The sequence below is a fragment of the Kogia breviceps genome, chromosome 19 (assembly GCF_026419965.1).
Source record: "Kogia breviceps isolate mKogBre1 chromosome 19, mKogBre1 haplotype 1, whole genome shotgun sequence".
Classification (NCBI taxonomy): Eukaryota; Metazoa; Chordata; class Mammalia; order Artiodactyla; family Physeteridae; genus Kogia; species Kogia breviceps.
Window position 1 is genome coordinate 35,283,841 of NC_081328.1, and position 69,962 is coordinate 35,353,802.

At 45.3% G+C, this 69,962-nt stretch overlaps 4 protein-coding genes, 1 non-coding gene and 1 pseudogene across 7 annotated transcripts; 3 read left to right on the forward strand and 3 right to left on the reverse strand.

Annotated features, from left to right (window-relative positions):
• The first annotated feature begins 7,394 nt into the window (after positions 1-7,394).
• Positions 7,395-11,281, forward strand: GIP (gastric inhibitory polypeptide). The gene is made up of 5 exons (XM_059047137.2): positions 7,395-7,480; positions 8,717-8,863; positions 9,421-9,510; positions 10,257-10,358; positions 11,272-11,281. The coding sequence occupies exons 1-5, from the start codon at positions 7,395-7,397 to the stop codon at positions 11,279-11,281; spliced, it is 435 nt and encodes a 144-aa protein (XP_058903120.1).
• Positions 11,282-12,619: 1,338 nt separating this feature from the next.
• Positions 12,620-13,022, forward strand: LOC131746140 (ATP synthase subunit g, mitochondrial pseudogene; annotated as a pseudogene).
• Positions 13,023-16,830: 3,808 nt separating this feature from the next.
• On the forward strand, positions 16,831-24,545 carry SNF8 (SNF8 subunit of ESCRT-II). The gene is made up of 8 exons (XM_059047129.2): positions 16,831-17,004; positions 17,363-17,413; positions 19,113-19,251; positions 20,161-20,265; positions 20,881-20,953; positions 22,045-22,186; positions 23,178-23,252; positions 24,293-24,545. Exons 1-8 carry the CDS (start codon positions 16,951-16,953, stop codon positions 24,428-24,430), a joined length of 777 nt encoding a protein of 258 aa, XP_058903112.1. The 5' UTR covers positions 16,831-16,950; the 3' UTR covers positions 24,431-24,545.
• Positions 22,415-40,489, reverse strand: UBE2Z (ubiquitin conjugating enzyme E2 Z). The gene is made up of 7 exons (XM_059047105.2): positions 40,033-40,489; positions 37,971-38,043; positions 35,855-36,042; positions 33,409-33,520; positions 31,033-31,145; positions 30,157-30,247; positions 22,415-27,950 (listed from the first exon to the last, which is right to left on the reverse strand). Exons 1-7 carry the CDS (start codon positions 40,344-40,346, stop codon positions 27,780-27,782), a joined length of 1,062 nt encoding a protein of 353 aa, XP_058903088.1. The 5' UTR covers positions 40,347-40,489; the 3' UTR covers positions 22,415-27,779.
• Positions 40,490-48,232: 7,743 nt separating this feature from the next.
• Positions 48,233-51,088, reverse strand: ATP5MC1 (ATP synthase membrane subunit c locus 1). Of its 3 annotated transcripts, none has more exons than XM_059047139.2 (5): positions 51,001-51,088; positions 50,368-50,415; positions 49,359-49,436; positions 48,776-48,954; positions 48,233-48,450 (listed from the first exon to the last, which is right to left on the reverse strand). In XM_059047139.2, the coding sequence occupies exons 2-5, from the start codon at positions 50,404-50,406 to the stop codon at positions 48,336-48,338; spliced, it is 411 nt and encodes a 136-aa protein (XP_058903122.1). In that variant the 5' UTR covers positions 50,407-50,415; positions 51,001-51,088; the 3' UTR covers positions 48,233-48,335. The 3 variants fall into 3 exon arrangements, with proteins under 3 accessions (XP_058903122.1, XP_058903121.1, XP_066877183.1); XM_059047138.2 differs by having other exon boundaries at positions 50,931-51,015; XM_067021082.1 differs by lacking the exon at positions 51,001-51,088 and adding an exon at positions 50,818-50,969.
• Positions 51,089-52,856: 1,768 nt separating this feature from the next.
• Positions 52,857-53,137, reverse strand: LOC131747177 (small nucleolar RNA U89). The gene has a single exon (XR_009332806.1). It is a non-coding gene; the product is annotated as a small nucleolar RNA U89 (small nucleolar RNA).
• Between the last annotated feature and the right edge of the window lie 16,825 nt (positions 53,138-69,962).

Here is a 69,962-nt window from a genome sequence, read left to right on the forward strand (position 1 = left end):
GCTCCGCGGCATGTGGGATCTTCCCGAACCGGGGCACGAACCAGCGTCTCCGGCATCGGCAGGCGGACTCTCAACCACTGCGCCACCAGGGAAGCCCGGTCAACATTTTTTAGCACCGATTATGCATATGGTAGCCAACGTCTAAGGTGACCCCCAATGACCCCGCCTCCTGGTATTCACAGCCTTGTGTAATCCCTCCCACATTGTGCCAGGGTTGGTCTGTGTGACCGATAGCATACAGATGAAGCGGTGGTATGTTGCTTCTGGATTTAGGTTTTAAAAGACATTTAGGCTTTCATCTTAGTTGCATGCCCCGCCTCTGGGGGAAAGAAGCCATGCGGTGAGCAACCTTATGAAGAAGTCCACATGGTAAGGAACTGAAGCCTTCAGCCTACAGTCATGGCAGTGAGCTTGGAAGGTGATCTACAGCCCCAGATGAGTCTTCCTTTGAGACTGTGGCTCAGCTGACATGAGAGATCCTGAGCTAGAACCACCCAGCTAAGCCGCTCCCAGATTCCTGATCCTCAGAATTGTGAGAAATAAATGTTCTTTGTTTTAAACTGCTAAAATTTGGAGTAATTTGTTACACAGCAAAAGATAACTAAGGTATATATCTATATAACATAATGTATTGTCTAAGTATACATGCTTCCCAAAATAATTCTTTGAAGCAGGAACTATTACCTTCCCCATTTTGCAGGAACGTAAACTAAAGCACAGAAAGGGCACATTGATCCAAATCACCCTACCAGGAAGTATAGATAGATCTGTCTCCAAAGCCCTCACCCCTACTCAGGAACTTCAGAGCCTTTCATGTTTCCGGATGATGGGCTGAATCAGCCCGGCCTTATTATTTCATCTCATTTAATTCTCACCATAGAGTGAGATAGGGGAGGTAATTCCAGAGAAATCCACCAGCCAACACAGGCAGGAAGCCCTCAAGTTAACAGGACACACACTTTACGCTTACCTATAAGCTAGGCAGAGCAGATTTGGTTTTCTTAACCCCAGTTTAGAGGCAAGTAAGCTAAGGCTCTGAGTGGGTAAGACCTTCGCCCAGACAAAGCCAAACAACCCCCGGAGTGGTGGACAGGTGGAGCTGGGCTTGAATACTTCTATTCCTCTCTCTCCAGCCTGCCAGGCTACTGCCTAATCTAACTAATGAGGGGCATGTTTTCTAAAGTTGCAGAAGGCCCTCCCCATACACATTGCAGGAATGTGTGTGTGTTGTGTTGGTGGGAGGGTGGGGGGGGCTCCCTGGGGACCCTGGAAACTACTTCATCCTTCATGTCCCCGTTCAAGGAAAAGGAAGGGAAAGCTCTCACTTTTCACCCCTCTCTTCACTTTTCACCCCTCTCTTCCTTTCCCTGGGGGTGTGCTCCCACCTGGGAGAGAGAGGGAATGCTGCTCTCTCTGGCAGGGCCAGCCCTTTGGCCTTTTACCTAAATGCCAATCCTTTCCCTCCCTGGAACTAAGAACCTGTGGCCACCCCCTCCCAATTCTAACTCTTCATTGCTGTTCTCCTGTGGATTAGGCTGCAATTACTAAGGACTGAGCTGTTTTCTCGACAAACGAAAGCAGACCAAAACCAAAACAAAACAAAAGACAAAACAAACAAAAAACAACCCTTTGAAAACAGCAAGAAGGATTGGGGTTAGAACTAAGTGGGGACTTCCAAACCGATCCCCTGGAACAGATGGTCAAGAGAGGCTGTAGGTAGTATTAGGTTGGCCAAAAAGTGCCTTTGTTTTTAAGTAAAAATAAAAAGCACATTTTTCATTTTCACCAAGAACTTTATTGAACAACATATTCACCCTTTTGTTTGACCACCTTCTGCCATTTTCCAGGCAACTTCATAATTCCATCTTCCCAAAACTTTTTATCTTTTTGAGCAAAGAACTTTTCCAGGTGCCTTTTACAGTCTTCCAGGGAACTGAATTTTTTTTCATTAAGAGAAATTGGTAAAGACCTAAATAAATGGAAATCTGAAGGCACAATGTCTGGTGTATACGGAGGATGAATCAGAACTTCCCAGCCAAGCTGTAATAGTTTTTGCCTGAACATCAAAGAAACATGCAGTTTGTGTTATCCTGATGGAAGATTATGCGTTTTCTGTTGACTAATTCCGGATGCTTTTCGTTGAGTGCTGCTTTCAGTTGGTCTAATTGGGAGCAGTACTTGTTGGAATTAATTGCCTGGTTTTCCAGAAAGAGCTCATAATAGAGGACTCCCTTCCAATCCCACCATATACACAACATCACCTTCTTTGGATGAAGACCGGCTTTGGTGTGGTTGGTGGTGGTTCATTTCGCTTGCCCCACCATTTCTTCCATTCCACATTGTTGTACGGTACCCACTTTTCATCGCCTGTCACAATTTGTTTTAAAAACGGAACGTTTTCCTTACGTTTAAGTAAAGAATTGCAGGCGGAAATAGGGTCAAGAAGGGTTTTTTTTACTTAACTTATGTGGAACCCAAACATCAAAGCAATTAACATAACCAAGCTGGTGCAAATGATTTTCAACACTTGATTTGGATATTTTGAGTCTGTCGGCTATCTGCCGCGTGGTATAGCGTTGATTGTTCTCAATTAATGTCTCGATTTGATTGCTATCAACTTCAACTGGTCTACCTGACCGTGGAGCCTCATCCAACGGAAAATCTCCAGCACAGAACTTCGCAAACCACTTCTGACACTTTCCATCACTCACAACACCTTCTCCATACACTGCACAAATCTTTTTTTGCATTCCAGTTGCATCTTCACCTTTCTTGAAATAATAAAGCGCAATATGCCAAAAATGTTGCTCTTTTCTTCACACAAAAATGGCTACACAAAAATTCACCAATTTTGATAAGTCTTTTTTTTTTTTTTTTTTTTTTTTTTTGCGGTACGCGGGCCTCTCACTGTTGTGGCCTCTCCCGTTGCGGAGCACAGGCTCCGGACGCGCAGGCTCAGCGGCCATGGCTCACGGGACCAGCCGCTACGCGGCATGTGGGATCTTCCCGGACCGGGGCACGAACCTGCGTCCCCTGCATCGGCAGGCGGACTCTCAGCCACTGCGCCACCAGGGAAGCCCGATAAGTCTTTTTTTAAAAGCACGCTGATATGACAGCTGTCACATAAAATCTAACAAAATTGTTTTGAATGAAGTTAAAGACAACTAAGCACTACTAGAGCCATCTTATGGAAAAAACGGAATGAAACTTTTGGCCCACCCAATACATACTTTCTTTAAGATCCTTCTGGAAATATCTCTCTTGACCGGAGTGGTTCTGGAGGCTGAGTGGGTAAAAATGTCTGGGATTACCCCTGTGTTTGCGATGTGACTGGGGGGGAAAGATGGAGGTGGTCCTTCTAGGAATCAGGAGAGACCAGATGACTCAGCAGAGTTTGTCAGGGTTCCAGTCACCTCTTGTCTCCTCTTCAGGAGACGAATAAAATCTGCCACCTGGTGTAAGTGAGCTCTGAGAGGGATGTCTGCTTTCTGAGTCAGCCGGTGAGCTTCAAGAGCAAGTGAACGTCTAAAGCAGAGTCCACGGCAGGGAGGCTGCAGCCAGCCCTGTGAATCACCTTGGCTTGGCTTCGGAGACTGGCCTGGAATGTTTCTGGTGGCCCTGTGGGCCTTGGGGGGCTGGTGAGTCACCTCTGTGAGCTGGAAGAGCCAGCAAGCCCCCCAAAGCTCTTCTTGCTGTTCCAGCTCCCGGGGCACCTCAGTCCAGATGCCAGGAGGGTCTGGGAAGCGGCACCCTGGGTTCTCCTGCAACAGAACTGCCATCACCCCCTCCTGCGCTGATTCCCTGACTTCCCTGGCTCCGCAGACACCCCAACCCCACAGACTTTCTCCAGCTCTCTGGGCCATCAGTCTTTGTATCTGGGCTTCCAACCAGTGTGGGGCATTTCGTGCTTCCCCATGCCCCGCGTCCCCATACCCCCCATCCCAGAAATTCTCCTCAGTGGACTGAGGCTCTGCTCACTCCCTGCCCTGCCCCCACCCCAGCACTGCACTGGACTCTGCACGCCACGGCACTGCCCATCGTGGCATCGACAGGCTGGTTGGGTTGCCAGTTGGGTTTATTGAACTCTTTTAAGTCCAGCAGGCCCTTCTGATCCCCAGAAGCTTCCCAAGGGCCATCTTTCCCATTCCCTGGCCTCCCAATATGCCCTGGGGGGTCGGGGCTGTAGGTTCCCCCCCTGGGAGTTTGGCATCTTCTCTGATCACCTTCCCTGGTCCTCCCCACATCTGTCCCTCTCCCAGGACCCAGGCCACATTTCTCCCTAATCTGTCCACTGTTGGGCATGAGAGCCCCAAATCAAAGGGAAACAGGGAAGAGGGCTGCAGAGAGGTCACTTCCAAGAGGAAGTGGGCTAGGGACCAAAAGTGCAGCTGGCCTTCAGAGCAGCTCACCCCCAGACAAATCCCCAGAGCACCAGGCAGGGGTTCAGGGCTGCTGGGACCTATCCCAGAATCTTCCTTGACTCTGGTTTGGCATGAGACTTGGGGGTCCCAGGAAATGATGTCCACACTTTTTGGATATGCTGTGCCTCCGGCAGTGGGGCTCAGGTTTCGCACCAACCCTTCTGAGCCCGTTCACTGCGTTGCTCAGCAGGAAGCGGGGTCACAAGCAGCCTCCGCACCCTCTTTGGAGGCCAACTCTGAACTGATGTCTAATCTCTGCCCATTGATAGCTAGGAGATGGAATTTGGAGAGCTTGCCCAGAGAGAAGTTTTTCGAGACGGTGGAAAATGGGTGGTGGGTCAGTGAGGTTTCCAGGAAGCAGAGGTAAGTGGCCATCCTAGTCAACTAGCTCTCATCCCACACAAGCACTTAATTTCACGCTGGACCAGCTCCCAGGCTGGGGAGTTGACCTGGAAAGGAAAGTGGCCTTTACTCAGCCCTGCAGCTAACAGGCAGGGCAGGAGTGGGGCTGTTTAGGGTTCAAAGTACCCACAGAGAGTGGAGAAGGAAGAGCCTGGAAAGGCAGCCTTGGGGGTCGGCCAGACGTGCAGGTTGTGCCCTGCCCCTTCCGGACTGAGAGCCCTTGGGGACAGAGCCATGCACTAAGTGCTTGGAGAAAGGCAAAGGGTGCACCTCAAGGAGTCTCCAGTCTGAGGGTCAGACATGGCCCTTAGCCTCAGGAAGCCTCCGTGCGATGGGGCAGACAGCCCTGGTTCCCAGCCCTGACCTGAGGGCCCCGGGTCTGATCGAGGCACAGTGCAGCCTCAGAGGCCCCAGTCTGATGTCAAAACACAGGGGCATCTACTTCTCTCTTACAGGAGAGCAGAGCATTGGAGGAGAGAGGCTTGGACCTCATAAATCTTTACAGTTAGAGTTGCAGCTGGTCCGCCTTCCTCTGCGTCCCCACGGTGTACACGTGCCTCTTTTCCCCACTCCGCCTGCCTCTCAGCAGGAAGGCAGCTTGAGTAGAAGTTCTCAGTTCACCAGCTACCACCAGGAAACCCCCATCCTTCGTGTTCCCTCAACCCTCTGCTCCATCGCTCTCCCACCCGTTCCCCAGGCAGCTGGACACCCCCTAGATATCGAGCTGGAGACACTGCCACATTGACAAAGCCGTGGGCCACTGTGGCCCCTCTCTCTCTGACCCAGGAGTAGTCTAATGTCTACGGCAGTGCCCCCTTCCCCCCAGTTAGTGCTACCCTACCCCCCCCCCAAGCCTGCCCTCACCAAGTGCACCCATCCTTTCTAACCAAGGGCACCTATAAAGGAAGTGGGGGAATACTGGGCTCCCCTGCCCAGAAGGGAGGAGGGGGAAGAAGAAAGGGGGCACTTCAGGTACCCTGCCCACAGGCCAGGCCCAGAGTGCAACTGGAGATACCCAAATGTTAATTACCAATTAGCGCAGTTCAGGCGGAAAGGGCAACTTTATTACGTGTAAAATGGACTTAATGTGGCAGGAGCTGTGGGATCAATTTCTTGAGATAAGATGCTTTTAGGCTAATCAGTAGGTCTGTGATGTCTGGATATAAAGGAGCAGGGGCAGACTTTCTTGAGACAGGTTCCAAAGAGCCAGAAGGGAGGAGGAGACCCCTGCCCTGTCCTTCTTCTGGGAGAGCCGGAAAGGAAGGCTGGTAAGAGAGCATCTGGGATGGGGGTGGACGTGGACAGGACCCTGGAGAGGAGGTGGGTCTTGGTACCCCTGAGGTGTTCAGCACCCTAGCCCCTCACTTTCTTTTCCTCCTTGAAAGAAAGAACAGGTGGGGCTGAGGGTTCCTTTAACACCCAGGTGACGACGCAGGAAGATCCACACATCTCTAGAGCTAGCTTTGGTGTTCAGGGCTTGGGAGGAAGGTTCCTTACTGCTCTTCGTCTCTGCTGAAGATGCCCTGATGAAACAGGGCTTGTCCTCGGTAGCAGCGTCGGACATCCCTGAGTGGGGATAGTGAAGGCTGGGGGGTACGGGTTCTACTTATGGTTTTCACTCAGGCCAAGAGGGCTGCGAAGGTTTAGGTGACAGCCAATCTGAGAGCTGGAAGGCTGGCTGGTGTGAACTCTGGAGGATCTGCAGGGAGAATCGTGCCGGTCCACATGCCTGTGATGTCTAGCCACAGGGGCCAGGAAGGGGGTCATCCAGGCACACAGGCCGTGACTGCTTTCTCTTGCCAGGATCGCCCCCCTGCTACCCTCCTCCCACCCCACTCAGACTCCACCTAAAAAACAAGAAGCAGGTCCACTCTCATCCAGGCTCCATATCCCTTCTTTTATTTTATTTTTTTTTTCTTTGCGGTATGCGGGCCTCTCACTGCTGTGGCCTCCCCCATTGCGAAGCACAGGCTCCAGACGCCCAGGCTCAGCGGCCATGGCTTATGGGCCTAACCGCTCCACGGCACGTGGGATCCTCCCAGACCGGGGCACGAATCCGTGTCCCATGCATCGGCAGGCGGACTCTCAACCACTGCGCCACCAGGGAAGCCCCCAAATGGAATTTTTTTTTTTTTTTTTTTTTTTTTTTTTGCGGTACACTGGCCTCTTACTGTTGTGACCTCTCCCGTTGCGGAGCACAGGCTCCGGACGCGCAGGCTCAGCGGCCATGGCTCACGGGCCCAGCCGCTCCGCCGCACGTGGGATCTTCCCGGACCGGGGCACGAACCTGTGTCCCCTGCATCGGCAGGCGGATTCTCAACCACTGCACCACCAGGGAAGCCCTAATGTCCCTTCTAACTCTAATGCCAGCTCCTCCCACTATCCCCAAGGTGTTGCTCTAGCCTCTTAGAAAAGCTCCAACTCCCAGGCCACAGGGCCCGCCAGCTTTCAGACTCCCCACGGGCTCTGGAGCACCGGGAGTGTGCAGCCATATTGCCTGCTTCCTCAGCACAGGGCTTCCACGTCATGCTGGTCCTTTTCTCTCTCAGCTCAGGAAATAACCATTGGAAGATGGTGGCCATGAAGACCTTCTCTCTGCTGCTGGTGTCCCTGCTCCTGGCATTGGTGATAGGAGAGAAGGCAGAAGGTCACTCCAGGTTAGGGTGAGAAGGAAGGGGTCAGGTGCCGGGGAGGAGGCTGGGGGATGACTGGGTTCTATTTTCAAGGGGGAGGTGAGAAAGGGAGGAATCCCAGGCCAAGAGGAAAGATGCTCGATGGAAAAAAACCTTTCGGCAATCTGAGTGCAGGGTGAGGCTAGAACCAGGGAGTCTTTTTTACGAGCTACTGTTGTAGCTGGAGAGATTGTGCTTAGCTCTCTGGAAGGACTTCTCAGTGGTTAAGTGTCTGAAGTAGATGATAGCATCTCCCTTCCTAATGAAAGCCTTAACCAGTCATTTATGTGTGCATTTGATCAAATTTTACAGCAGGCTTCCTGTGTGCCAGGCACAAGGGATATACCTGAAGAGTGGTCCACAAATGCCACCTGCCCTTGTGGAGCATATAGGTCCAAGGGGAAAGCAGACGAAGAACCATCTAGGCAAGCTTCAAACTGTCATGAGCGCTGTGAGGAAAAGGCAGAGAAGATTATGAATGAATATAGCAGGGGGTTCTGTTGTGTGTTGGGAAGACCAAGAGAGACATGTCTGAGTAGAGTTAGGCCTTCTCATATGCAAGGACAAGCCATATGCCCCTGTCAACTTGGCTAAGTCTGAGACGCAGCTGTCACACGTATACAAGGACAGACAACATCATGCAGAAGTTAAAGACCATAGACCTGGACCCAGACTACCTGGGGGTAAACCCTAGATCATACCTACACTGTGTGCTAAGTTAATCTCTCTGCACGGTAGTTTCCTCACTTACCAAAGGGAGATATACATAGTGTCTACCTCCTTGGGGTGCTGTGAGGATTTAGTACGTTTCTCTATTAAAGGGCTTGTAGAGGACCTGACTCATAGTAAGTGCTGTTATATGAGAGCTCACAATTGTTAGGAAACTGAGAACCAAAGAACTGAAGCTGGTGGGGCCAGGGCAAGAGGACCAAAGGAGAAAACTGTGGCTCAGTCCTTAGGGATGAGGGGGACCCCTGATCTTTGCCCAGAAGCAGAGCCTCAAACACTGAGGATGCTGGAAGTGGGTGCTTGAGATGAGCATAAAGCCCCAGGGGCTTGATGCATGGACAAGAGGGTGTCTCCATAAAAACTGACTCGCTAGAAATGGGCTGCTTCCTTTCCAAACATCAGCCTCCTGCTGGTGACAATCATTTATCTTTGCTCCCTCTGCTCCTTCTATGGCATCCTGGTTTCCCTCTCTCTCCCCTCCCTGCCCCTCAGGTTCCACACTAAGGCCACCGGCTCCCAACCACGAGGCCCCAGGTACGCCGAGGGCACTTTCATCAGTGACTATAGCATCGCCATGGACAAGATCCGCCAACAAGATTTTGTGAACTGGCTGCTGGCGCAGAAAGGGAAGAAGAGCAAGTGAGTCATGCGTGCCCTTCCCTGCCCCCCGGGCCCCGTGTGATGCACAAGGTCAGGCGGCACCTTTCGCTTAGCTGCTGCTGGGGAGCTGGACCGCATGGCGGCCCTGCCTGGGACCCTGGCTCAGGCAGCAGTCTGGTCGTGGGGTGGGGCAGGATTTGGGCAATTTTCCAATCCTTTTCTTCTAAGAGGAGGGGTCACGAAGATGTATGATTCTCAGGGAGGATCCCCGGGGGGCTGGGGAGGAACCAGCGGAGCTGAATTGCTGCCAGTGACTATTTGGTGGTGGCAGCTTCAGACTTTGGAAATGGGATAAACTGCTTTCATCGTTCTTCTCTATGCAAAATCTTTTCCCCTGCCCTCACTGTTTGGCCAGCATGGTAGCTTCTGAAAAGCTTGTTGCTGATAGCTGGTGACAAGCAGTGGGGAGGCTGAGTAGAGAAAGAGGTACCCTCTGCTCCTTGGGTTGAGGTACCAAAAGATTAGAACTTCTTTGGACTGGAGAACATCTGGAGTCTCCCCTGGCCCCACCCACTCCCTAATCTTTATTTTACCAGCTGGAAACACAACATCACCCAGAGGGAGGCCCGGGCCCTAGAGCTGGCCCATCAAACTAACCGGAAGGAGGAGGCAAGGGAGCAGCAGGGGTGAGTCAGCCCACAGGGGAAGGGGTCGGGGTGGGGCCTCTTGACCCCCACCTCACTGTTCCCTCTACCAGACTCCAGAGCAGGGCTAGGCCCCAGATAAGCATCCCCTTTTACTCAGAGTTCAAAGAGGGGTCTTCACCGAACTCCTGGAGGTCAGTCCAAGCCTAAGGGAAAGCCTGGGAGGAATGGGGGTGGGGGTCCTGGGAGGGAATCTGGGGCCAGAGTTTCTAAGGTGGATGACTTAGTGTGCAGAGTCACCCAGTCCAGGAGTGGGGCACAAAAGAGACCTCGGAAACTGGCTTCTCCACTTCTGCCTGCCAAACTTCAGGAAGGCTTTTGTGAAACTGGGACCCTCTGAAGGCCAGTGCCCTGAAATCAGTTACCCCGTCTCTGTAGGAAGATGAGGAATTGATGACACAGACCCTTCTAAAGAGTGAATATTCCCAAAGTAATCTCTTGGGGTTTTGGAATGCACTCTGGGACACTTGGAGAGGTGGATGGGTGGGATGTCTCCCACCAGAATTGTTTGTCTTTGCCTGTATGGAAGATCCTATATTCCCTGGCCGACAGGTCTGGGTGGAGCTTTGAAAGCTGAGACAACTGAGAGGCAGCTGTGTTGACTTGTACACCCCACCCCCACCCCCACCCCACCTTGTCCCACCACATTGGAGTCCCAGGTCCGGTATTTACTCTCTCTGGGTGGTGCCCAGGCTAAAGGCGCCTGCCTGAGGCTTTCTCCTTTGTAGCTCCCTACCCAAGAACCCCAGTGATGACGATTTGCTGAAGGATTTACTGATTCGAGAGCTGCTGTCCTGGATAGTGGATCAGATGGAGCTCTGCAGGCTCAGGTGGGAGTTTGGTAGCTTTGGCATCTTGCATAGTGGTTGTGAGCTTGCACTCTGGGGTCAGACATGGGTTCAGATCTTCACCTCAACACATGCTGACAAATTACTTAGACTCTCTGAACCTTGGGGTTTTTGTGAAAATTGGGGCTACTTAAACCACTTCATGGGATTTGGTGGGGTTTAAATAAGATAATTCAAGGAAAAGGCTGAAATCAACATCTGCATCATACTAAGAGTTTGGTAACCTTGACAGTTATTAGTACCACTTGCACTTCTTCCTCAATTTCCTCCAGGTGAGATGCTGCTCTCACCTGCCCTACCCACCCGAGCCCATCCTAACCTTAGCTTTTCCTTGATACTGTAGTGCCATGGCACCTTCTCAGTGATGGAACCCCTAGAGTTGGAGGCATGTTGCCCTTCTCTGTAGCTGCGGCTGGTCTCAATAGTCCTCAAATCCTCCGCCTAAGCTAGGAAGTCTTTCAATCTATTATGTCTCAGAAGCAAGGGATGGCTGAATACCATGGAGAGATCCACCCACCCGAATGGTGAGACAGGACACTCATTTAAGATGCAGACACCAAGGCACAGAAACCAAAACAAATTCCGACTTCGGTGCTGGGAAGTTGAGGGACTGAGGGAACAAATCTGGGATGGATTCCTGTAAGAGGGTTAGAAGGAAAAGAGGCATGTGACCTGAACAATGGAGAAGACAGTATGAGAAAATCTCCACAGGAAAGTGGGGAACAGTCTCTGTGCTTTTTGGAATCATTTTGATTACTTATAATTAGAGAGGTAATTTGGAGGCAGGAGCCGTTGAACTATGGCTGGGTGCCGCCAGGATACATTTACTTTGCTGCCTTTAAGCCGATACTGACCCTTCTCTTCACTGCTCCACTCCTCTTTCCACTCTGCACAGGTTTCAGTGACTCTGACCAAACCCAGCTCAGAACCGGACTCTGTCCTTCACTTACTCAGCTCCTGCCTCAGCTCCACCCCAGGATACCCCAAAGAAACCAAACTAAGTTCAAGCTGAAATAAATCTTTGTGCCCATTGTCAAAACATATTCACGTGTCTACTGAGCACTAAACTGTACATCTGTCTTTGTGTGTGCACCACCCAGTGAAAAGGAGATATGGCTCTTACCCATCTGTTAATTCATCTATTGTTGCCACGAACACTTATTGGAAACTTAACACAGGCAGAGACTGTGCTGAACACTGGGTATACAGCAATGATGGAAACAGACACAGTCCTTGTCCCCAAGGGGTTTACAGTCTAGTGGTAGAGATGGACCTTAATCTTTAAACACACAAACACATTAATAATTACATGACATGCAGAGTTCTGTGAAGAAACACTAGGGAGCTGTGAGAGGACAGAGAAGCCTCATCTAGATGGAGTGGGCAGTCAGGAGGGCCTCTCTGGGAAAATGACGTTTAAGCTGAGTGAGATTTGAAGGATAAAATGGCCAAAGGGTGACGGGAGCCTTAATAAATATTAGCCAGTGCTATCGTTGCACAGCAAAATGGGCAACAGTGAGGACGGCACAAGTAGAGACTGGGCAGGTGGGCAGAGGCAGGGCCTCAAAGGCCATGTTAAAGCTTTGAGATTTTATCCTCAGTGCAAGGACAAGTACTTGAAGGATTTTAAGCAGGGGCAGGTCAGAGAAGATCTATTTGCATCCCCAAACAATCACACTGATGATGGTGAGAATTATGTGGAGATGAAGAGGGATGAATGTGGAAGAGGCTCTTACTGGATTCCAGATTTCACACTGGGGAGTTGCCAGTGAAGGTGAAGGGAAAGTGGGAGAACTCAGTTTGTCCAAAAGTCAATACCTCGTTCTTCCGGTGTTTCAATGTTTTTCTACCTCGGCATGCTGCCTTCTCCCAGTGCCCTGCATCCACAGAAGGCAAGGCTGTCTCTCTTTCCCGCTTAGTTTAGGTTACCTTTGCCTAATGTCCCCTCCGCTCCCCTTGATCTAGTCATATTTTAGCATACTAGAGTCAAACACACCTAGATTCAAATGACTCCCTAGGTCTGTGGCTTGGCAAGTTAGCTCCTCTCTCTCTGAAGCTCAGTTTGCTGTCCGGAAAAGATGAAAAAGTACTCACTTCATAGGGTTGAAGTATTTTAAAATAATGCCTGGCACAAAGTAAGTGGTCCACAAAAGTTAGCTTTTGTTATTATTATTCGCACACTTAAACCTCAGTTTAAAAACACCGGGGTAGAGTCGGCGCGACGGGCTTTCCGTCTTAGAACCATGGCCCAGTTTGTCCGTAACCTCGCGGAGAAGGCCCCGGAGCTGGTCAGCACTGCTGTGACTTACTTGAAGCCTCGATTGGCCACATTTTGGCACTATGCCAAGGTTGAGCTGCTTCCTCCAACCCCTGCTGAGATCCCTACAGCTATTCAGAGCTTGAAAAACATTATCAATAGTGCTCACACTGGTAGCTTCAAACAGCTTACAGTTAAGGAAGCTCTACTGAATGGTTTGATGGCCACTGAGGTGTGGATGTGGTTTTATGTTGGCGAGATCATAGGCAAGCGTGGCATCATTGGCTATAATGTTTGAAGACCAATCTTTGCTCAGTTTTTTGGCTGTTCTTGGACCGTGTGTGAGCAGACTGCTATTTGAATAAAATAAGACAATGTGTCAAAATCAGTGTTTTCTCTGTCAAGCATTACATGGAAGGTCACAATTTCTCTTGATATTAAGTTGGGTTGTCTTTTGCTTTAATACATTAATACGGCTGTAAATGCATGTCTTTGCTTAACCTGCAATTGGAAAGGATAGATATGATCATACCAACCTGGTACATGTATATGTGAGGATAGCATTTTACTCTGAAGGCTTGAAATAAATGATATTTAAGCTTAATTTTAGAAAAGTTGGGGAAAGGCTTTGAGAAAACAAGAACTTGTTCCAGTGGGAGAAAAATAATACCACGTGCCAAACATGGTATATACTAGTTAAATCACCTAGTATAAAGAATACAATTTGGACTGTTTTTCTTTGCTAAAATCAGAGAAAGACCCCTTGGACAACAGCTGTGTCTGTAAAATGTAGGGGTACTTTTTGTCAATTTCAATATAGCTTCCCCAGAAGAGACCAGCTGGGTGATATTCTTTGTGTCTTTGTAACGTCTTTAACACTAGGACGGAGAATGAAAGCAATGACCTGTGTTTTCAATCTAATTTTGATGTGTTATTAATCTTTGTTTTTAAGGACCTATCTTTACAAAAATAAAATATCCTGCAGATATTTAACAGGATTATAGTTTAGTATTGTCCATGGGTCAAAATAGTATATTATGTCCTGAAATAAATACAAGTGATTGGTATCCCAAAAATAAATAAATAAATAAATAAAATAAAAATAAAAACACTGGGGTATTAGTTTAAAATCAGGGAGTGGCAAATTGGATTGGCTGAATGGCTGGGCCAGTAACCTAAATAAGCAAAGTGGGGAGTGTGTAAAATAAGGGGAAGGATTGGGACTGTGAAAATGGAAGAGAAATGTGCCCCTAAAGGTATTCTGATGACCAAACAAAACTCTTTGGAGAACTGAATTTGCCTGAGGGCTGCCAGTTTGCAATCTCTTCCAGTTCTTAACATTTTGGGCTTCCTCTCCTCTAAACTCCTGGAGTTCTAAGATTGTGTACCACGCAATTTAGAACATGCCTTTGCTCAGAGGTTATATTTTAGTGATTCTCCATGACAGAACTGATTGTATTGCGGAGGAGTTCAGATCTATATTTCTGTAGTCTTGGGTGTCTCTGTGAATCAGTGAATCTGAAAGTGTTATTTAAAAAAATGTTGTACAACTCTCTTACTATGGGCCAGGCATTAGTGCTCAGTACTTTCGAAACGCCATTTTTTTTTTCAATTTTTGGTTTTTTATTCTTTTTTTTGGGATGGGGGGGGCTTTCAATCAGATTTATAAACATTTTTAAAAAGTCATGGTGATCTCATTTAAAGCCTCATCAGTCCTTCGAGGTAATGATAACGTCATAGCTGTCAACCATGCACTACACTGCCTCCCTGAGGCAGAGAATTAAAGCCCATGCTCTTAGCCACTCTGCCGTAAGGCCAATGACTCACTAGTCACTTAAAGCAACTGAGAGCATCTGTGACGGTCACATTCAGTGGTGCACTGGGGCAGAGTGCTTCTGAGAGCCATTGTGAAATTGTCAGGAATTCTGTGAGCAGGCTGTAAAACCATTCATAGCTTGAAACAATAGCTCCAAAGGCTGTGGTCAGAGTATTTACACTATGGAAATTGGCAAATGATATAAACCAGAGCACCGCCCTCCCAACCTGAACAGGTGATTGTTAAACATTTACCAGCACGTTACTGGTCAGCATACTTTCTCTTAAATTATAGAGGAGAACAAATGTGTCTGAAGGAGGGAATGAACATGTCTGCTTGAGGGTGGCAACGAAGTTTATCAAGGGTCAATGTGTGTACATCAATGAGTATGTATGTGTGCATTTGAGGGTCTGAATAGTTAAATCTGAAGTCATGAGTGTGAGTGAGGGGTCAGTGTGTATACCTTAAAGAGTCATACAGTGTGAGTCAAAGAGTGAGAAATGAGGCAGGTGTGTCTAGATGGTGTCAGTGGGCACCTAAGGGATGGAGTTTTTGTGTTAGGGAGTGGTGTAGTAAGGATATGAAAATATGAGGTCAGTGTGTGCATACATGAGGCTAATGCGTTTTTCATAGACAGGGTATAATGGAGGAAGTCAGTGTGTATGAGAGGGTATCAAATGTATGTGTTGGGAGGGGACAAATCTGTGTCGGAGAAAGTAAGTTTGTGTTTAAGGGGGCTTACGTTATCTGAGTTTAGTGTCAGGGTATGTATCAGAGTGAATTTGAAGGTAGGACTATGATAGCCTAAATAATTGTTTCAGCCTTGGTCGTTCTTTCAAAATACAGAAAAACACAAATAACGGTGCTAAATATTTTTAGCAAGATAAAGCATTATTTCTCTTTCTTGTAAACATCCAGAGGCAGGCAGCCCAGAGCTGGTGTGACAGCTTGCTCCATGAAATCCTCAGGGACCCAGACTCATAGGCTCATGGCTCCACCATCCCTCAAGGCCCCAAATGGCAACTAAATATCCTGCCAGCGATCTCTCTGCTCCCATCCTTTTTTTTTTTTTTTTTTTTTTTTTTTTTTTCAGGTTGCATGGTGCAGCATGAAGGATGTTAGTTCACCCACCAGGGATCAAACTCCTTCTCCCCACCCCCACCCCCTGCCACATTGGGAGCATGGGGTCTTAACCACTGGACTGTGAGGGAAGTCCCTGCTCCCATCCTCTTGTCCTTTTACTTGAAACCTCTCTGGTAACATTATTCACATCCATGGTTTTGCCTTGATCTGTAGCCCAGTTCTTTCTGTAGAACTTCATACCAGTACCTCTGAATGACAATTGGCCATCTCTCCTGTGATGTCCCACAGACCTCAATTTCAACATTTTCAAAACCACTCTTATTTCCTCAGCTTCATCCTGTGATCTCTTCCTACCCCTCTCTCTGAATGGCACCATGCAGTTGCCCAAGCCAGGAAATTGAACATCCTGCTAACTTTTCCCACCCACTCTGCCCCCATCTCATCCGTTTTACCATCCCATCTTCTTACTTTGTCCGGAATCTGTTGCATTCTCTCTATCCTTACTGCCACCATCTTAGTTCTGGCTCTCATCATTTCTACTTTGGATTGCTACAACTGACTTAAAATTAAGTCTGGGTTGCCACTGATTTTCCTATAACAAAGTTTTGATATTATTACTCCCTGACTTAAACCTCCCTTGGTTCTTCTTTGTAAGACTCAATAATGCTATGGAAATCACCTAAGGAACTTCCTAAAAACACAGATCACTGATTCCATCCCAGACCTGATGAATAACAAACATAGCTGATACTTATTTATGTGCCAGGCATTGCACTAAATGCTTTGTTATATATTTTCTGGCTTAATTCTCACAACGACTTCATGAGGAGGTATTACTCTTTCTCAACTGTGGAAAATGGAACACAAAGAGATTAAGGAATTTGTCTTAAGTTACTGGACCATACGTAGTGGAAGTGAGCTATGGAACCAGGTAAACTAATTCCAGAGTCCAAGTTCTTAATTGTAAGGCCTTCCCCAGTCAGAAGCTCTACATGTGATTCCAAAAGGCAAGCTCCATTAGCGTAGAACGGATTGTTTTATGTTTAATATGGAACGCTCGGCGCCCAACTCAGCGCGTAGCACGCAACAGACGGTCAGTGAGCAGCGGCGGACCTTCACTTGCAAGCTGGGGTGGCGGTGGGAGCAGTCGCATGAAATCGAGAGGGTCCGAGGCGTCCACCTGGGTGGGGAGCGCTGAGCCGCAAACAGTTTTGCGGTTCCTGTCTGGAGCACGAGGCGGGGCCACCGGGCCCCTGGCAGTGGGGGAGATCAGCCCCGCGGCCGGAAGTCTTCACGTAGTTTCCGGCGCGCGGAGATGACGTACAGCCTGCGCATCCGCGTGGGGGTGCTGGTGGAGGATCCCGGGACGAGGAGACCCGGGGTCCCGGCAGCGGGGCGGCCCGCGGGCCACGGTGGGGATGCACCGCCGCGGAGTGGGAGCCGGCGCTATTGCCAAGAAGAAGCTTGCGGAGGTGAGGGGAAGGAGGCGGGCCCTACAGTCACTCCAGACCTGCGAGAGACAGAAGCTCTCCGCGCAGAGCTCTGTACCTTCAAATCGCCTCCCAGCAGAATCTGACGCGGGTTTCACGGTCCCGGGGAATTGAGTTTCTCCAGCTTCCGGTGGACTGGAATGTCAGCATCCCTAGATCCATCAGCCCTTTTCCCCACTTCCCCCAGTTTGACTACAGACGAGTCGACTATTCTATTGCCTCACCCCCTCTTCCTAAGAAAAACCGTTGCGAGACCCTCTTAATACTTCTGCGGAGGCAGTACAAGTGGGAGCCCCCAGCACCCACTCTCTCATCTCATCCTTGTCTATTTGTCTGACAGGCCAAGTATAAGGAGCGAGGGACTGTCTTGGCTGAGGACCAGCTGGCCCAGGTGAGTGGGATGGAGGGCTCCAGGCAGCAAGGGAGATCCGACAAGGCTGGGCAGGACACCTTTGATATAAACCAGATTGTTTGGATCGAACTAAGAATAGGGCATTTGGCAAATCCCAATTTCTGGGCAGCTCAGATCATTTAGGTGACTTGCTGATAACAATGAAAGCTGACGTCTTTGAGTGATTACCTACTTGTACCGTTTCAAGCACACGTCCATTTTCTTTAAATACACTGTCTTCCTCCTAACAATCCTATCAGGAAGGAACTCTGTTCTTTGCAGCTTAGAATTGAGGGCACTGAGGTGTTAAGTGCTTTATCCAAGGTTACATGGGTAGTAAGTGGTAGAGTTGTTTGATTTAGGTCTTTTGGGTTTTTACTTGAAATGCCTAAGAATAACATGAAAATATTGCCTAACCTGTGGCACCCACCACCATCACATCTAGGTGCATAGCAGAAGTGTGTGTCAGTGATGGGGGTGTGGCTCCTGCAGTTTCCTTCTCTAACACTTCCCTTTTCTGTACATGCCCTGTTGTTTACTCAGTTATTTTGCCTGGTGAAGAAGAGAAGGAGGCAGTGAGGCAGGGAAATGGGCCCTTGAACTGAGGAAAATAAGTAGACACAGGGTGTGCTCTTCAAAAGCTAAGGGGAGGGCCTTCCCTGGTGGCGCAGTGGTTGGGAGTCCGCCTGCCGATGCAGGGGACGCAGGTTCGTGCCCCGGTCCAGGAAGATCCCACATGCCGCGGAGTGGCTGGGCCCGTGAGCCATGGCCGCTGAGCCTGCGCGTCCGGAGCCTGCGCTCCGCAGCGGGAGAGGCCACAACAGTGAGAGGCCCGCGTACTACAAAAAAAAAAAAAAAAAAAAAAGCTAAGGGGAGATAACATGCAGGAATCAACTGGAAATGGTGATTATAATAATGTGTAAATTTCTAATACGTTGGAAATGAGGAGATGCTGGGCCAGGAGCATTTATTCCCATTTATTCTTGGTGGGTTGAAGGTAGGTTGTTAATTAGGGAAAGAGAAGGAGTAATGCAAATGGGAAGTCAGAATATCCCCAAACCAAAAGTATTTAGCTTTAGAATGTACTCTGGTAGAGCCACATCCCTTCCTCAGAGATTCTTTATCTATGGTTATCCCCAAGGAGGTCCTTGACTCAAAGATTGAAACAACACACCTAATTCATGCCAGGCTTCCTTTCTCTCCTATTTAGCCTTTCTGTCAGTGGCTGAATATTTCCCACCGTGTGAATGCTGCAAAATTATTAGGTGTATCTTCAATTAATTAATTTCCTTCGATTTAAAAAATTTTTATTCTATATTTGAGTATAGTTGATTTACAATGTTTTGTTAGTTTCAGGTGTACAGCACAGTGATTCGGTTATACATATACATGTCTATTCTTTTTCAGATTCTTTTTCCATATAGGTTATTGCAGAATATTGGGTAGAGTTCCCTGTGCTATGCAATAGATCCTTGTTGATTGCACCTTCAGTTTAATAACATTTCTTTCTTCTGGGAAAAAGAAAAGCACTTACAGAAAGCGAAATATAATTAATGCTGTTGTATGTTATATAATGAGAGTTGTTAAGAGAGTAAACCCTAAGATTCTCCGCACAAGGAAAAAAAAATTTTCTATTTCTTTAATTTTGTATTTTGTGATGAAGGAAGTTCGCTGAACTTAACTGTGATTCATCCTGCAGATGTCGAAGCAGCTGGACATGTTCAAGACCAACCTGGAAGAATTTGCCAGCAAGCACAAGCAGGAGATCCGGAAGAATCCTGAGTTCCGGGTGCAGTTCCAGGACATGTGCGCCACCATTGGGGTGGATCCTCTGGCCTGTAAGGAGTTGTCTGTAGGGGTCCAGTGTTCTTCTAGGGTTGCTAAGGGGCAAAGCTCACCTAGTTGTTGTCACTACTGTTGGGGCGTCTTCTATAAGGGCCTATAGGGAGATCCAGAGGATGTTGTCTTCAGGGAGTCCCTAGCAGGATGGCTGAGTATCCAGTTTGATGGGAAAGATGGAGAGGTTGGAGTGCAGGCTGAGTAGCCAGTGTACATGATCTTCCCTGGAATGCTCTGCTGTGGAATTTTTTATGACTATTTTTCCCTTTGTTAAAAAAAAAGTTTTGATAAAAGTAGCATGTATTCAGGCAGTCAGTCGACAAAGGAGAAAAAAGAAAACAAGAAAGTGGAAGTCTTCTGACCCTGCCCGTAATTGCAGAGATAAAGTACTGCTAACAGTTTAAGGTATATCTTTCTAGACACCATCATATTTATAAACTATTTTTGAAAAATATATGGGATTATGCTGTAATTATTACTCTGTAACTTGCATTTTTTACTCAATAAAATATCTTCAATGGATTTTTGAATGCCAGGTCTGCATATTCTTTTTCTTAGCCTATCTAGACCATATGTCCCATTATATTTCACTGCATGCTTTGGGAAAGGAAACTCACTTTTATAGTATCCTGAGCCAGAGTTAGCAGCCAAATAGATTGCCCACCTTTAGAACTGTCTGAACCTGCTGTTTAGTAGGAATTACCAAGAGTCAGGTTGTGATCAGGATCCTGAGTTGTAAGTGGAGCAGAAGGGCGTAAGGCTGGGCAGAGAAGGCTTCCCATAGAATAGATGTATTTTTTTAAGTATATGGGCTGCCGAAGCAAGCACTAGAATAGATGTTTTAATCTAGCTTTGAAAGAAAAGATATAACTATTGAATAACCTAGCTTTTGTTTTTCTGTCTTTTAGCTGGAAAAGGATTTTGGTCTGAGATGCTAGGCGTGGGAGACTTCTATTACGAGCTGGGTGTCCAGATTATCGAAGTGTGCCTGGCCCTGAAACACCGGAATGGAGGTGAGGGTGGCTGGGTCCTGTGGACTCGGCTTTGGGCTTCTCTAAGAGGGAAAAAATCTTGAAAGATCATCTTTCCTATCCTGCAGTCTGCAGACCAGTAAGGTCTTGAGAAGCTGTTAGGTCCTGAGAAGTATCTTAGTGCTTCATGATGTTGAATCCATGACCGGTCTCCATGGCCAAGGGTAAACCTGAATGGTTATTTCTATTCTCCAAAGGTCTTTGGCCAGGAAGGCTTAGCTCCTAGTTGTTACAGAACATATAGGCAGGTAGGAAATAGGCCTTTTTCCCTGATAGATGATGTGTCTGGGTTATGATTTTCTCATTAGTAACTATAGGCCTGCCCTGCTTCTCCAAGGTGTGGTGATGCCAACGGAGTCTGTGTGCTCCCCAGAATGTTACCTTTAAAACGATCATCCAGTGGTATCATCTTAATAAGCACACTGAATGGCCTGTGTTGAAGTTAAGAAATAAAACTTAAACCTAGTTAGAAATCATTGGCTATAGACACAGCCTTGGTGTCAAGAGAGCATTTACAGTTTTTCAGAGATGCTGCCTTTTTTAAAAAAAAGTCATAAAGGTAATCCTTCAACTGCTTTCTGTCTCCCTCTCCAATAGGTCTGATAACTCTGGAGGAACTACATCAACAGGTGTTAAAAGGAAGGGGCAAATTCGCCCAGGATGTCAGCCAGTAGGTTTTGCCTTCCAACCCCTTGGAGTATAGAAAGGTCTTTAAAAAAGGTGGAAATCTTTTCTCCTTACCACTCGTTTGACTAGGCTAGTTTAGGAATCTTTTTTTTTTTTTTTTTTATGGGCCCAGCCGCTCTGCGGCATGTGGGATCTTCCCGGACCGGGGCACGAACCCGCGTCCCCTTCATCGGCAGGCGGACTCGCAACCACTGCGCCACCAGGGAAGCCCAGGAATCATTTTTATTCCTCTTCATGATCAGAAGAAATGTTATTTTAGAAATCTGAAAATAGAGATATAAAAAAACAACCCATTATTTCTCAACTGAGATATTACAACTGTTAAAAGTTTTGGTAGATTTCCTTCTAAGCGTTTTCTTCATGCATAAAAATAATGTGGGTGTGTGTATACACTTTTTTTTTTTCTTCTTTTTAAACATACTTGGGGTTGTATATACTGTTGACATTATTTGTGGTCAAGGAGACTAGAGCAAGCACTGAGAAAGGCTGGGGAAAGGAGTTGGGCTCAGAAGATGGGGTATAAATTGACCTGGCTCACTAGCCTTTGTGTGACTCCAATTTGAGAAAAGGTAAAAAAGACTCTCAGTATGTGGGCTGGATATGCGGTCTACACATTATCTTGTGGGTTTTCTTTAATTTCAGTGAGTTGTCAACTAAGAAATCAGAAAATCTGGCACTACTGCGCCTGAATTTCCAAATGGCAGTAGTCAGCTGGGTTGCCCCTTTCAAATGGATAAGCATTCTCAATTTTGTCATAGTTTACACTACTCCCTATTGTCTCTTAAGTTCAGATCACTTATTCACATTTCCTGATGGGCTCCTGGAAGCATATTTTTTACCTCTGTCTGGAGTTGGAATGGTTTGCTAAGTGGAGAGCCTGACTCCTATACCATCTCCCTGGAATGTCCAAGCACCATTTGGTGCACTTTGACCCTGCCTTTTTACTGATGCAGTTAAATGTTATGCAGCCTTTTGAGTCTTCAGTCAGGGTATCCTGCCCAGGGCAGAGCTGAAACTGCATTGTTGCTAGGTCTGGTCTGCCAAGGGTCTTTAAGCAGCTCTTCCTCACCTCAGAGACGACCTGATCAGGGCCATCAAGAAACTAAAGGCACTGGGCACTGGCTTCGGCATCATCCCTGTGGGCGGCACTTACCTCATTCAGTCTGTTCCAGCTGAGCTTAATATGGATCACACTGTGGTGCTGCAGCTGGCAGAGGTACTGGTGGGCCTTCTGAGAGAGGGAGGGAGGGAGGGAGGGAGGGAGGGAGTGTGTGTGTGTGTGTGTGTGTGTGTGTGTGTGTGTGTGTGTGTGTGTGTGTGTGTGTGTGTGTGTGTACACGCATGTGCATGTAGGGGCAGTCTGGGAGGGGATTTTCTGATCTCCCCTCCATCACTTAGGTCTTTTGCTGAAACTGTCTAATGGATGCACTACTCAGACCTGTGCTTATTTAGCAGACGTTTATTGAGCAGCTACAGTGCAAAGCACTGGGCCAGGCTGTAGGAGCATATAAAGATGGGTACCATATAGTTCCTGCTCTCAAGGAGCTTACAGTCTAGTGTAGACAGACATGCAGACAACTAACTGAATTTCCTTGGTAGACAGATTTTTTGATGTCTTCATAAAACTACTTTATGGATTCTTTGAAAAAATGTTTAATCTTGTTTGCCATCCTCCTGTTCCTCAGCCATGCCTTAAGCTATATCATCTTCCTCGAAATCCTTATCATGTATTTAGGGAAGACATGTTCAGTTTTCTCAATTCTGTAATGTAGAACAGAACTAAATGAGGGAGGGGGCTTTTCTGGATTGGGGGATGGTTAGAGTGAGGAAGGATAAGGGCTGAATACTTAAATATTTTAGATTATGAAGTTTATGATGATCACCATTCCTTCCTATCAGTTAATCATTCTGAATCTTTCCTTGTCATACTTTAGAGTTCTCTGATAAAGTCTACATTAATATTTTAGTACCAGGGACTCGACTCTACTTTTTAAGACTGAACCCCTCAACCTACCTCTGTCATCCTGAAAGTCACTTCTCTCTTGCTCTCTGCTGGGACCTCTAAACATTCTTCTGTGCTCTCTTAGGCTTCACCCAGGGGCAGTTCCCCCTCCTGCCTGGGTAAATTAATTGTCCCTGGGCAGATGCTGGATTCTAAGGGAAAGCACACTCTTAACTGACGCAGTCCCCATTCCTCCTTCCTTCAGAAAAATGGCTATGTGACTGTCAGTGACATCAAAGCCAGTCTTAAATGGGAGACGGAGCGAGCGCGGCAAGTGCTGGTATGTGACTTTTGGAATGGCCTAGAAAAGATGGGCCCCAGATGGGAGGAGGTGGGTAGACAGGTACCACTCAGGCAAGAGCTTTGGCCTCTCTCTCTGCTGACTTCTTGCCTGGAAGGCTGCTGCTGCCACACCAGAAGTAACCCCAGCATTTCTCTGAAGATGGCACTGAGAGGTAGAACTCACAAAGGCAGGCTTCCAGCCCTGGCACATGGGTGCAGCCAGGCTGCCACTGCCACTGGGGAGTCACCAACGCCTCTCTCTGCTGACCTGTAAAGCCTGGTCAGATGGTTAATGTGGCTTGTACTGGAAGTAACACTGTTAGTACAGAGTGAAGGGAATTATTAGCTACTGATAACTACGTTGCTATAATTACTATTATAGTGCATATTACATATAGTTTTATATATACACGTTTCACGGTACTAATGAAAGACTGATGCTGTGAAGAGGGAGTAGCATGAACACGTAGGAACCCTGGCTTTCGATACCTTTCTCCTTACCCAGGCAGTTGAACTATGGACTTAACTTCATCTGTGAAGTGGGGATAACGTGAACATTTGATGATATTGGGTAGAACCAACCCATCTGGAGCACAATTCCAGCTGTAGGAACTAGGAGTCCATTCTAATACTAATATGGTTTTTCCACTAACTTTTCCAAAAAGGTTTCCCCCTAGCTGTCTGTTACTTCATAAGTTAACTGAAAGGTACTTATCTCCATTTTGTTTTAGGGAATGGAGTTAGTGATTTGCTCAAAGCCATATAGCAAATATTTCTGTAGCCCTTCCTTCCACAACATCCCACTTTGTCGTTATCCTCTTTCCCAGCAGCACAGATTAAGCAACTTGGTGGCATTTCTCACACCTCAGGCAAAGCTCTAGGCTAAACAAATCATTCTAATTTAGCTGTGTAAATATGTGAAGGCACTCTTGTAGTTTTAGTTTGAAAACCCCACTGAGGCCAAGATAGGTTTGAGGATTATCTACCCTACATTATGTAAACTCCCCTTTCTTAATTGACTTTTCCTTTTTCTGCCAGGAACACCTGCTGAAGGAAGGGCTGGCTTGGCTGGACCTACAGGCCCCAGGGGAGGCCCACTACTGGCTGCCAGCTCTCTTCACTGATCTCTACTCCCAGGAGATTACAGCTGAGGAGGCCAGAGAAGCCCTCCCCTGACTGGGAATGTGGAAGCGGGCACAGCAGCAGGCAGGGAGAAGAGGGAGGAGCTGGTGGTGAATAAAACCTCGACAACTTTGTTTTGAAAAAGAACCAAAAAACCAAAAAAATTCCATTTTTTTTCTTCCCCCAGTATTCTTAACCCCATTACTCTTTTTTAAAGTGCCTTCACATTGCATCTTTATTGGAGAAAACCTTTTTTATCCGCTAAGGATAACCTGAGTAACATAGGTAACAGTGAACATGTATAAACTGACTTGCACAGGTCATCTACAAGTTCATGGTAGAGCTGGGCCTAGAATGAAGGCCATCTGTCTCCTGGCTAGACAGTCTAGTTTCTGTCGCCCTGAGACATAAATTATAGCCTCTGTTAATTCAAACCCCTTCCTCTTAAAATGTTCCTTATCTCAAACGAGCAGACCCTAACGGACCAGTAAATAGTCACTCTTTCAGTCTCTTCCAGCTTCCTTTGTAGAGGTTCCAGGTTATGGCAGCAGACTCAGCTATGAGTATGAAGGAAATAGAGGTCAATGTTAAATTGTGGTTAGAGAAAAGAAAATTTAATCTGAGGGTAATTAACCAATAGTGGATGCAGTATTTCTCAAATTCCTTACTACCTTTTCCTTCTATAGTGATCACCAGGTCATCCCTCTAACCTTAGGGGTGGGAAAGGGAATCATTTATTGAACACCTACCAGACACCCAGTTTTATATACACCTTGTATAGTCCTCACAACCTTAAAAGTTAAATAGGTGTCCTTAACTTTGGCAGGTGAGGAATCGAATTGACCAGAGGCCACCACCTTAAGCAGAGCCAAAGCTAGAGCCTAGGCCCGCTAGCCCCGCTGAGCCCACGCTTCCCTGTACGCAACTTTGCGTGGCACAGGTCAGCAGGACATTTTGTGTATAATTTCTTCCTACACACATGGTCAGCCAAGAGGCAAAGCCTCTGTACCAGAAAGCAAGAGCCTTCTATAGCAAGTAGAGAAGGTGGTGATGAGCTGGGAGGCCAGCATTAAGCCCTGTCTTCATGGTCTGAATTCTTAAGGTGTAGTTTGGTATCAGAAAACTGAAAGCCCAATGGTTTGGACTATCCATGTGAAGACACCTTTCCCTTAGCAAGGGGATATGTAGTCTGAGCCCATCTCTTATCTCTGCCTGTCCTTGAGGACAAGCTCACTTCCTGAACAGGTATTTCTTTCGAAGCAGCCGAGGCTAAGATGGCATTCCTCTCCTTGACTGCCAAAGTTACAGCCTCAAAAAAATGACCCTATTTCTTAATGATGGGAACTTTTGCCACCAGTAGTCCTGCTTCCACCCACACCACATAACCCAAGTTTTTGGCTTCCACTGAGCACTATCTTTATCCCTGACAGTTTCAGGCCTAGGTGAGAGGTGTGGCTGTCAAAATGATCCCCTTCTTCCTTTTACACAAACCCTCCCACACCCGTAGGCGCTTCCTCCTTCTGCCAAAACAAACTTTATTGCACCAAAAAGAAAAAAAAAAAAAAAAAACTTCATTTATGTACAGTCAGATATAAAGACATCTTTTTGACTCCTGTGCATATATTTCCTCAACTCAAGATTAGGACGTAAAAGTCAGGCTAGTACGCCAGACATGCTCTGCCCATGGCAGGGCCAAGGAGAGGATTGTCACTTGAAAGTGGGAACACTTAAATGTATGACAGGTAACACTGGACCAACAGACCAAGGGCATTCTTCCAAGCCCTGTACTAGCTCTGGGAATGGAAGAGGGAAATTGGAAGCAGGGCCCCTTCTTGAGTCTCCTTGTGAAGAGACCCAGCCTTCAGGTATCAAAGCTACACTTCTGTCCCCCAAGCCCACTTCCTGTCCAGTTCCTTTGCTTCCTGCCGTCCCAAGTAGGACATTCTCCTTTGTGCCCAACCCCCTTCCCAACTTCCCCAGGAAGTCTCATGACCCACAAGGCAGAAGCCTCTCTAGCAGCGGGCAGAGCAGGTACAGGTTATCCTCTCCCTTACACGTGGCTGGATACTGATTGAGGCCTTGTGTCATGTGGATCACCAGTACCCCACTGGGAGACCTATCAGTAAGAATCTGGAAAGTACAGGAGAACACATCAAAAAGGGGAAGGATGGGTTCCCTTGATGCCCAGTGTCACAGGGCACCTAAAGCACATTTTTCTGAGCCAACCAGATAAAGGATCACTGCAGCTAAATAGAGAAGCGACACAGCCAGGCAAATACCCATCAGAGTCAGTGACAAAGAGCAGTTGGGGGGGAGGGGGGAGAGAAGGGGAGGAGTCTTCAGAGTCCCAGCCCCAATCCCCTCTGCCATTGGCTACGCTTGCTCCCCACAACTCCCTGGGCTTTGAAGTGAGGAAGGGGACTACAGGCTGAGGTGAAAACACACAAGGACAGCCAAACAAAATACAATAGGACTAGCATCAGCCTCCCCCCTGTACCCCACCCCCAGGAGTAATACCCTCATTGTGACTAGTTATTTATGAAAAATCTGTAAGAGACTGTTCTATGTAGTGGCTCTAATCCCATACACACAACAGCTGTCTGCATTGGGAACTTTTCAGATCGGTGACTGCGGGAACAAAGGGCATTTTCAGCTTCTTATGGTGCCTGTGCAGGCTTTACCAAGACCTTGGTTCAGGCCCAGTCACATTTACCTTGTCTTAAATCTAGAATGGGTGAGGGAATGGGGGGCAGAGGAGAAAGGTGCTCAGGTGCTAGGTAAAGCTTACTCATCAGCAGCCTAGACTCCACCACTGTTCCTTCTCTTTGGTCTGTCTAGAACAGTGACTATAAATTAGGAAAAACAAAATTATGCTGGCCTGTGGGAAATAATGGGGGTAAAGAGGCAGGGAGGAAAAGGGCATTGGGAAGCCCTGCTTCAAAACTGAAGACAGACAGACAGACAACCACCCAGACTGCTTAAGTGTCACAGACAGCCCCCCACCCCAAGCTCCCTTCCAGATATTCCCATAAATCATTTGGGCACACTCCCTCTAGGAATTGCAATTTGTGTCTCCACCTGTCCCTAAGGAGCTGGCCCTGTGGAGAGGTGTGTTGGTTGTTTTGTTTTTGCCAGAGGCCCTCGCCCTAGGTGCTCCTGCATAGGTACCTTGGCCCCTGATATGGGATGAACACAGCCCCAGATGCTCGAGAGCCAAGGAGGTCAGATCGGGAACAGCCTCCCCACTTCCACACCCTGGGATCCAAGCTTGCTTGGTTCTTGCCATCTTGCGGGATGATGTCACATTTGGAAGGAGATACACAAGTGCCTCTCCATCCCTGGGGTGGGGGGAAGGGACTTTGCTGGGACTCTCGAGTGGGGGGAGGGGAGAGGGGAGCAGGGTCTAAACCCTCAGGCTCCCGTGCAGGTCTGTCTCTGTCCCAGACGAGCTGCTATCAGAGTCCATTTCGGCGTTCTCATTATGGAGCCTCTCCAGCACTTTCTGACGAATCAGTCCCAGGCGCATCAAGAGGGACTGGTAGTCAAAGTGGCCCCGCTTCTCTCCAAAAGGGTCCTGTGGGGGAAAGGAGACAAGCGGGAAGGAAGATTCAAGTCTGGGTGGCTCACCCTAGACAGAGCAGCTTTAGGCCCACGTAAAACACACGCTCAACTTCTGAGCATGGGGACAGAAGGGGGCATAGCACAGAGAGTTCCCAACAGCAGACAAGATCATCTTTGTTTAGGAATATTGTGGCACGTTCACCACCCCAGATAGGTCTGGCTTGGGCCAACATTAAAATGTGTTTGCATTTCCCCAAAGCAAGCCACTGTGCAGAAGGGGGACACAGTAATGGCGAGATAGATAGGGAAGAGAAATTCAAGACCAGCACTGTAATCATTAAGTGTGCTGGTGTTTTCAATTAACCTCATACAAACTATATAAGGGGAAAATTATCCTTCATTCCCTATACTCAAAAAGGGTAATTTGCTTTTCTAAGATCACAGGCAGGTCTAGAATGAAGGAGTTCTGACTCTGGATAAGCACCTGCCCTCCTCCCCACGGACCAGTCATCACATTCCTGTCCAGGTTTCTGGGCATCACTCCAGTCCTTGTCATTCGAGATCAAAGATAACCAAACATTACTTGGAAAGGGGTTAACTGTCCTTAAAGTCTCAAAAATAACTACGGGTGGAGTGGAGGGTATAAAAAAAAGAAATTTAAAACGCTAAATAAGGATTATGGCAGCAAAGTAGCTTGCCCAGGGTTCAAACAAGTGGAGACCTCTTTCCTTGGCAGTTACAAAAAAGTCCACGATTTTCCCTCTCACATAATGTCTGCTTCTCCCAGCTAAACTCTTTCCACACTTCTGCCCACACATTACCCTCATGATCAAGGGCCAGTGGATGTAAGTCAGTCTCTTGTGACTACAGCCCATACTTTTCACATTTGAGGGTTATGTTCCCCCAAAACTGAACTCCACACCTACTCTGGAGCTGTCAATTTCCCAAATCTTCCTCCTTTCATCACTGGCTCCATTTCCACCCATTCTCTTCCTCCCCAGATGCTGCTTCTCCCTGCCCTTCCCTCGTCATGAGTTGTTTTTCCTTCACAGACTGAATATTAGAAATGCTGCTAGATACCAGCAATGATAATTCCTGATAGGGAACAAGCTATAGTATGCATCATCCTCAAAATACTCTCAAAAAAGTTTCAGGAAACAAGTCAGCCTTGAGCTGGCCCTGCCCTTTGAGTTTAAATGCAGCACGCAGGAGGGAAGTCCTTGAAGGGAGGATGGGAAAGCTACCATCTCTGAGCAGCACCTGAGGAAACAAAACAGTTACTCCCACTGCTGGTGGTGCTGGGTGGGTGGGAACATAGACCAAAAAGAACTGGAAAGAACCTGAAGAGGCCTTAGCCACTTATCCAAGTCACCACTTTTCTAAGCAAGTGAATGATCCAAGAGACACAGGACTGGCCCTTCAGGACAGGAAGATTCTCAACCAGTTGCTTATATTTGATCCTATTTACAATTCGGTTTAATAAGAACCTCTTTTTTAATTTTTATTATTTTTTTGTGTGTTTGATACGCGGGCCTCTCACTGTTGTGGCCTCTCCTGTTGCGGAGCACCGGCTCCGAACGCGCAGGCTCAGTGGCCATGCGTCACGGGCCTAGCTGCTCCGCGGCATGTGGGATCTTCCCGGACCGGGGCACGAGCCCGTGTCCCCTGCATTGGCAGGCGGACTCTCAACCACTGCGCCACCAGGGAAGCCCAGAACCTCTTTTTTTAAGCAAGCCTAAATTCTGCATTTTTATTGGAAGCAGAAGCACATTTCCCCAGTAGAGGCAGAGAATGAACAACTGATTACCATCCTTGTATTAGATTCTTTCAACAATAATTGCACACCCAATGTTTTCCTAAGCATTCCTTCTCTTAGCACCCCCCTGAGCTAGGGATGGAATTCTAACAGATGACTCTCATAATCCCTAAATTCTGAGAGGGCTGGATGTTCTTGGTTTGAAAAGACTACTGACCAAGAAGGGAAGGAGTTCCAGGCTAGAAAGCAGGATGATTCAGATTCTACTCTTGAGTACCTACTTTATGCCAGGAACCTAGAACCAACTCCATATGACTTCAGTCTCTCTCTGGGCCTCAGCTACTCAATGCACCAGGTTCCTTTTGGCTCTGAACTCTATGAGAGATGTGGATGTCACGCTTGTGAGGGGGGTTTACATGGTCTGTTGTAAGGCCTCTGGAGTCAGCAGCAGGGGCTCTGTTACCTGCATAGTCTGGCCTTGAAGGTGCAGACGATCTTTGCAGGCCACCTCATAGAAGTCATAATACTCCAGGAAGGACTTCTCCATCACCCCTCTGGAAAACAAGCAGAGAAGCTTCACTTAGGAACAAGAGGGGAAGGCGCCACCGCTTCACCATCTAACCTTAATGCCAAATTCAGCAGCTAGAGTTCCCAAGACCAGATGTGGTTTCCTACAAAGATCTTTCAATGGAAAATGCAAAAAGAAACAGCTGACTGTCCATGGTTGATTTCCCTTAAACCCTAAGGATTATAAAATGAGAGACTGTCAACACTGATCATCTGAACTCCAACTTCAACTCATGACTTGCTCAATCTCATTCGTTTTCCATAGGCCATCCCTAATCCCAAACCTTACTCAAAATTCTCCTAGATACACCTGAAACATTGTAATCAACTATACATCAATTAAAAAAAAAGAAAAAAAACCCGTTGCCCCATTTCCTAGAAAAGTTTGTTTCATTAACTCTTTGCTCATCTAGTTTTTAACACCTCGAAATAAACTTGAACCCTAAGAAATGGGTTTATTATGAAGTACTCTACACCTCATTTGGCTGTGTAACAGTTAAGTGTCTTTAGTCAAACAGGGGTTCTCTGAAGGCATGGACTTTGTCTTTCCCATCAGGGTTGGCACTCTCCAAGAACCAAAAAGCTCTCTGAACTTCCTTTTGGGTAACCCCTCGGTCACTTGCTCTTTAAAAGCATGAACCACATCTTTCCTTTTTCTCTATCTTTCTCTGGTGCCCAACACTGGACTTTGCCCCAAAGGTTCTCAAATGTACAAACAAGCTAAATATCCAAAAGGAATACCAAGTACCAAGTGGGCTCTCTTTACACATACCGTAGGGGTTCAGGGCAGGGACACTTTCCTTCCATCATGTCACAGACCGCCACTCTGATGGTCTCATGCCGAATACATTCATTGTAATTTTTGCTGTCTCCTGGATGTCTCTCCTATAATGTGACAGACACCACAGTATCCAAGTACAAAATTTAGGTAAAAAGAAAAGCCAATGGGAAGAGATTTTAGGATTAGTATGGGGTACGTGACCCAAGCAAATGAACTAAGAGGATACCTTTCCCACTATATGGCAGACCCATGAAGAGCAACTAAGTCCTTGAGACCACTCACCCCGTCCCCCTGCCACACATACCAGTACCCATCCTCTGTTATGGGTCATTTGACCTATAAGCAGCAAACCACATCCATCAAATTTCCCTAAGCCTGAAATGAAAGGCCTTGCAGGAAGGACTAAGTGGGAAATAACCATGTATAAGAATAATGGAGGGACAAAAAGGTATAAATGATGCTAGGAGTCTTAGCCTGAAAAACCTATAGATAACGGGATGCTTCCTGGTTAACTCCTTTACACATCTGCGGATTTCACCATCATTGAATTCAACTATTGTCTATCAGAAGTAGAACCTGAAGTTTTCAAAAGAAAAAACTCCGAACCTGGTCTGGAGAGCTGATAGGAACATGTGGGCATGAACAGACGGGAGCATGGCTTTCCACCCTTTGTAACTCTTCCCTTGTTCCCCCGCTCCCCCCCCCCCCACCCCCGCAACTCTAGTCAATCAGAGCTTTGGCTCTGATCAAAACATGTAACGGACAGGAAATACACACGTCTTCAGCCTACCACCACGGTTCCCAATGTGCACCACAGCGAAATCACAAGGGCACTGTGGGATACTGTCAACTTTTTGAGGAAAACCACAGTATTCAACACCTGTGAAACTCCATGCAAACTACTACCTTGAGATAGGTAGTTCAGTTTTTTTGTTTTTTCCTTTTCTTCTTTCCTTGTGGCACGTGGGCCTCTCACTGTTGTGGCCTCTCCCGTTGCTGAGCACAGGCTCCGGACGCGCAGGCTCAGCGGCCATGGCTCACGGGCCCAGCCACTCCGCGGCATGTGGGATCCCCCCAGACCGGGGCATGAACCCGCGTCCCCTGCATCGGCAGGCGGACTCTCAACCACTGCGCCACCAGGGAAGCCCTGATTCCAAGATTTTAAAAATTGTGTGGCACTGAACAGGTGTAAACATCCTATTAAGTCAGTGTAGTCATCTGAGAAGGAAGTAAATTGTTTGGACCTAACTACTTAACAAATGGAACAGTGTGGTATTTCTTTCTGCCTGGGGAACTGTGAAAAAAACTACCAAGAAAAGGGGGTTCTGTGAACCAAGAATGTTTGGTAGTTTTAAGAATAAAAGTCCCATCTGTTGAATTTCCAAACAAGACGTAAAAATCAGCTCCTTGGTTAGCCAATGAGGTCCGTTTCCATTTCCACCTACTCCTGAAATCACATTCACTATTTGTTTGAAAGGATGGCTTAGGGGATAATTTTTGTTCATTCTTAAAGGGTATTTCCCTTTGTTTAGGACTACAGAAGAATTACCAATATTAGTGTTACCTCTAATAGTTTCAAAACGAATTAAGCCGTTTTAATCATTTAAACTGAATTATTATATCTTTTGATACTATCACTGGAACTCTTCTCCTGTGCTCATGAGTAATCTGGAAGGGGCTTTGAAACAATGGAAGACTTTGGGCTCCTGGGACTACATCCTGATCTGTGTGTCCTTGTGAAAGTTAACTAACCTCTCCGAGTCACCATTACCTCAGCTGAAAATGGGGATAACATTTATCTTGCAGAGTTAGTATGAGGATTAAATGAGAAGTTACATATAGAAGCTTGGCAGTGGCTGGCATGTAGTACACCCTTGGAAAATATGAGTTTTCTCCACCTTCGATTTGGTAGCACAGACTAAAATATTCTTGCCCAAGCCAATGACTGTTCCTGTGGCTCCGCAGGTAACAGTACTTCATAACTCCAAAAGAAAGTCTGGCTCAGCAGTCGTCACTAGGGAGCACCTTAAAGGGATACTGGGGAATGGAGGCACACAGAAGAACACACTGGCTCCAAGAGCCCCCAAAACAGACGCAGAATCAATTTCTAAATGACTCCATTGACTTCCACATGGTAGATTAATCCAAGTCAAATGGAAATAACTTGACAATGTTATTGTAATTTAATAGGGAAAAAATTCATTATTAAGGCACACACATGCCAGTTCCTTTTTTTCTCCTACAGCGATGAGTTTAATACATGGGGCTGAGCCAGGTCAAAAACAAAACGAAAACCCTCAAGCAGATCTTTCAGATCTCTTAAAACCCAATATTCTACACCCCAAAGCTGGGCCCACCTGGCCTTACCTGCTCAAAGCCAGGTTCATTGTGATAGGGGTTCTCAGTCATCAGGGACTGGATGGAGATGAGCACGGAAGAGATGCTCTGGGCTGGGCTCCAGGCAGGGCCAGTCCACGTACTGCAAAACACATCAGAGGGAAGGGAAGAGGGTGAGGCAGAGAGAGAGGGGAAAGGCCATACAGAAAGACCAGTGTATGAGTACCCCGGGGCCTGCCAGCACCATCATAAGTGACTCACTTTCTCTTTCACTATTAATACTCTGGAATTTCCCAGCCTCCATCTCACCCTCATTCACCAGAAATCACTCAACTGCCTAATCCTCTTATCAAGTGTCACAAAAGAGGGCAAAGCAAGCAAAGTAACTTTGAAGGGATTTTCTTTGGGCTAGGAGAGAAACAGTAGCCAGGGAAGGTTCCCTTCATCAAAATGAAAGAAATAACGTAAGAAAACAGCTCCAAAGGCAGTCTAAATGTTAACCTCTATGGATCTTAAAGAGCTTATTTATTTATGGGTGGTGATGGAGTCAGAGAGGAGAGAGAAGTTGAGCACAGAGGCAGAGAAGGGACTGAAGCTCCCTGGTTAGAGGCCATGTGGTGGGGTTGATGATCCGGGATCCAGCTCTCTATCAAACCCCCAAAGAGTGTCAAATCCTCTGAAAACTATAGAACTCTGCCAAAGGACAGAAAGGGAATAAGGGGCACTTCTAGAGGGTGGAGGGTTTGAAAATAATACATGAACAACATCTTCAACAGAGAAACACCAAAATTGCTCCTCTCTTTCATATGCCTGATGGAATGTTGGGAGAAGGAGGGAAGCTTGGACATTAAGGACATTTATTTTTAACTCAATTAACTGAAGAGATGGCACCTGAGCTGGAAGCTGAACACAACCTGAACCAGGACTGGCTTGTTCAAGTTAACTCGCCACTTCCCTTTCCCTGCTGGCCTTGAGAGAGGCCAGTAAGTGATGTGGAACAGTAACTTCCTCAGAGCTCGCTCTTCAGTGCCTCTCAACCTCTCTTCTCAGCTTTGGTCCCCCAGGAACCCTAGACCTTGTGCTCTCCGAAGTGTCTAGTATTCGGGGATTGAAGTCAACAGGGTAAACTCGTTCAATTTCTTTTGTAAGTCAGCCCAATATTTTTTTCTAGGTAGGGAGGAAAGGAATGCAGCTGTTAAAGTGAATAGTCAACTAAGTACGCACGGGAATTTTCTACTCTGATTCTTGACAGCAAATTTTCAAATTCAGAATAGCTTCTCCTTTTCCACCCAATACTTCTGCCACTTTTACCCCACCATCTTACTTCCCCTGTTTCTACCATGAACTGATGTTTGCTCAAAATAGTTTTATATTGGCCTAATGAAGGAAAACCTAATACAGAAACACTTTCAAGAACAACTTTCATACAGAAACAACAACTGAGTTTCCTTACCACTGTGGTTTATATACACCACTATCCTTCCAGCACAGACAATCCTATACCCTAACGAGATAAAGGACTTCTTTAAGGACAACTTCCTTCAAAGGACTTTCTCACTGCCACAATCACAGAACACATTCTTGGATCTGAGAGAACTGGGCAGAGGAAGAAGTTTGTTTCAGCTGCCTTTTCCCTACACAAACCTAAAACTATATTGGATTGGACAGGAAGAAAGAAAGCAGTATCACCAGTCTGGGCAACTTTCTTAACTTCAACTTTTACTTGTTCTATGCCCCAGGGAAATTCAGACCACACTAAAAAGACCAATCCAGAATATGCTAGAAGATATTTCCATTCTGAATTTTTAACCCCCGAAGGAGATTAAAAGGGGATGGATGAGAACTACATGAAGCAAAATCTTGGTAGCACCCAGAAACAAAAATGTACTTGAAACATCTGTGTTTCATATCTGATGTGACTTCCAACCTCAAACATTTTTCATTCAGTTGCTAAAATATAATCATCATCATCACCACCACTGCCTCCAAAGCCACTCACGAGAGACTCAGAAATAAGACATTCACAGCCTTGAACGGCACATGATCTGCAGCCTTTCTCAACCTGCTCAGGGGAGAATTAAGCCCTGATGCCCTAAGGGAGTGGTTCTCCAACAGTCTGCACCAGAATCACCTGGAGAGCCTGTAAGACACAAGACTGCTGGCCCTATCCCCAGAGTTCTTGACATAAGTCGTCTAGGGAGGGGGCCCAGACTCTACATGGCCATAAACTCCCAGATGCTGCCGCCGCGTGGGGTGAACCGCTTCACTAAGCCATCCATTGTACGTCATGAATTAACTTCTTTTTCTGCATCTAGAATGACAGTAATCAAGTACCATCTGGGGGAGAATTGAGGAAACAGTCACTCCCATCTTTTTCTGTGTCCTGTGATTCAGATGAGAAACCCTGGTTGATGAAGGCTGGCCTAGAGTAATATTTGCTAACAACCAACTTGGCCACTTAGAAGTCTCCTCTTACCCTAGAATACTCAAGCAGACTTTCCCATTGCGGTAGAAGTTGGGGTTAAACCTCACTGTGTTATTGCCCGTTGTCATCAGTTTGACCCGAGGTGGGTGGATGGGATAGTCGGGCGGACACCGAAACACGAACAGGAAGAAACCCCCTTCATAAGGAGTGTCAAATGGGCCTGTGATCAATGCATGAATCTGCAAAATAAAACCCCATCTCAAAATTGTGAGGTGATGTCCCATCCCAAACCCTCCTGACTTCCACTTGCTACCCACGCCAGAAGCAGGACCTTCATCTGAATCCATAGTCCATATCCTCACCATGAAAAATGAATAGCCTGTGCTCACTCACACTAATAAATATTTTTGGAATTTTAAGAAACCCCATTACACTGTAGTGGCATCTTACTCAGGGGTTACATTCTAAAGTTAGAGCCCAAGGTGAAAATTGAATCTAGCCAAAATCACCCTTGAGTGTCCCTTAAAACTCCCTTAAAGCATGTTTTTTGTTCGGACTTCCCTGATCAGTATTTTATGTAACAAATGGATAGAATACCAACGTGCAAAACATAATATACATCTGTAAAATATTGTCCTAGCATGTTTAATTTTAAGAAATCAATACATATTTTTACTGAGTACGTAGGTTTGGATTTGCCTAGGTTAAACATGCATACCATGCAACTCCACCCTCCATTTATGTGGCACAAAGGGGAGGAGATGAATGGAAAAGAAGAAAGGGATTGGAGGCCACAGCACCAGTGCCAATCACAGGGCAGAGCTGAGGGTTGTGATGGAGGCCTACGGTATCTGTCTCCTCCACAGAGGATCAAACCTACTGTGGAGGATGTGGCTCAGGCAGCATCCAGCTGTGTGAAAGATACAAAGAAAAATGGGGAAACTCGGGGTCCACTCGGAGCCATAGACTATCCCCAGAACTTTCCCCAACACTGTAGGTTAATAATAATATTAAAAAATCAGCAGCACTTGAAACAAAATGCTAAATTCTCTTCCTCCAGCTATGATTTATTGAACAAGACTCCCCTTCTTGAAGGGAAGAAAACCTAACTGACTCAGTTATATTTCTTCATCTACAAAGGCTCCTAGGCACTTAAGTCTGCTCAGAATTTAAACAGCAAGAGGAAAAAGGACCTGCAATCCAATGCCTCTGTCTATAGCCCCCACCTTGCCCTGGTGGCATCCTATGTTATCTTTTAGCCTTCAGTCATTTGGAATAGCAAGCTCAAATGGTATCAACATGACATCAATTCTGGGACCCCAGGGACTAGCATATTAACACTAATACTTGACTAAGAACAAGATGTCCCCGGAAAAACATTTCCAACCACATAAAAAGAAAAATATCAATTTAAAGGGAAACCTATTCAAAACAAAACAGACACACAAATAATACCAAATCTGAATTTTTACTATAAGAAATTTGACACTACAAGGAGCTTTCATTTAAACAACACTAGATTTAGGTAATCTGATTTCTTCCCGATATCAGTTTAAGTAAAAATTCACTTCTCAGGGTAGAGCAATCAGTGACAGAGAAGTCTAGGTATCTATGCCAGAGGAATTTAAGCTTTCTCTGTGTCTGTGTGTGGACAAGAGAGGAACGGTCTTTGGGGTGGAAAGGATATTCAAAAGCAATCAGTAAGGACAAGAGCCTAAACAAGGCCCTGTAACTACAAACACTGCTCACTCAAGCTTGTCCCATCCCCAACCTTCTTGGCATCTGACTTACAGCACCACACTTAAAGGTCAAGAGTGGCAGGCTGGGGGAAAAGTTGGCTAGTACAATAGGGTGACCATATAATTTATCATCCAAACTGGAGCATTTTTGAGAGGTAAAGAGTGCTCTATTAATAATTAAGCTTGGACAACAGGCATAAACTGGGCTTTCCCAACCCAACCAGGACCTTTTGGCACCCCAAAACAGATACCTGTTCAAGGCTCCGCTCCACCTCACTGTGTGACCTTGGGCAAGCCACTTACTCTCTTGGGGTTTTGATTTACTCATCTATGTAATCAGAGATGTGAGCTGGATAATCTCTTTTAGGCTCTTTCAACTTTACGGGCCCAATTTCCCAATAACCCCCAAACCCCACCAAGGTACATACCTTAGTCATGTCAACAGTATCAGGTACAACGAACATTCCTGGAGGAGGCTCCTTATAAATGGACATGATATCCCTGTATAACACCAAGAGGAAGTGGGGGAGGGAGTGAGGGAGAGGAGAAAAAAGGGGAATCCCTTGAGCAGGACAGCTGTTATCACCTCAGTAAGGCCAGGGTTCGAGAAAGTGGTGCTTGGTACCACAAATGTTTGCACCGTCTTGTTGGCTGAGAAATCTCAGCTGAGTATTTGTCAGGCAGGCAGAGAGCAAATTATTATCAAAGGGGCATTGTTCCCTCAGGGGGAGGGAAGGGAGAGGGGGAAAAAAAATCAGAGATCCCAATGATATCCGATGTCACCCTGGAAAAGCCACATCCCACTTACTCTCACTTCCTCCCACATGGCACTTCATTCACTCCCCACCTCCGAGATTCCCAGGTACTACGGCTGAATGCTAAATGAAGATTTCTCAGTAACTGGGAAGGCATAATCAACTCCACTAAAAAACTAATTCCATAAACCACACAGTGGACCGTTGTTAGCACGGGGATTATATGAAGCAAGTGAGCTAGCAGGGAGCAATAATGGCCTTCTTGCCCAGGAGACTAATAGTGTACAGACCTCTTCAGGTTGGGATGGGGACCCTCTGAAATTGCTGAGAATCTCACAGGTGGAGGATGACATGAAGTCATTACTATAGAAGATGAAAGGACTTCTAGGTCATAGCTCATCAACTAGAATGGATCAGTTGTGAGCAAGGGCCTATAGGTGGGAAATCTAGGGACTTGCTACGGTACAGAGGAACATTAAAAAGTGCAAACAAGCGACAGAGTGGAGGAAAAGAAGTCTAGGAAGAACTCAGAGGTATGTTAGGATTGGAAGACTGAAATAGCTGAAGGAGTACAAGAGTTGAGGAGTGCTGAGTTTCTTAAGTTAGAGGTGGCAACCCTGATGGAGTTGACAAACTGTGTCAGGCACTGGGCCAGGTACTTTACACACAGTGTGCCGTTTAATTTTTAGTACAACCTTGAAAGTAGGTAGAAACATCTGAAAGAACTTGGAATGTGGGGAATGTGATTACCTAGATGAGGATGACTGTGATGGGGGCATGGGGAGAGAGAGTCTGGCTATCAGCAAACAGGTTTCAGGATTAACAGCAGCTAAAAAGCATTCCCTTTTCCTATGTGATAGGTACTATGCTAAGCAATTTCACAAAAACATTATCTATTAAATGATCTGATCTGAGATCAGTCACCCAAGAAATAAGCACAGAAGGGACTTGGGCCTTTGTTCCTATATTTCAATTGGGTACATTTGCTTCAGAAAGTAAATCACATGACTCAGAGGAAAGAATACAGAAAAGAAAGTCTTGAGTGGGATATTACAAGCCAATGTGAGACTGGGTGGGGGGGCGGCGGGTGGATGGAAGCTTGAGTTCCTGGAACAGGTGTGAGAGTAGAGAGCATTGGGGTTCTGGAAAAGTGGTTCAAGAGAAGGCTGCGGGCATGCGTGGGAAGCGACCTAGACTTGGGGAGGGGACTCTGTGGAGGGGGTTGAGGAGGCCGGGAATAAAGCCAGGATGGCCTGACGTCTCAGGCCGGGCAAAGCAAGCTGTGTGTGTGTCTTACAAACGGGGCTCGGGAGGAGACGACGCAGGGGACCGCTGGGTGGGGCCTCCAGGCTGCATCTAACAAGGCTGGGGTGGAGAAGGGGGGAGAGGGGCGGTGCGGAGGGCGGGAGGGGGTGTTACTGAAGCGCCGAAGGGTCGGGTTTCGGGCGGGAGGTCCGGAGGTGTGGGGGAGGGTGTCCGGACTGGAGACCGAGGGCTCAAGGGAGGTTACCGAGGGGCGGGGTCGGACCTGGATACGCGAGGAGGGGCTTGGTGCGTGTGGGGCTGGGGGCGGGGGGAAAGGGGACTTGGATCCCGATGCTCCGGGCTGGCAAGATGTGGGCTTGGGAACTGGGCCGCCGCGAGGGCAGCGGGGGTGGTAGTGGGACAGGGTGGGGGCGGCGGGGAAGGTCGAGCCCCGGAGCTCGGGGCTGGGGGAGGAAAAACCCCGGCTCACCGCTTGATCCGGAGTAGACACTGCGGCGCGGTTCGCTCGCCGTCCCAGTCGGAGCTGAGTGTGGGGTCCCAGTGGCTAAGCAGCGCGGCCCCGTGGGCAGCGGCCGAGGGCGGGAGCCCGGGCAGCGGAGCCAGGCCGCTCCCTGGCCCCCCGGCCCCGCCCGCTGCCGCCGCCGCCGCCCACACATCCGGCAGGAAAGGCGGCCCGAACCCGCCGCCGCCGCTAACGCCAACAACACCGGCGACGCCGCTCGCCCCGGGGCCCGCCGCCCCGGCGCCTGCCGTCGCCGCCTCCTCAGTCGGACTCTCCGCCATCGCTCCTTCGCTTCCGGGACTGCTCGGCAGCACGTCCGCCGACCAGAGCGGCCGCTGCTCCCTCCCGCTCTCCGCACCACCGAGAGCCGGGCCAGAGTGTCCCCACCCTCCGCTTCCCCGGCCTGGGCGGTGTTGGCTCCGCCCACCCCCGCCCCGACCAGCGAGAGGCGCTCTGCAAGAGCGTCCACCCACAGTCCTCCAGGGCGGGCGGGGGTCGGAGCTCGCCGGCCAAGCGAGGGTACTGGGCCTGCGCGGGTCCCGCGCTTTGCGGGAGGAAGTTCTGAGGCGGGTCCGGACTCGTAGGTGCTGTTGAGGACCCAATTCCAAGGAATATTTTAGTTTCAAGCGTTGAAAGGGGAGGAGAGGAGGACCATTTACCACATCTAGGAAAGCGACCCTCAGACGTGCCCAAGGGGTAGGACTGGGGATCCAGCTTTCTTGTGGGGAGGTGCTGAGTAGAGGAGTTGACTCGCTTAGGGCCCTTCCTGTCTGAAAGTCTCGGTGATTTATCCTTCCTGCACCCTCACCCACGGAGGGCAGGCTGCCATTGCCCCCTGCCTGCAACAGGACCAAGAGGAAGGAAGGAAGGAATCAGGAACTACAAGTGAAAAACTACCTCGTTTTAGAGTTTATTCAATATATATTTATGAAGGGCCTGCTAAATGCCAGGCACTTTTGCTAGCCGTTGCCATAGGGATAATAAACCTAGAGAAGCTTGGTAAAAAGAAGAAAATCAGACCTCCTGACTCCAAGCTCAACGTTTCTTTCCACAAGGCCTTGAATACGCAGGAATCAAGGGGCTGTGAGTTTAAATCCTGGGAGGATTCCTCAGGATTTTACTGAGATTAAGCTGAAAAAATACAAGCCATCAAAAAAAAAAGCTTTCCCTTTTCTCCCTATCAAGAGTACAGAATCATAATTTAACACTCCCAGCAAGACCTTGGGCAGCACTCAGTAACCAAACATACTGATACTTATGTAGCAAAGCACATGAATATTCATATTAATTTGGGTACACTTATGAATATTCATACTAAATCAGACGAATAGCCTCACTTGATTTTTAAACTTTTAAAATTTCTTTAATGTATCTATTTATTTTTATTTTTGGCTGCATTGGGTCTTCGCCGCTGCTCGCGGGCTTTGTCTAGTCGCAAGGAGCGGGGGCACTCTTCGTTGCGGTGCACGGGCTTCTCATTGCGGTGGCTTCTCTTGTTGCCGAGTGCAGGCTGTAGGCGCACGGGCTTCAGCAGTTGTGGCACAAGGGCTCAGTAGTTGTGGCACGTGGGTTCTAGAGCGCAGCCTCAGTAGTTGTGGCCCACGGGCTTAGTTGCTCTGCAGCATGTGGGATCTTCCTGGAACAGGGCTCGAGCCCGTGACCCCTGCATTGGCAGGTGGATTCCCAACCACTGCGCCACCAGGGAAGCCCCTAGCCTCACTTTAGATTACGTTTTGCCGCCAAATTTGTTTTTTAAAAAAGAAGTTCTGTTTTCACAGCTTTGTGAATTTTCCAACCAGGGACTGTGGAGTTGAATGATACTGGCCAGCATTTATTTAGAGCTAAAATACTGGTATTTTAGTTAACATTTACTGAGTGCCTAATAGGTGCCAAGCGCTTTTTTTTTTTTTAACACAAATGGTTTTGTTTTGTTTTGTTTTGTTTTGTTTTTTTGCGGTACGCGGGCCTCTCACTGCTGTGGCCTCTCCCGTTGCGGAAGGCAGGCTCCGGACGCGTAGGCCCAGTGGCCATGGCTCACGGGCCCTTCCTCTCCGCGGCATGTGGGATCTTCCCGGACCGGGGCACAAGCTCGTGTCCCCTGCATCGGCAGGTGGACTCTCAACCACTGCGCCACCAGGGAAGCCCGAATGGGGTTTTAAAAAATAATTTTTGGTTATGTTGGGTCTTCGTTGCTGCACACGGGCTTTCTCTAGTTGCGGCGGGCGGGGGCTACTCTTCGTTACGGTGCGCGGGCTTCTCATTGCGGTGGCTTTTCTTGTTGCGGAGTACGGGCTCCAGGTGCACGGCCTTCAGTAGTTGTGGCACACAGGCTCAGTAGTTGTGGCTCACAGGCTCTATGGCACGGGCTCAGTACTTGTGGCGCATGGGCTTAGTTGCTCCGCGGCATGTGGATCTTCCCGGACCAGGGCTTGAACCCATGTCCCCTGCATTGGCAGGCGGATTCTTTTTTTATTATTATTTTTAAAATTTTATCTTATTTTAAAAATTATTTTTGGCTGTGCTGGGTCTTCGTTGCTGTGCACAAGCTTTCTCTCGTTGCGGCCAGCAGGGGCCACTCTTTATTGTGCTGTGCGGGCTTCTCATTACGGTGACTTCTCTTGTTGCGGAGCATGGGCTCTAGACATGCGGGCTTTAGCAGTTGCAGCACACGGGCTCAGTAGTTGCAGCACGCGGGCCCCAGAGCGTGTGGGCTTCAGTAGTTGTGGTGCAAGGGCCTAGCTGGTCCGTGGCATGTGGAATCCTCCCGGACCAGGGCTCGAACTAGCGTCCCCTGCACTGGCAGGCAGATTTCCAACCACTGTGCCACCAGGGAAGTCCCTGGCAGGTGGATTCTTAACCACTTAAGCACTACACCACCAGGCAAGTCCCGTGCCAAGTGCTTTGTATGTCTTATTTATTCCTTTCAACAAACCTATGAAGTAAGTACTATTATTAGTCCATTCTGATAGATGGAAAAAGAGAGGCTTACAGAGGTTCAGTCATTTACATGGGTCACAGTAAGAGCAAGCCAAATCTGTCTCCAGAAAAAACGTTCTGACCACTATGTGATACTGTCACAGCTTGGAACTCTCTCCCACACTTATCACATTGTACCTTGTACTAATTACAGTCCTTTGGTACCTGTTGCTTCCACCCCCTACTCCCCCTTGCTCCCCGTTCTTCGGACTCTAGATCGTGTATTATCTATGAATCCAGCATGGGGCCTGTCACAGCTTAGGTTCTTAACATGAAGCAAAATGAATTGATACAATATTTTATACAGATTTCATGTTTTATTGGTATAGAGTTTTACCACTCTATAATAAAGATGCCTAAATATCTCTGAAAGGATATGCAAGAAACTGGTAACAGCGGTTGCCTCTTGATTGCAGACAAGATGGGGCAAAGGGCATATATATATACATACATACACACACACAAACACACTTGTACCTTTTATTTTTATTTTTTTTGTGTGTGTGTGGTACGCGGGCCTCTCACTGTTGTGGCCTCTCCCATTGCGGAGCACAGGCTCCAGATGCGCAGGCTCAGCGGCCATGGCTCACGGGCCCAGCCGCTCCGCGGCATGTGGGATCTTCCCGGACCGGGGCACGAACCCGTATCCCCTGCATCGGCAGGCGGACTCTCAACCACTGCGCCACCAGGGAAGCCCCACTTGTACCTTTTAAATGTTGTGCTGTACATGTATTGCCTATTCAAACTATATATTTCATTCATTTTTTAAGGATTCTAGAATTTTTCTTAGGTATTATTTACTTAGTAAGATGGTCAAAAGTCAACCTGTTGGGTAACCTCACACAAAGAAAAACACTACTCCATAGCTTCTCCATGGCTACAGACTGCAGAGGCCCATAGGGGGCCCATGGGGTGAGAGGACTCCTCAATGGGTCCTTACTTATTATTGGACAATTGTTTTCAGGTACAAGGTCCATTAGAGATGGGACAATGAACAGAAAAACACTTACCTCAGATCCAGAAAAAAGAGGTTCAACCTTTGATATGTATCACTCTGCAAACATCCTCTTTGAGCCTATTTAGAGATACAAGATAGGTGTTCCATGCTTACTGCCCTAGAGGACGTCATATGTAGTAGCTAGACAGACAGATGAGTAACCAAACCACTAAAATAAAAAGCAGTATGTGCTATAATAAAGGTATGAATTACTTCAGAGGATGGAGTAATTTAAAATGACTCATAATATTAATAATATGCCTGGAGGTGTTAAGGCTTAGCAGAGAAAGCAATATTACAGCTGCTTGAAGGACCAGCTCACCAACTCCCAAGGGAACTCCAGAAGGCCTCTAAACTGGGAAGAGGAAGGACCAGGGAGAGGCTAGCAGAACTTTGTGAATTGGCATTGCTTAGTCCAGTGCTCACTGACTTTTTCAAGGCAACACCTGGCTGCTTTTCCCCGTCAGCTTGGCCAGAGGGCAAGAGTGTGCCTTCTGGAGCCACTCCCGTGGCCTCTGGGGATGCATGACACAACCAAGCTGTCTTCCGACAGGAAACTGGATCCAAGCCCTCCCTCCTCCCCAGCACACTGGACTGCATTGAGCCATCTTTTAGCGCAGCAAAGTTTGGTAGCACCTTGCTCATGGCAACCTGGCAAGCACTCTCCCCCAGGACAGAGACCAGCAAGTATCCTAGAGTTCAGGTCACTGCTGTGCTTCAACACTCTAAATAGATACATCGTGAAGATCCTTCTCCCCTTCCCCAAGATCCTGTGTCCCACTGCTCTCTGGAGCAGTCCTTCCCCTCCAGGCCTAGCCTTTTGTCTTGGGCTCAGTGCCAGGAATAGACAAAGAGTTCCCACCCAGGTCACAAACTGGGGGCTAAAAGGAAAAATCAGAACTTGGAATGGGTGTTGGAGGCTTCTGATTGTAAGTAATAATGGCTATATTAAAATTTTTAATAATACATGTATTATGTGTTATCTCATTACATATCTCAATATATCTTTATATTACATATATCATTAATACTGTACATGTATATTAAAAATACTATACATGTGTACATTACACATATTATTTGCATACATTTACCTGTATTATCTTACTTTGTTGTCACAATCACTATGGATTGTTCTCATCCCCACTTTAGAGATGGGGAAATCAAGGCTCAAGGGAGATAATTAACTTCATAGTTAGGAAATGGCAGGGCTGAGATTTGCACTCCCCTCTAACTCCCAAGTCCATGCTCTTTGCCACCTTGCTGAACTCTTAAAGGCAGTGGTTACTCAGTGTTTTTTTGGTCATTACCCCTCTCCCAAGAACAGTGCACCTCTGTATGCACTCACAAATATTTTTGCGGTAAGCAAAATGGTCCCATCCATGGGCCATAGAGCTTAGATAAAGAATCTCAATGGTAATGGACTAATTGCCTGGTTGGGGGTGGGAGCACATTCTCTCTCTTTTTTTTTTTTCTAATATTTATTTATTTATTTGGCTGCTCCTAGTTGCGGCACTTGGGATCTTTTAGTTGCAGCATGCGGGACCTAGTTCCCTGACCAGGGATGGAACCCGGGCCCCCTGCATTGGGAGTGCAGTCTTAGCCACTGGACCACCAGTGAAGTCCCGCACATTCTCTCTTGACTCCAGAGTTCCATGGGCCCACCAACCACATTCCCAACCCCGCTGATTTGGATTTGAAAGCCCAGCAATTCCAAAGCTGTTTGGAACCCATCATGAAGGGAAATTCTTACCAGCCCCTTGGGGAAAAAATAGGTTCCTGGAGCTTCACAGGAAGGAAAAGGTGACCATCTTCCCTGGGGGCTGCTCCTTGATTACCACCAAAGGGTAGTGACCTGGCAAGGATGCCAGCCTGACATCCCAAAAGGTTACTGCATTCCATTTGCATAACAAAATTACCAGTTAATCCATTGCTCCCTTGGTGATACCTCAGCTGCCACTTCAACCTCAGTCTGATTCCTTCTCTTTCGCCCTAAGATTCCTGGACTCTGCTTCAGGTTCTATCACTGGGTTGCTGTGGACAGTCTTGAGAGTTACTTAAGATGAACAGACTAAGAGGACAAGTAGCAGATTACAGTAGACCAACAGTTCTCAACTGGGAGTGATTTTGCCCCAGAACTAGGAGACATTTGTCAATATCTTACATTTGGCAATTGGTTGTCACAACTTGGGGAGGGGAGGGTGCCACTGGCATCTAGTGGGTAGAGACTAGGGATGTTGCTAAACATTATCAGACAATGATTTATCTGGCCGGGAATGTGCCAAGGGTGAGCGATCCTGTGGAAGAAGACCATGATTGTTGAATGTTGGGTGGTCTTGGATTGAAATCGTTGGCCTGCTGTATGACCTTGAGCATGTCACTGAATCTTGGATGAGTCAGCACCGTGATTAGACCACAGGTTCTGGAGTTTGAATCCCAGCTTTACTAACCAGCCGTATGACCTTCACAGGATTCCTCACCTCTCTGAATCTCCCTCATTTTCCTTACCTATAGAATGACTTATTTCATAGGGAGGTTGAAGTTATTCATTGAAAATGCTTACTACCATGCCTGACATACAAGTGCTCAAATGTTAACTCATGTTATTACAACCAACACTAGCCTCCTTGCTTTTCCTCTTCTATAGCACATAGCTTCTGTACCCACACATTCAATAATGTATGGCATTGTTCAGTATTGTTTCCACTCCTGATTTTTCAGCATTCCCCAAGACTCCTAGGAGGATGCTTAACACCTAAATACCTGCATGACTATTTTTATTTATTTTTGGCTGCTGTGAGCCTTCATGCTGCGCGTGGGCTTTCTCTTGTTGCGGTGAGCGGGGGCTACTCTGCTGTAGTGCACGGGCTCCCCATTGTGGTGGCTTCTCTCGTTGCGGAATATGGGCTCTAGGCATGCGGTCTTCAGTAGTTGCAGCACGTGGCTTCAGTAGTTGTGGCTTGCAGGTTCTAGAGCGCAGGCTCAGTAGTTGTGACGCATGGGCTTGGCTGCTCTGCGGCATGTGGAATCTTCCTGGACCAGGGCTTGCACTGGTGTCCCCTGCATTGGCAGGCGGATTCTTAACCACTACACCAACAGGGAAGTCCCATAACTGTCTTTAAATTGCATTAAATTGAATCCATTCTTATCGACTCATATTTTTTGCTGTTTTAACCCTACTAGCTGCCCTTCAGCTGGAAGGTGTTAACAATTATTAGGAATTTTTTTTTTGGTTTCACTAGTTCAGAGTTTTGCAATAAGTTGAAGTAACGGGCTTTCAAAAAATGGGTCCCATATTTGAGATAGACCATGCCTACTAGCACCCCTGAGTTCATTCTGTGGATAGATCAGCTTAGCTTTCTCTTACCTGGGTTATCAGTCCCACTGCAGGCCAAGTGGGGGGCACCTGCTGGGCACAGACTGAGAGCACAGGATGATACCATGAGGAGTTCTCTAAGCAATTTATTCGTTGGTTCACTACCCTGCACCCCCTACCCGCAAACACCTTTTTCATCCCTAGCAGAGCTAAGATTGTAAATTCTCCAAGAACACAGACCATGTCCCTCATCTGCTTTATTCAAGAACATTTAGGCACTCTTAGAAAGGAAATGAAACTTACAGGTGGAGCTAAGTGCAGACAGATGGAGGCCCACCTCCAACTCTAACGTGCTATACAACTTCTTTGGGACGAAGTTTCCCTATCTGTGCCACCTTAATTGTGTGGCCAAAATGAAAATAGATGGCACAGCACAGCAGGTAAAGGTTTAGGCTGGCCCGAGGTGGGGGTGGAATCTCCACTTCTGCCACTTTCCAGCTCTGTGATGATGGACAAGTTATTTTGCTTCCCTAAGCTTCAGTTCCCTCATTTGCAGAACAGGTATAATAACTGCACTTACAATTCATAGTGTTGCTGAGATAAAAAATGCAAAACACTTGGTAAAGAGCTTAGTGCAAATTAAGCCCCTCAAAAATGTTATAGATTATTACAGTAGATTTGAAGGGAAAAAAGCACCAATTATCATTAGACAAATCCGTGTTCCCTCCTGTGGGAGATGTTATTACAGTCATAGCAGTGCTACTTCTCAGCTCTGAGGAGTTCCTAATCACCAATGGCTGACCCAGTCCCACTTCCTTGTCCCACCTTTCTATGAAGGCCCTCTCCAAGGGCAAAGGACAGAGGCGCAGGCATAGGAGTTTAGAGAAACATTGTGTTTAATGGTAAAGCTTAGCACACTCTAGCACCGGGCATGGCCTGGAGTCGAAGCAGCAGGGGTGGATAGGTGACCTCCGTGGAGCCTCACATGGCAAAGAGGATGAGGAAGGCAACCATCAAACAGAAGAGCCCCATAGCCTCAGACAGGGCAAAGCCCAGAATGGCATAGGAGAAGAGCTGCTGCTTCAGAGACGGGTTCCTGCCAGGGACAGAGAAAGGGAAAGGAAGGGGTGAGGGTATGAGTCATGGGTGGTGGTGGAGGACTCAAGTAGGTTAGGTGAATGGAGAGTGCTGAAACTGGGAGAGGGCCTAGCTTGCATATATCCTGGGGGTTGGACAGGCAAGCAGAGTTCCAACATGGTAAGTTTAAGTGAGCCAGATTGGAAACATATTTAAATTCTGAGAAAACAGGAGGTAGATGAAATCAACACAAAGCTAGAAGGAATAAGCTTTCCTTATTAAGATGGAATTTATAGTAGATGGAATTTATAGTAGAAGATGCTCTAGGCCACCCCACAACTTACCTGGCATAGCCAATGATCAAACTGCCAAACACTGTTCCAATGCCGGCCCCTGAACCAGCCACACCAACTGTGGCAGCCCCAGCACCAATAAACTTGGCCGCTGTGTCAATGTCCCGGGAGACAACACTGGTCCGGAACTCCCGCCTGGCCACCTGGAGTGGGACACTGCTGTAGGAAGGCTAGAAGGAGGGGGAGAGAGAGAGAAGTAGAGAAGGAAAGAGAGGAAGAAGGGAGATAGTGAGGCTCAAGGACAGGTGGCTGACTCCACCCCTCACCCCACCCACCTGAGCTCGGAAATTGTTGGCAAGCTCTTAGCAAGTACAGAACGCTCAGACTGCAGAGCGTGCTTGGAATTAGTCTTAGGGTCTGTTTCCAGACAGGACTAGGGAAATTTCGTGGGCTTCATGAAAACCCAATTTCACTTTTGCAAGTTTCTCACCTACAATGCTCACCTTGAGGTACTTAGAACTATTAAAGCACCACAGATTCTCTGACTCACCTCCCACTTTGGCCTAAAGGCAACTGAACAAACTTAAAGGAACTCAGTCTGGGGAAATTCTTAAGAGGGCCCAATATCCTTTACCTGTTCAGATGGGATCTCTGGCCTACGCAGGAAGGAGGCAGACACAGGCCTGCTCAGACCCCTGGTACAAGAGCGGATCTATAAAATCAGAAAGACACATTTCTCCAAATCAGGCAAGAAATCAAAACAAAACAAAAAATCCCCCTAACTTCTGAGCTTCAGTCAAAAATGACTGCAAATATTATAATTATAAATAAAACAAGTCCAAGGTATTTCAAGGTCAATTAATGTATTACTGTTGCTACCACATATGCCCACGCCAGAGACAGCTGTCCTGAGACCCTGGTGTAGTCAGCAGTGGCAACCCTTCCATTTAAAACTGGGTAACAAAGTTCACTTCTATGAGCACAGCCCTTAATCAATATCCCAGAATGGAAAAAAAACAAAAACAAAAACCCACACTAACATCAAACCAAGTACAGGAAGGGTTTGTACCTAGACCACCAAAGGAATCAGAAGGGGAAAATCTTATTTTGCTAAAACTGTAGTCACTGTTACACACCCTGAATGGAGTGAGCCAGTAAGCCTGGTGGGGCTCCTGAAACAGTCACCTAAGCAGAGACTCCTGTAACAAGGCTTTCCTGAACTATTTCAAGAAATATAAGGTAGCAGTTGTGAAACTTGGTCGAACATTAGAATCACCTGGGGAGTTCTAAAAAAAAATACAGATGCATGCATTCCACTCCCATAGGGTGCAGCCTGGGCATCAGGATTTTTAAAAGCTCCCCAGATGATTCCAATGTACAGCCAGTGTTGAAAATCACTGTTTCAATGGGCTAACTATGGCCAAGTCAGACTGGGAGTAAAGGTCAGATCCAGACTCTGACCACATTCCAAAGCCAAGATAGCTTGGTTTACAGGCCCAAATAATCAGGGGTTGACTGCATCCATCCTGCTGCTTCGCTAAAGGGGCAACATCATCAGAATGCCAAGCTCCTCTCAGTTCATTCATTAAACACTGATGGTTCCCACACCTGGCGCTACAGAGCACCCGGGAGCCGCAGCTTACCAGAGCAGGAGGAATGAGTAGTGCCCCGGTGGTCTGCATTTTTTCGATCTGCAGAGGAAAAAGAAAAAAATATCCACTGACAGCCTGGTTGTTTGTTTACAGTCGCGACCTTCGGTCGTCCCCTTGACCCCGCCCGTCCTCCCTGGACCACGCTCTTCCTCGAACCATGCCCCAGCTGAGGAGACCATTAGAGGTCAGAGGGACAATGCAAATTCCCTCTCCACCACTTTCAGCGCGACAGGTCTGCAAAGGAAGGCCACGGAGATCGGAAGTAAAGGAAGGAGGCCCGAGCCCCAGCAGGGAAATGATACCCAAAGAGGATGATCTGCCGGGAAGACTGGGGAGGCAGAAACTAGGCAGGTGCTGTTCAGGGTCCTGCCCATTTCACACAGCAGTCCACGGACCGCCTCAGCCGGGACAGTAAATTGCTCATTACCGCTGATAACTAACATTAACTGTTAAGGTTACAGACGGCCATTGCCTTTCCCGGCGCTAGGGGCAAATGATCCACCACACAACCCAGCCACATCCCTGCCGATTGCTGGCTTTCGGCCCCAGGTCACCTGCACTCCCACTGCCCTGCTGCCCCTGCTCGGAACACAGCGCTCGCCCCGCTCAAGGTGACTGACTCACCTCCGGGCTTTAGCTCTAGGACTCAGCGCTCAGCTCCCCGGCCCACGTGTCCGGGGATCCCCCCACTCTCATTGGCCACAATCCCCCCGCGCCCTCATTGGTTAACATCCTCGAGTTCTCCTTTCTTATTGGTCTTCCGCAGCTTCTTCCTTTCTCTCCACAGGAGCTTCGTGGCAGTTCCCGCCTCCGTACGAGTAAAGGCGGGGTTTTCCTCCGAGATCTGGCTTCCGATTGGCCGACCCCTGAAGGGCTCAATCATCGAGTCGGCTTGACTCAGAGGTTCTATAACCTCCCGCACAAAATGGCGGCCAAGGTGGAAAGCAGCAGAAAAAGGCGTGGGAGAGACGACCGGTCGCCTTACGCAGACAGACACATGACCTTGGACCTTAGCCTTCATTCGAGCGCTCGGGCCCTGAGGCGCGTTGCATGGTGGGATTTGTAGTCGGGTCAGGCCCTAAGAGCGGCTGAGATACCGCGAGACGTTTCTCCCCAGGCTGGGAGAGCCAATGCCTTTGCAGCAACTCCCGCTCTAGTGTTTTGTGGAAGGCTTGCTTCCGCTAAGAAGCGTAAAGGCTACCTGCCTCCATGTAAGTTAGCTAGTGGGCGAGAGCAACTTTGTGGGCCTCTGCCAGTGTTGAGCAGTCATGAACTAGCAACCAGAAGTTTGTCTGCTTGTTTTTTAGAAGTATTTTTGTATTGTTAAAAACAACATTCCAAGCACAAAACACGTAAGACCCTGATAGAGAAACGAGCAAAGGATGGGAAACAGGCAGAAGAAATATAAATTGAAGGGAAGAATCTTAAACTAAACTATAAAAATAAATAGAAGTTTAAACGCAACTTTTCTCACTAAATCAAAAAGCAGAGTCCTTTTTACTAATGTGAGCCAGGCACTTCTGTACTGCTGGTGAGGAGTATGAATTAGAACTTTTCTTGAAAGTGATTTGTTAATGTTTGTTGAAAGGTTTTGAATGGTCCATCCTCTTTAACTTAGAAATTCTCGAGGAATTGAGAGCCTTTAAACTCTCTATCCTCTTTGACCCAGGAATATCACTCATAGAAATCGGTCTTGAAGAAAAAAATCAGAAATGCAAAGATTCTCTTCAAAAGATGTACATTGCAGAATTTGTTGAAATTGGAAACAAGTAAATGGTAAACGGTTAAATAAATTGTGATATTTTCACTTGATGAAATAAGAAGATATTGTAAATTTCCTCCCTTCTTCCCCTTCTTTTTTTTTTTCAGCTTAAGTAATAAAAATTTATTAATAATTCCTGGGATGGTGGTTGTGGCTTCCCAACCTCAAGAGAGGAGCAACCAACACTAGGAAATCACTGAGAAATCACACAGTCCCAACACCCCTGTCCAACATAGGGAGGAAAGTCATTCCCCTGAAAATGGGTCAGTTCTCATTATTCCAAGAAGTGTTGGGAGGACAGATGCTGAGGGGACCATCACATGTTGCTGGGGGCAGGGTGGGCATGTGCTGGACCCCAAACTGGCTCCTCAAAAACCAGGGGAGAAACAGATCCACTTCTCCTCTGGGGACCGAGTTCTGGGTCACCAGGCTCATTTCTCACCCTTGATGAGGTTGTCACTTCCCCGGGTGTAGGGAAATGACCTACACTTCATGCTGTAGGTTCAGCACAAGGCTGTCAGCAGTGAGATAGATACGATTCTGTGATGTGGTGATTGTCTTGGAGATGTTCTGTGCTGCCCAGATCTTGTGCAGTTTTGATGTAGCCTGGGTTCTTGCTCAGTGCTTCTCCAAGGTGAGCACGGTGGGTTCAACAAGAGCAAGTCTCAATCCCTGACCCGACCCTTACTAACCCCCTCACTCCAGCCATCCTCTGGGCTCTCAGATCCAAGGTTACCTTAAGGTGGCTCGTGCTTAGCCCTACTTTGGTCTCTACCTGTGAACCCTCCCTGCAGGCAGCTGTCAGGAACAGGAGGCAGCATCAGAAATTGAGGCAAGGCCAGTAAAACCATGTTTCCGGTTTTATGTTTTATATTGAGAAAATTTTCATGATGTAAGACAAATTTTGAAGATTTAAATGCAGAGCTGTATAGCATTGTAAAAAAAATGGAAAAAAGATTAAAAAGAAAATAAAACAATATTAATAGTTAATTCAGTATGGTATAATAAGGTTGATTTATATTTTTATGAGTATGTATTAGTTTTTTTTTTTTTTGGTTGTGTTGGGTCTTCATTGCTGCGCGGGTGGGCTTTCTCTAGTTGCGGTGAGCGGGGGCTACTCTTTGTTAGAGTGCGCAGGCTTCTCATTGTGGTTGCTTCTCTTGTTGCAGAGCACGGGCTCTAGGTGTGCGGGCATCAGTAGTTGCAGCACACGGGCTAGTAGTTGTGGCTCGCGGGCTCTAGAGCGCAGGCTCAGTAGTTGTGGCACACAGGCTTAGTGGCTCGGTGGCATGTGGGGTCTTCCCAGACCAGGGACCAAACCTGTGTCCCCTGCATTGGCAGGTGGATTCTTTTTTTTTTTTAATCTGACTTCAGCCAGATGTACGTTTATTTATTAAAATTTTTTAAAATTAATTTTATTTATTTATTTTGGGTTGCATTGGGTCTATTGCTGCACGCAGGCTTTCTCTAGTTGTGGTGAGCGGGGGCTACTCTTTGTTGCGGTGTGCGGGCTTCTCATTGTCACGGCTTCTCTTGTTGCGGAGCACAGGCTCTAGGCGTGTGGGATTCAGTAGTTGTGGCATGCAGGCTCAGTAGTTGTGGCTCGCAGGCTCTAGAGCGCAGGCTCAGTAGTTGTGGTGCATGGGCTTAGTTGCTCTGTGGCATGTAGGATCTTCCCAGACCACGGCTCGAACCCCTGTCCCCTGCATTGGCAGGCGGTTTCTTAACCACTGTGCCACCAGGGAAGTCCCTGTATGATTTATAATAGCAATATATTAACAATTATGCTAATCTGGAAAGTCTGAACTTTGGACTCTTAGAAAAAATATTTTAAGATTGAGATTTAAGGTATCCTGCCAGAATGGTACAATGGAAAGAATGTGGAGTTTTGAAATCACACAGACTTGAGTTCCTATCATGGCTCTATCATATAACTAGATAGGTCTGTCTCCAAGCAGATTACCACATCTCTTTTGGCTTTAGTGTAATAAGCTACCATATACTGAGGCCTCACCATACGGCAAGCATTGGATTAGGTGCATTCAGCTGTTATATGATTTAAGCTTGACAACAGCCTTTTAAGTGGATATTATTATCCCCATTTTACAGAGTACCCCCATGTTACAGAGCATCGTTTTTCCAGTTTGGCATATTTGGTAAGAGGTAAAGTCAGTATGTGGACCCAGGTCAGTCTGGGTCCAAAGTGCTTAACCATCAGCTCCTGAGTCTCCCTAAAACTGGGGAACCTGTAAAATAGGGTTAATACTACTTACCTTATAGAAATATGGGATAAAATAAATGCCAGGTATAGGTTGGTGTTTGGTGAATAGTCTCTGTCTGTTACTACTCTAGGACAAGATATATTTTCGTGTGGAAATCCCTAACTTTATCTACATGTTTTACTTTTTTTTTCACATCCAGATTTGTCACATAGCTCTACTCATAGCTTAACTTCAACATTGTCAAGTTTATCCTGTGACCTGCTGGAAATCAGGTATTTCAGTGCCATGTTTAGGACATGAATTTTGGAGTTAAATAAGCAGGATTCAAATCCTGGCAATGTCACTTACTGCTGTGTGATTTGGGGCAAGGCTCTTAACCTCTCTAGTGCTCTGTCATCATCTATAAAAAGGAGATACCCCTTTTTCAACAGAATTGTTATGAGTAAATGAGATAGTACATGTAGAAGTGCTCCTTTAATTATTGAAGTAGAAAGTACTGGTAAACCAGGAGAGGCTGTGGGAAGTGGAAGGAGGTTAGGAAATCTCAAACTCAGACCTGACATCTGCGGGGTTGTACTAGCTGGCTTGGAGGAGGCCCAAAAACTTCTGTGGGAATTCTGAGAGGATTCCTGAGTAGGCAAAAAAGCTTTTTTTCTATGGTTACAAAATGATTTATTAGAGATATATTTTCTTATTGAGGTATAGTTGACTTATAATGTTGTGTTAGTTTCAGGTGTACAGCACAGTGATTTGGTTTTATATATATATATATATATATATATATATATATATATATATATATATATATATATATATATATAGTTGTTGTTGTTCTTTTTCAGATTCTTTTCTCCTATAGATTATTACAAAATATTGGGTATAGTTCCCTGTGCTATACAGTAGGTCTTTGTTGGTTATCTATTTTGGTGTGTATATGTTAATCCCAAACTCCTAGTTTATCTCTCCTCCCTACTTTACCCTTTGGTAACCATAAGTTTGTTTTCTATCTGTGGGTCTCTTTATGCTTTGTCAATAAGTTCATTTGTATGGCAAAAAAGCTTTTGATGAAGGTGGCAAAGGGCAAACTTGTGGATAATAATACCAGCAGGTCCCTCTTTCCAAAGGCATTTCTGACTCCTCAAATCTACCTCTTCCACCCAGAGTCTTATCTCAGATCGTCTCGCTTTTCCTCTTCCTTTAGGAATTCAGTTTCACTCTTCCTTTAGGAATTCAGTTCAACAAACATTTTTGATCACTTAACAGCACCAAGCAGTGCACTTGGTGCTGGGGGTACACAGATGAATAGAACCAGTTTCCACACTAAGGAAAACTCAGTTAACAAGAAAATAAATAGGCAAATAAATACTAAGAACTAGTATCTTAATGAGCACGACAAGAAAATTTCCTGCAAAGTACAGAGAAGGGAGGTGGAGAGAACCGAGGAAGAACTTTTTGAAAAAAAAAAAAAAAATTCTGGGCTGAGCTTTGAGGATAAACATATGTTAGCTAGATATATCAAAGGAGAGAGTGAGAATGGATGAAGATATTCCAGGCAGGGTGAATGAGATGCAGAAACCCAGGAGAGTTGGTGTGGCCAATTTTAGACTGATCAGTCATGGCCATGGGACAGCAGAAATATGACTGCTATACTCCATTTCTGGCAATATGGCCAGACTAAATATTCTGAAAATCCTCCTGCCACAACACCTAAAAATGCTACATAAATATAGCACACATATTTTAAAATGCATAGCCTTATTTTTGACAGCTAAAAGAAAATATATTCTATATTATATCCAAATTATCAATTTCCCACAGTCTAAAAAAAAATACCTCCACTGCCAAATGACCCAGGTGGTGATGATATATTCTGTAACAACAATAGTAACAAATATAAAGGGAGTTTTTTTTTTATGGGGGGGAGCTTTGGGCATAGATGATTCATGGTGATAAATCCTAGCTTTTAAATGCATAGCTGAGCTCACAAGAAAGTAACGAGAGTCCCTAAGGACCTGAAAGAAAGAGAGAACATAAAATTAGAGCAGTAAACATATAATATTAAACTGAAGCTGCCATGACTGGGATAGGGAAAGGGGTACAGTCGCAGCAATTAAGTGGCTTGACTTTTAATCGCCCATGGGGACAGAAGGATTTGGGGTCTGTATAAAATAAGGAGTTAAAATGGAAATTTCCAGATAAACCTAAGATCCTCAAAAGGCTACACCCTTTGAAGGGTGGACTTCAAATATGGACTACCATCCACAGGGAGGTAACAATGAAGCTTGTGTGCCTATTCCTGGCTCTCAGTGGGAAAAGAAAAACAAGCAAACAAACAAAAACTTTCCTGAGAATTTATAGGGACAGGACTATATGTTGGGTTTTGGATTCAAATCTATACCCTGGGTCCAGGAATGTCCAGGCTAAGGAACTGATATTGAAAGCCGTTCTAGACAGAGGATGTCCCTGGGATGAAACAATGTAAAACTCCTCTGGACCCATGCAGGATTCTCACAATAACGGAAACATAATCTCCATAAAGAAACAATCCATAATGAGCGAGGATCAGCAAACATAACAAGCAGCAAGAATTTCAGATAACACAATATTCAGATTGCAACTCAACTATAAAAGAGGCAGTAAAGTGTAGTGATTAAGAATATGGACTTTAGGGCTTCCCTGGTGGTGCAGTGGTTGAGAGTCCACCTGCCGATGCAGGGGACATGGGTTCGTGCCCCGGTCCGGGAGGATCCCACATGCCGCAGAGCGGCTGGGCCCATGAGCTATGGCTGCTGAGTCTGTGCGTCTGGAGCCTGTGCTCTGCGACGGGAGAGGCCACAGCAGAGAGACGCCCGTGTATCACAAAAAAAAAAAAAAGAAAAAAAAAAAGAATATGGACTTTAAACCCAGACTGCCAGGCATTCTAGTCAAGGCATTCTACTTACTATCCAGGTGATCTTGGGCAAGTTGACTAAGTTCTCTGTGCCTCCATTTCCTTATACAGGGTTGTTATGAGGATTAAATGAATTAATATTTATAAAGTACCTAGAACAGTGCTTGGCACATAATGTCACAGATGCATTTGTTATTATTTAAAACTAGGTATGTTTACAATGATTAGGGACATAAGAAAAAATCAAGATGGTATAAAAAAGAACTTGCAGATTTGAAAAAGAAATAAATGGGGAGCAAGAGGGATAAATTAGGAGTTTGGGATTAACATATACACGCTACAATATATATAAAATAGGTAACCAACAAAGACCTACTATTGTATAGCATAGGGAACTATACTCAATATTTTATAATAACCTATAAGGGAAAAGAATATATATAAAACTGAATCATTGTGCTGTACACCTGAAACTAACACAACACTGTAAATCAACTATACTTCAGTAAAAAGCAAAAATAAGTAAATAAATAAGTGAATAAATAAATAATAAAAAGGAAATGAACAAAGAAAAAGAAATAAATGAAACAAAAAATGAAAAATATAGTACTTGGGGCTTCCCTGGTGGCGCAGTGGTTGAGAATCCGCCTGCCGATGCAGGGGACATGGGTTCGTGCCCCAGACCGGGAAGATCCCACATGCCGCGGAGCGGGTGGGCCCGTGAGCCATGGCCGCTGAGCCTGCGCGTCCGGAGCCTGTGCTCCGCAAGGGAGAGGCCACAACAGTGAGGCCCGCATACCAAAAAAAAAAAAAAAAAAAAACTTAATGGATAGGTTAAACAAAAGATTAATGAGTGCTGAAGGAAAAGTTAGCAAACTGGAAAACATGTCTGAGAAAATTATTCATATTGAAGGACAAAGAAATAAAAGATCAAAAATATGAAAAGGAGTTTAAGGGCCATGGAAGGCAAAATGAGAGCTAACATCCACCTAATTAGAATATTAGAAGGAGAGAACAGAGAGAATGGGAAATAATAAATATTGAAGTATAATGGTTGAGACATTTACAGGCTGATAAAAAACATGAATCCTATAGTTTAGAAATCTCAACAAATCCCAAGTAGGATAGCTATAAAAAAAGGAAAAATCCCATTTCCCATTTTAGTCAAGCTACAGACCACTCTACAAAGAGAAGATATTAAAAGTTACCACAAAGAAAAACAATTTGTCTATAATAGAAAGTTTCACTGAGAAGGTAATATTTGAAAAAGTCTTGAAAGAGGGGCAATAAGGTATGAGGATATCTAGGGGAAACATATTCCAGGCAGAAAGAACAGCAAGTGCTGTGGCAGAAGAATGATTAACACATTCTAGGAATAGGACTAGACCAGTTTGAATAAAGAGGAGGGAGCAAGAAGGAGTATCACTGGAGATGTAATCAGAGAGATACTGGTGGTGGGAGAGGAGGGCTTGTAAATGTTAGCTTTATAAGAATTTTGACTTTTACTCTGAATGAAATGGTGACTCATTAGAGGGTTTTGAGTAGAGGAGTGACATAGTCTGACTTCTGTTTTAAAAGGGTAATTCTGAGAAAGTAGTACTGACCAGGATAGGCAGGGACCCCAGTTGGAGGTTATTGTAATAATCTAGATGAGAGATGATGTGGCTTGGACCAAGATGGTAGCAGTGGAAGTGGTAAGAAATGATAGGATTCTGGTTTTATTTTAAAAGTAGAGATAACAATTGCTATTAATGGATGATGAGAATGAGAGAATGAGAGCAATTAAGGATGACTCCCCCCCCCCCAAAAAAAAAGAATGACTCCAAGGTTTCTACCTTGAAGAGCTGGAATAATGGAGTTGGCATTAACTGAGATAAGGTTTGACTATGTTTAGAGCAGGATTTTTTTGAGAAAGTGGGATTAGGATTTCAATTTTACCATATTAAGTTTGAGGTGACTGTTATACATTCAAGTGAGGACAAAAAGGAGGCAATTAAATATATGAGTCTGGGGTCCAGGAGAAGTCTGGGCTTGAAATATGTATTTGGAAGTCATCAGTAAGTAGTTAGCATTTATCACACCTGGACACATTAGAGCCAAACTGTCAAAAGACGAAGACAAAGAGAGAAACTTCAAAGCAGCAAGAGAAAAGTGACTGATCATGGACAAGGGAAACCTCAATAAGATTAACAGCTGATTTCTTACCATAAAGTATGGAGGCCAGAAGGTAGTGGGATGACATATTCAAAGTGCTGAAAGAGAGATCCAGTGGTTAGGATTCTGTGCTTTCACTGCCAAGGTGTAGATTCAGTCCCTGGTTGGGGAACTAAGATCTCACAAGCTGCGTGGCATGGCCAAAACAAACAAACCCTGTTAGCCAGGAATTCTATATATAGCAAAATATCCTTCAAAAACCATAGAAGAAATTAAGACATTCCCAGATAAACAAAGACTGAGAAAATTCATTACTAGCAGAATTGCCTACAAGGAATACTAAAGGGAGTCCTTCAGGTTGAAATGATAGGAAACTAGACAGTAATTCAAATCCACATGAAGAAATAAAGAGCATTAGCAAAAGTAAATACACAAGTAAATATAAAAGTATTTTTAAATTAATTAATTAATTATATTTATTTATTTATGGCTGCATTGTGTCTTTGTCACTGTGCGTGGGCTTTCTCTAGCTGCGGTGAGCGGGGGCTACTCTTTGTTGTGGTGTGTGGGCTTCTCATTGCAGCAGCTTCTCTTGTTGCAGAGCATGGGCTCTAGGCATGTGGGTTTCAGTGTTGTGGCACATGGGCTCAGTAGTTGTGGCTTGTGGGCTCAGTAGTTGTGGTACACGGGGCTCAGTAGTTGTGGCTCGTGGGCTCTAGAGCGCAGGCTCAGTAGTTGTGGCACACGGGCTTAGTTGCTCCATGGCATGTGGGATCTTCCTGGACCAGGGCTCCAACCTGTGTCCCCTGCATTAGCAGGTGGATTCTTAACCACTGCACCACCAGGGAACTCCCATAAATGTAATTTTGTTTGTAACTCTGTTCCTCTTTTACCTGATTTAAAAGACAATTACATAAAGCAATAATTATAAAGTTGTGTTAATGGGGTTTATAATATCTAAAGAGGTAATTTGTATGATAATAATAGTACAAAGGAGAGGGGAGGGAATTAGGCTATACTGGAGTAAAGTTTTTGTATGTTATTGAAATTAAGTCAGTATTAATCTGAACTACATTATTTTAAGCTAAGATGTTAATTGTAATCTCCAGGACAACAATTAAGAAAATAACCTTAAAAAATACTGTAAAAGAGACAACAAGAGAATTCAGATGACATACTAGAAATATCTATATGATGCAAAAGAAGAAATTCACAAATATGTGGAAATTAGAAAATAAACTCCTAAAAAACCAGTGGGTCAAAGAAGAAACCACAATGGAAATTAGAGACTACTTTGAGATGAATGAAAATGAAAACACAATGTACCAAACTTTATAGGATGCAGCTAAAGCTGTGCTTAGAGGTAAATTTATAGCTGTAAACACCTATATTAAAAAATAAGGAAGGTCTCAAATCAATAACCCAATCTTCCACCTTAAGAAACTAGAAAAAGAAGGAAAAACTAAATCCAGAGCAAGCAGAAGAAAGGAAATAATAAAGATAGTATGGAAATAAAGGAAATAGAGAATAGATTAAAAAATCAACAAAACTAAAGATTGATTCTTTGGAAAGATTAACAAACCTTCAGGTAGGCTAACCAAGAAAAACAGAAGATAAATTGTTAAAATCAGGGGTGAAAAAGGAAATGTCAGTACTGTCCTTACAGAAATAAAATGAATTATAAGGGAATACTGTGAACAATTATTTGCCAACACATTAGATAACTTAGATGACATGGACAAATTGTTAGACACAAACTATTATAACTGACTCAAGAAGAAACAGAAAATCTGAACAGACTTATAACAAGTAAAGGGATTGAATTAGTAATAAAAAAAATTCCCAAAAGGAAAGCTGAGGCCCAGATGGCTTCACTAGTGAATTCTAACAAACATTTTTTAAAATTATTTATTTATTTATTTATTTATTTTTGGCTGCATTGGGTCTTCATTGCTGCCCGCAGGCTTTCTCTAGTTGCGGCAAGTGGGGGCTACTCTTCACCACGGTTGCAGGCTTCTCATTGCGGTGGCTTCTCTTGCTGCGGAGCATGGCATCTAGGCATGTGGGCTTCAGTAGTTGTGGCATGCAGGCTCAGTAGTTGTGGCACATGGGCTTCATTGCTCTGCGGCATGTGGGATCTTCCTGGAGCAGGGATCAAACCTGTGTCCTCTGCATTGGCAGGCAGATTCTTAACCATTGCGCCACCAGGGAAGTCCATCTACCAAACATTTAATGAAAAACTAACATAAATCCTTAACAAACTCTTACAAAAGATAGAAGAGAAGGGAACACTTCTCAACTCACTCTATGAGATCTGTATGATCCTGATACCAAAACCAGATATTAACATCACAAGAAAAGAAAACTACAGACCAATATCTTTTATGAACATGATTCAAGGGCCCTCAACAAAATACTATCAAGCCAAATGCAGCAACATATAAAAAGGATTATATGTCATGACTGAATGGGAATGTAAGGTTGGTTTAACATACAAAACCATTTAATGCAACACAGCATATTAATAGAATAAAGAACTACATGATCATCTCAATAGATGCAGAAAAAGCATTTGACAAAATCCATGATCCTTTCATGATGAAAATATTTAGTAATCTAGGAATAGAAGGGAACTTCCTCAACTTGACAAAGGCTATCTATTAAAAACCCACAAATAGGACTTCCCTGGTGGCGGAGTGGTTAAGAATCCACCTGCCAATGCAGGGGACACGGGTTTGATCCCTGGTCTGGGAAGATCCCACATGTCACGGAGGAACTAAGCCTGTGCACCACATCTACTGAGCCTGTGCTCTAGAGCCTGTGAGCCACAACTATTGAGCCCGTGCACCTAGAGCCCTTGCTCTGTGACAAGAGAAGCCACTGCAGTGAGAAGCCCGCGCACTGCAACAAAGAGTAGCCCCGACCTCCTGCAACTAGAGAAAGCCTGTGTACAGCAATGAAGACCCAACACAGCCAAATAAATAAAAAAATTAAATAAAAATTTTTTTAAAAAAGAAAGATCTTGGCCTATTCATTAAAACAAAAACCAAAAAAACCCCCCACAGCTAATATCATACTTAATAGTGAAAGACTACATGCTTTCCCCTAAGATCAGGAATAAGACAAAGACTTCTGCTTTTACTGCTTCTATTCAACATTGTATTGGAAGGTCTAGCCAATGTACAGAAATTAGAAATGAAAAAGAAAGAAAAGATATCCATATTAGAAAAGAAGTAAAACTATATTTGCAGATGACATGATCTTGTATATAGAAATTCCTAAGAAATTCCCCTAAATCTATTAGAACTAATAAGTTCAACAGTGTGGCAGAACCTAAGATCAATACATGAAAATCAATTGTATTTCCATACACTAGTAGTGAACAACCAGACATTAAATTAGGAAAGCAATTTTAATCACCTGAAACTAACACACATTGTAAATCAACTATATTCTAATAAAAATTTAAAAAAGAAAAAGAAAATGATTATATTTACAATAGCAACAAAAAGAATAAAATGATCAGGAATAAATTTAGCAAAATAAGTATAAGACTTGTACACTAAAAAGTACAAATATTACTGAAAGAAATTAAAGAAGACATCCTAGGTTCCTGGGCTGGAAGACTTACATTTTTAAAATGACAATACTCCTCAAGTTGATCTACAGATTCAATGCAATCTCTATCAAAATCTCAGCTGGCTTCTTTTTTGCAGAAATTGAAGAGCTGATGCTAAAATTTATGTGAAAATGAAAGGTTCCCAGAACAGCATAAACAATCTTGAAAAAGAAGAACAAAATTTGAGGACTCATATCTCCCAATTTCAAAACTTTTACAGTAAAAAAAAAGAGAAAAGCCCAAGTGCAGCAATGAAGCCAAAAAACAAAAAACAAAACTGCAATGAACTACAACTTTACACTCACTATGATGGCTATATTCAAGAAGACAAATAATAACAAGTGTTGGTGAAGATGTGGAGAAAACAGAGCCCTCATGCACTGCCGGTAGAAATATAAAATGGTACAGCCACTTTGGAAAATAGTTTGGCAATTTCTGAAAACACAGAATTATCATATGACCTAGCAATTCCAGTTTAGGTATACACCCAGAAATGAAAGAGAAATCAAAATGTATGTCCATAGAAAAACTTGTACACAAATGTTCATAGCAACTTTATAGCCCCAAACTGGAAACAACCCATGTCTCCATCAACTGATGAATGGACAAATGAAGTGTGGCATATCCATACAATGGAATATTATTTGGTCATAAAAAAGAATGAAGTACTGATAAATTTTACAATATGGATGAACCTTGAAAACATTGTGCTGGGACTTCCCTGTTGGAGTGGTTAAGAAGCTGCCTTCCAATGCAGGGGACACGGGTTTGATCCCTGGTCGGGGAACTAGGATCCCACATGCCATGGGGCAGCTGAGCCCACGCACCACACTAGAGAGAACCCCACGCAATGCAACTAGAGAAGACTGCGCTGCAACAAGGATCCTGTGTGCCGCAGCAAAGATCCCGCGTGCTGCAACTAAGACCGAACACAGCCAAATAAATAAATATTAAAAAACAAAACAGGGGCTTCCCTGGTGGCACAGTGGTTGAGAGTCCGCCTGCCAATGCAGGGGACACAGGTTCGTGCCCCGGTCTGGGAAGATCCCACAGGCCGTGGAGCGGCTGGGCCCCTGAGCCATGGCCGCTGAGCCTGCGCATCCGGAGCCTGTGCTCCGCAACGAGAGAGGCCACAACAGCGAGAGGCCCGCGTACCGCAGAAACAAAACAAAACAAAACGAAACGTTATGCTTAGTGACAGAAGCCAGGCACAAAAAGCCACATATTATGTGACTCTGTTTATATGGAATTTGTCCAGAGTCAGAATCTGTAGTGGTTGCCAGGTGCTGCGGGGAAGAAGGTGTGACTGCTAAGGGTGTGAAGTTTCTTTCAGAGTGATGAAAATGTTCTAAACTTATTGTGGTGCTGATTGCACGACTCTGTGAATAAACTAAAACCTCTGAACTGTACACTTCAAATGGGTGAATTGTATAGTAACTGAATTATGAAAAATTTTAAAGAGATTTAAAAATATGTATTTTAGGTTGCACAACAATGTGAATGTACTTAATGTTACTGATTTGTACATTTTAAAATGATTAAAATGGTAAACTTTGTTATGTACATTTTACCACAATTTTTAGAATATGTGTAAAATTTAAACAAAAATTGTGTATCAGAACACACATACTCTGCAATATGGAGGAAAATATATCCAAGTGATATGTAAATACCATTTTAAAATGTTTTTAATTGAAATATAGTTGATTTACAATGTTGTTAGTTTCAGGTGATGTAAATACGTTTGTTTTCTTTTCTTTTTTTTTGGCTGCGAGGCATGCGGGATCTTAGTTCCCCGGCAGTGGAAGCACTGAGTCTTAACCACTGGACCACCAGGGAGGTCCCCAAGGTGATGTAAATACATTTTAATGGCATGTCACAACTCCTAAATAGAGAACCTAATAATCTGAAAAACACATTTGTTAACAATGGTTGCCTCTGGGTTTTTCGTTTATAAGTAACAATGCCATAATTAATCTTTTTCTTTTTTGAATTTTAGATTGTATATAATGAATATATATTACATTTACTTTGAAAACACAAATATACAAATTAACAATAAAAACATACCTTTTGGTTAAAGTTGAAAAAAGAATGAGCGTATATAGAGAAGTCCAATCTTAAGAGGTCAGGGAAATGAGGGGAACTAGCAAAGGAGTCTGAAAAGGAATGGCTCAGGAAGTAGGAGGATAATTAGGCAAAGTGGTGTCTTGAAAGTAAAATGAAGAAAATGTTTCAAGGAGAGAGTGATCAGCTGTCTCAACTGCCGCTGATAGGCGAATCAGATGAGAACTAGGCTTGACTTCTGGATGGAGCAACCTGGAGGTCATTGGTCAACTTAACAAGGAAAGTTTTGTAGATTGGTGGGAGTGAAAGATGATTAGAGTGGGTTTGAGAACAGAGTTATTTGTCATAATTTAAAATGACTGTTTAACTAAAACTTACTTTGAGGGACTTCCTTGGTGGCCCACTGGTGAAGGCTCTGTGCTTCCGCTGCAGGGGGTGCAGGTTTGATCCCTGGTTGGGAACTAAGATCCTGCATGCCGTGAGGCATGGCCTAAAACAAACAAATAAACAAACAAACAAAGAGTTACTCTGAAAATTGGTAATTAAAGGAAAATAAATGAGCATTTGTCTTGCCTTTCCAGTAGGAACTGTATTTTAGGATAATCAAATAGATTCAGTTGATAAAGAAAAATTTTCCTGAATAATCTAGAATTTCAACATCATCATTTTGCAAACCCTATGAAATTACTGATTCTGTCAAAGATTAGTAATTGGTTTAAAACCATCAGGAGAAGGAGCAGATAGGGAGTTGGATATCAAGTAGTGCCAAAGTCGCAACACACAGATTACTTTCTAGTTACACAGGGGAAATACAATTTTTGATAAAGGGATTAGGCTGTCCTCACCCTGAACCAGTGCCTAATACTGCTGTCACAATTGGTGTCATCAGATATTGTGTTTTATGATGAGATACAATGTGAAGTATACATCATTTATCATATATTTACTCAGTCATTTACCTTGAAACCATTAAGCCTTTAGATCTAACTTTCAGTTTCTAAGAAATTCAGATGATAGAGGAACAAACTAAACAATACCATGAGGGAGCAACCAGACAAATCCAGATGGAAGGACATCTGGGCTAGTGCCTTCGATAAGTTAGTGTTTTGAGAAAGGGGATTGTGACCAGATCCAATGTATGGCCATAGGTTGAATAGGATATGAACATATAAGTTATAAAGGACATTTTGGGGATAATTGTGAAAATTTGATTATGGTTTAAGTATTAGATGAGGTGAAAAATCTCCATTTTGGAAAAGCAGAGATGATTAATTGATAAAAAGAACTTACAAAATGCTATGTAAAATGTGATCTCATGTTGATTAAAAGAAACCCATACATTGAACCCATGCACTGTTGGTGGGAATGTAAATTGATGCAGCCACTGTGGAAAACACTATGGAGATTCCTCTAAAAATTAATAATAGAACTACCATATGATCCAGAAATTCCACTTCTTGCTATTTATCCAAAGAATATGTAAACACTAATTTGAAAGGATAGATGCACCCCTATGTTTATCGCAGCATTATTTACAATTGCCAAGATGTGGAAACAACCTAGGTGCCCATCAACAGATGAATGAATAAAGAAGATGTGTTTTTTATATATATAATGGAATACTACCAGCCACAAAAAAAGATGAAATCCTGCCATTTGTGACAACATGGATGGACCTTGAGGGTATTATGCTAAGTGAAATAAATCAGATGGAGAAAGACAAATGCCGCATAATTTCACTCATATGTGGAATATAAAAAACAAACAAACAAAATAAATGAACAAACCAAACCAAACCGAGTGAAAGCAAACACACAGATACAGAGAACAGAGTAGTGGTTACCAGAGGGGAAGGAGCAGGGGGGAGGGTGACATGGGTAAAAGGGGATCAGGTAGGGTGACAAATAGAAATTAAATTGTTGGTAGTGAGCATGCTGTAGTACAAACAGAAATACAAATATAATGTTGTACACAGGAAATATATAATGTTATAAACCAATGTTACTGCAATAAAAAGTAAGTTTAAAAAACCCTTACATTAAAAAAATATGTAAAAGATCCAGTTATTACTGGAGTACTAAGTTATTAACATTTGTACTCTCAACATGGTGAGAATAAAATGTTTTCATTTTATTATTTTTGCTTACCTACATTTTCTAATTTTCTACAATGCTTGTGTATTTCTTCTAAAATGACAGGTTATTTTAAAACATAATAGAAAAAACTGAAAATGAGAAAAAATAAGAGAATGGGAGGAGAGGACTAAATATCATTCTTTTGAGGAATTTTGCTGTAAAGGAAAACAGAGAAATCAGGCTGTAGCTAGAGGAGGAAGTGGAATCAAGTGAATTTTTTAAAAAATCTTACTCTTTTTTTTGGCCACATGGCACGTGGGAGCTTAGTTCCCCGACCAGGGATCGAACCCACGTCCCTTGCACTGGAAGTGCGGAGTCTTAACCACTGGACCGCCAGGGAAGTCCTGTGATTTTTTTAAAAAATAAAAAAATAGTAACATAATTTAATGCTGATTGGAACAAACCAACAAAGATGGAAAAAACTGATGATAAAAGAGAGAAAAGTGAGGACTTCTGAAGCAATGCTCTTAAGTAGCCAAAAGGAGCTGGCCTTAGATAACTATATATTGATGTCAGGCACAATATCCTTTAAAGCAAAAAGCACAACTTCAGAAAAGAGGATCATATGTACATTAATAAAGGGTTTAATTCATGAAGAGAACGTAATAATTCTTTTTTTAAAAAAAATAAATGTATTTATTTATCTTTGGCTGTGTTGGGTCTTTATTTCTGTGCGAGGGTTTTCTCCAGTTGTGGCGAGTGGGGTCCACTCTTCATCGCGGTGCGTGGGCCTCTCACTGTCACGGCCTCTCCCGTTGTGGAGCACAGGCTCTAGACGCGCAGGCTCAGTGGTTGTGGCACACGGGCTTAGGTGCTCCACGGCATGTGGGATCTTTCCTGGAGGACCAGGGCTCGACCCCGTGTCCCCTGCATTGGCAGGCGGACTCTTAACCACTGCGCTACCAGGGAAGCCCTAAATGCATACACTTTAGAATTATTACGTTCTCTGTATCTTGCTGGACAAGTCTGTATAGGTAAATGATGCAACAGCAAATCTCACGGGCATCATTGTATAACACTTCTTGAGCAGTGCAGTGACTTCCTTGGTCCCTATGATCTACCTGCTTGGAGGACTTCCTTTATATTGATATAACCAGCATCCTTCAGGACTGCTTCAAAGAGGACCAGTGGGTAGGGTCTCCTCTAGGGAGCCATCTACTTCCTATTATTGCTGGTATCCTTTTTATGAGGTTTGGGACCGAGTCTTCCTGTAACATTGGTTTAAGAAAATCTCAGGCCTCTGTTTGCCAGCATTACTTTTTTTTTTCTGGTACTACAATTCCCATAAAATTTTGGTGACCTGAGCATTTCCTGTGGCAGTTCTCTGCTAAAGCGTCCAAACTAAGAATCTTGTCTTTCTTTGATAATATCCAGGCCTGGTGAAGATTCAGAGCTGGGCCTGCCTAGGGGGTTCTGCTCAGCTATACCAATTCTCCAATTCATGCTTTAGCTTCAGGGTATGGATGGTGAATAATGAGGGTGGAGGTGTCTGACTTGCTCCTCTAATCTGCCTTCGAAGGTCAGTCATCCCTGCAACCTCGCGTTCCACAACCATGGGGAAGGGATGGGAGGCAATTTCACATTCGTCCAGCAGAGGGGGCTCAATGAAAGATGGTTTGGAGAGATCTGAGGTTTGGTGGTGTTTGTTTTTTTTTTCAACAAAGCTGTTTTCTCTTACACCCTACATTCGGTCCCAGGAAACCATGCTGGTTCTGCTTTCAAAATTCGTCCAGGATCTGACCAGTTAATCACACCTCCAATGGTACCGCTCTAGCCTGAACCGCCTTCATTCTCTCATCTGGGTTACTGCAGAGACCTCCGAACATTTGCCCTGCTTTTACTTGCTTCTGTATCATTTATCCTCATCCGACCCAGCAGCCAGAGAAATCCTTTAAGGTATAAGTATACTGTGTCACTCCTCTGCTCAAAATCCTTCAATGGCTTTCTCATTTCTCCCAGAGTAAAAGCCCAAACTCCGGCCTTCCCTGGTGGCGCAGTGGTTGAGAGTCCGCCTGCCGATGCAGGGGACATGAGTTCGTGCCCCGGTCCGGGAAGATCCCACATGCCGCGGAGCGGCTGGGCCCGTGAGCTATGGCCGCTGAGCCTGCGCGTCCGGAGCCTGTGCTCAGCAACGGGAGAGGCCACAACAGTGAGAGGCCCGCATACTGCATTAAAAAAAAAAAAAAAAAGCCCAAACTCCATCCCACTTGGTCCCCCACTACCTGTCTGACCTGTCCTACAAGTCCCCCCCGCCCCCCACCCCGCTCCAGCCCCCTTAGCCTTTTGGCTGTTGCTTGAACTCCCAGGCATATTCTTGCTCTTCTCCTTTTATGTCCAGGTAACTCACTCCCTAGTTTATTTCATGTCTTCACTCAAATCTTGCCTTTTCAACGAGGCTTGCCCTGACCTGTCTGTTTAAAATTGCAATCACCATTTCCCTATTCTCTCTCCAAATTTCTTAGCCTGCTCTATTATTTCCTCCACAGTACTCAGCACCTTCTAACACACTGTTTGTTCTGTACTGACTGTTACAAACAAACGTAATTGTTATGTTTACTATTTATCATCTTTCTCCCTCCTACATGAGCTCCTTGAGGGCAGGGATGTTCATTCACTGTGCTTAGAATAGTACCTGGCCCAGAGTAGGTGCTCAACAAATATCTGTTGACTGAATGAATTGATCAATACCTTCATTCCAACAGCTAAGATCTTACAGTTTCTCTAATCAATGCTCTAA

Coding starts and splice junctions, on each gene's coding strand:
- GIP (XM_059047137.2), top strand. CDS start 7,395: ATGGTGGCCATGAAGACCTTCTCTCTGCTGCTGGTGTCCCTGCTCCTG. Junction 8,864..9,420: donor CAGAAAGGGAAGAAGAGCAA/GTGAGTCATGCG, acceptor TTATTTTACCAG/CTGGAAACACAACATCACCC. Junction 9,511..10,256: donor GAGGCAAGGGAGCAGCAGGG/GTGAGTCAGCCC, acceptor TCTCCTTTGTAG/CTCCCTACCCAAGAACCCCA.
- SNF8 (XM_059047129.2), top strand. CDS start 16,951: ATGCACCGCCGCGGAGTGGGAGCCGGCGCTATTGCCAAGAAGAAGCTT. Junction 17,005..17,362: donor CCAAGAAGAAGCTTGCGGAG/GTGAGGGGAAGG, acceptor TTTGTCTGACAG/GCCAAGTATAAGGAGCGAGG. Junction 19,252..20,160: donor TGGGGTGGATCCTCTGGCCT/GTAAGGAGTTGT, acceptor TCTGTCTTTTAG/CTGGAAAAGGATTTTGGTCT.
- UBE2Z (XM_059047105.2), bottom strand. CDS start 40,346: ATGGCGGAGAGTCCGACTGAGGAGGCGGCGACGGCAGGCGCCGGGGCG. Junction 33,521..35,854: donor GTCTGCTTGAGTATTCTAGG/GTAAGAGGAGAC, acceptor TGTGTTTTGCAG/TACGTGGACTGGCCCTGCCT. Junction 27,951..30,156: donor TTCAAGGCCAGACTATGCAG/GTAACAGAGCCC, acceptor TTTCCCCCACAG/GACCCTTTTGGAGAGAAGCG.
- ATP5MC1 (XM_059047139.2), bottom strand. CDS start 50,406: ATGCAGACCACCGGGGCACTACTCATTCCTCCTGCTCTG. Junction 49,437..50,367: donor TACTCATTCCTCCTGCTCTG/GTAAGCTGCGGC, acceptor CTGATTTTATAG/ATCCGCTCTTGTACCAGGGG. Junction 48,955..49,358: donor CAGAGATCCCATCTGAACAG/GTAAAGGATATT, acceptor CCCTCCTTCTAG/CCTTCCTACAGCAGTGTCCC.